This window comes from Pristis pectinata, chromosome 17 (assembly GCF_009764475.1).
Source record: "Pristis pectinata isolate sPriPec2 chromosome 17, sPriPec2.1.pri, whole genome shotgun sequence".
Classification (NCBI taxonomy): domain Eukaryota; kingdom Metazoa; phylum Chordata; class Chondrichthyes; order Rhinopristiformes; family Pristidae; genus Pristis; species Pristis pectinata.
In genome coordinates, this window is record NC_067421.1 from 23010190 (window position 1) to 23068307 (window position 58118).

A 58118-nucleotide genomic window follows, 5' to 3' on the forward strand; every position below is an offset into this window, starting at 1 on the left:
AGAAACTTTTTTCCACATTAGCTGAATCTGGGAGTATTTTACCCAGGGTAAGGTCTCTGGCTAATAAACTGCGATAGAAATCTGTCTCTGCTGGGTTAAGTGTACAAACTGACTCTCGTTTTATGTGACCGCTCTCTCGCTCCTAAGTTTCTGAAGTTAAAGAAACCAAGTTGAAGATGGTTTGTGTCTTTTAAGAGATCGTTCGCCTTTTCCTCTCGACCTGATCTGTGCTGCACCCGGGGTTTATTTATCCTCGGTCAATAGAATAAAGGATCTGTTGCTATGAAATGAGCAGACGCCCACACCGGTTGGAGGGCAATATTTGGGTATGCACGTCACTAAATTAAGAGAAAAAGTGGCGGAAATTCACAACATCACATGAATGGCGGGACCCAAATGCTTGTTTGTACAATCCGCTGATGATCCCTCCCACCCTCTCTCTCCCCCTCTCTCTCGCTGCTCTTTTTTTAATGCCCGGGGTTTTCGCAGTCGCCCCGCCCCCTTTTAGCTCACTTTGCAGTTGCTACCGAGAGAGCCGCCCCTTTTCTCTCTCTCTCTCTCTCTCTCTATTTACTTCCTCGTACCTGGGTCCCGCAACTGCACACAGCAACGCTCCGATACAAGCCCTTGGACTTACAGTGAGAGTGCAGAGAGGCGATCGGCTGCCGTTTATTCCGGTTCTCTTCGTCCTGGGGGCTCAGCCTGTGGATTTCTAGCCGCGCTGCTGCTCCCTCGCAGTGCCCTCCCCAACTTCGGCTCCACCTCCCGCCCAGAACCACACGTCCAGGCAGCGGCGGGGACGGCGCAACCACTGCCAACCGGACCAAGTTTGGTGTAAAGTTCATCCCAAGGCACCATCGGACCAGAGGCTAACTTGCTCCCGGGAAAGGGCTGTGTTGTGGGGGAGGGGGGGTGGGGGGTGGGAGGGAGGGGTTGACATGAGGTCGCCGGGGACGGTGAGCTGCCTATGTGCCTTGGCTGCCTGGCTCACCCTCTGCGCCTCCGCCATCAGTTCCATGGATCCGGAGCGCTCGGAGCGGGAGGGCAGATGTCAGCCCATCGATATCCCCATGTGCCGGGACATTGGCTACAACATGACCCGCATGCCCAACCTGATGGGCCACGAAGACCAGAGGGAAGCGGCCATCAAGCTGCACGAGTTCGCGCCGCTGGTAGAGTACGGCTGCCACAGCCACCTCAAGTTCTTCCTGTGCTCCCTCTATGCGCCCATGTGCACCGAGCAAGTGTCCACCCCGATCCCCGCCTGCAGGGTGATGTGCGAGCAGGCGCGCCTCAAGTGCTCGCCCATCATGGAGCAGTTCAGCTTCCACTGGCCCGAATCGCTGGACTGTAGCAAACTGCCCAACAAGAACGACCCCAACTTCCTCTGCATGGAAGCCCCCAGCAACGGTTCGGACGAGCCGGGCCGAGGTGCCAGCGCCCTGCCGCCCATCTACCGGCCGCACCCGAGGGGCGGGGGCTCGCAGGACCCCTTCCCCTTCCCCAAGGACAGTCCCGGCAAGGCGGTCTGCGAGAACTCGCACAAGTTCCACCGGGTGGAGAAGAGCGCGTCCTGCGCGCCTCTCTGCTCGCCCAGCGTGGACGTGTACTGGGCCAACCACGACAAGGGTTTCGCTTTCATCTGGATGGCTGTCTGGTCCATCTTCTGCTTCTTCTCCAGCGCCTTCACCGTCCTCACCTTCCTCATCGACCCCCAGCGCTTCAAGTACCCCGAGAGACCCATCATCTTCCTCTCCATGTGCTACTGCGTCTACTCGGCGGGCTACATCATCCGCCTCTTCGCCGGAGGGGAGAGCATCGCCTGCGACAGGGACAGCGGCCACCTCTATGTCATCCAAGAGGGGCTGGAGAGCACGGGTTGCACCATTGTGTTCCTGGTGCTCTACTACTTCGGCATGGCCAGCTCGCTGTGGTGGGTCATCCTGACACTCACATGGTTCCTGGCGGCTGGCAAGAAATGGGGCCACGAAGCCATTGAGGCCAACAGCAGCTACTTCCACCTGGCCGCTTGGGCGATCCCAGCCATCAAGACCATCATCATCCTGGTGATGAGGAGGGTGGCCGGAGATGAGCTGACCGGCATCTGTTACGTGGGGAGTATGGACGTTAACGCGCTGACCGGCTTTGTGCTCATCCCCTTGGCTTGCTACCTGATCATTGGCACCTCCTTCATCCTCTCCGGCTTCGTGGCGCTTTTCCACATCCGACGCGTCATGAAGACCGGCGGGGAGAACACGGATAAACTGGAAAAGCTGATGGTGAGGATAGGAGTCTTCTCGGTGCTGTACACGGTGCCCGCGACGTGTGTCATAGCCTGTTACTTCTACGAGCGCCTCAACATGGACTATTGGAAGCTCCTGGCCACTCGCGAGAAGTGCAAGGCGGGCAACCACTCCGACAACCTAGACTGCACCATGAGCAGCTCCATTCCAGCTGTGGAGATCTTTATGGTAAAGATATTCATGCTGTTGGTGGTGGGGATCACCAGCGGCATGTGGATCTGGAGTTCCAAGACTCTGCAGTCTTGGCAAAACATCTGCAGCAAAAGGTTCAGGAGAAGGGTCAGGAGGAAGCCCGCCAGCGTTATTACGAGTAGTGGAGGGGGGTCGTACGGTAAAGCTCGCCCTCCCTTGAAAGTGCACGGGAAATATGAGCCCGCGCTCCCACCAACTTGTGTTTGACAGAAGGAGTTTGTCTAATCTGCTCCTTCTTACGTATGTACTGGCTGGTCTGGGAGGCATGTTGGCCCTACAGAGGGGCAGCCCGCAAACAATGAGCAACTCACCTTAAGTGAAAATGCAAGAAGAAATAGTTTCCATTATTGGCAACACAGCTGGCTTGGGCTGGATGGCGAGGTTCAAGGAAAGGTTAAACTATAGGAGGAACCTGTGGCGTCTCAAATATTTGGAACCAGAAATCAGAGACGTCTGTTTCCACAATGTATGTTCTGCTGTAATTTTGGAAATGACTAACACTTCAATCGTCATCGGACCCCCGGCTCAGCAGCTAACATCTTTTAACATGAAGTTTTCAGGGATAAGTAGGGACTCTTCAAAAGGTTCAGTATTTTGTCGATGAGCAATATTCTGCCGAAGATGGGCTCCTTTAACAATGTGCAATAGTTTTTTCACTCTCTCCCTCTCTCGCTCTCTTTCCAACAATCAGCTGCAGATAAAAGACTTACAAAGAATCTCCATCTGACAAAAGAACCTAGAGGTATGGGCGACAGAAGTTCTTTAATGACACATTTTGCTTTCTGATGGAAATCAAGCCAGTGTCAGACAAGTTGAACTGATTTGTAAACGGGCGATTCAAAGAGACCCACGAAGCTTATCGACTCGTCTCATTGTAAAGCTAATTCTAGCCATGAATAGATCAACAAGCACTAGATAAAACAAAGAGCTGTATGGCAGGGAGCCTCTGCGGTTGTGTAGCTCTTCGCGTGCTTTATGAAGCACATTTGTACATATTTGTAAAATATAATTGTCGTCAAGTTCGTCTATTTTATAAAATAAAATGTTTCTTTAGTTTGGCAGAGAGCGACTGAATATGTGACTATTCTTAAAAGGCAATCAGGTTAATGGCAGACTGTCTCAAAAAGGCAATGCCGGGGGTTAAACTGCAAAGCTACTGCCTGCTAGACTTGATTTATTGCTGCTGCGTAAAAGCGAAATATTAAAGAAAAGGACAGGTCAGACCTGTTGTGAACGGAATTTGCGTGACTTTAGTTAATTAGAGTTGTAAGTTGATGGCGCTGCGGCAATGTTCAATTCATATTAACTATAACATAATGACATAGTTTAAAATGTTTCTAACAAGTATAGTGTTTTACTAAATACCTGGTCAGACCGGCTATGAAGTGAATCAATCGACACTGATTTATCTAACTACTCCCAACGCTCACAGCAAGATTCACTCCCAACTGTAGATTCTGCCATTTAAAAAAACATGTATCAGTGTGAGGAACCGGCTCAACAAAAAGTCTGCTAATTCGTTCTGTTGCAAAACTTGAAGCGTAAACCTACTTTTAAATGTTTTCCCTGAGAATGACAATTGCTGAAAGTGTAAAATTGTTTAAAAAGACGCAGTTTACGCGTGCACATACTCCCACCTAGCATTTTAACTGCAGAAGTTTAGTTGATTCGGCTGCCACACAATATCACCAATGAAATGGTGAATGGTCGGCAAGAAGCATCTTGATTTAATCTTGGGAAAAGTCGAACGCCTGTGAAGTCCTTGTAATTAAATAGTTGGCTTATCTTAATGATTGTTGAGACTGTTAGTGTTAAATCTATCGCTTGGTGTGGGAGTAGATGAAGAGGGGGCCCGAGATGAGATGTAAGGCATGTTGACCCAGAAGCACTGGAATTGTGGGTTGCATATACAGTCAACTGAAGGTGAAGACGAACAGCGGCCCTAACTCTCAGGAGAGCCCTCCCCAACTTCCTGAGAGCACTGTCTTTATATCCGCAGTCTATGTAAATATATACTTTGAACTTGACAAGCTTGAATGAAAGAGACTGTTGTCTGAGTTTGTTTTGGGTCCCTTTTTGCCTTCTAGTTTGTTTGGATCAATCAACTTATCTTTCTCTGACCTATGCCCTTTCAAAGAAGAAGCCACAGTTTGCACAAAGTACTGAGGGGAACAAAGTACTGAGGGGAAAGGGGTTTCGCAGACGAGCATTCAGTACCGATGAGGTAGCGAAAGTCCCGTCGGAAAGTGGTAGGGTGGGGACAAAGTTTCCAAAACACCCAGCAATGTAGTTTTTCAGCGATAGTGTCGGGACCTGTTTTTTTGTGTGAAGGGAGGGTGTTTCCGCACTCTCCCAGCCTCACTCGAATCATTTGCATTCAATGATAACAAAATATCTACAGAGTTTTAAATGAGGTGAAATCTGTTCCACGTTGCGTGCTGTAAACAGTCTGCTTTTTTTTGAGCCCACGATTTTGATTAGACAGTATTTCTGGTTCCTTTGATCACACGTGACAGGCTGGGAGATCTCCCCAGCCCTATGGCCCGAAGCTTGCAGGAACACCTGTTTGGAAATCTAGATTGTGCCAGGTCCCAGCTGCCTCCCTCGCAGCACTGTCAGAGCCTGCCTGGGGAATAAAAAAAAACTTAGGTGCAACTTCAGGCAACGTTCAATGCACCCAAAGAAATGTTTGCTCCTTGCCAGACTATCTACCGTCCCATTCAGACCTTGCATCGAGATCTGAATTGCAGACAACCTGATCTATAGCTCAAGTTGTAGTCGTTCACAATAGAAAAGGCATTCATTCTTAGAACCAAATATACCCATTAGAAAGTTGCTGCTTTTGGAGCATATTCCTTAAGTATACTGGACCTGTAAATGACGCCCGTTCTTTTGCTTACACTCGGTATCATGAGGTGACATGGGCCAAAACAGATCATTCGTCACTTGCAGGCGGCCCCAGTGTGACAGACGTGCTGCCTGGTCTCTCTCCTTTCCCCAAGAGGCCTGCTAACATTTTTTTCTTTTTCAAAGACCATACCTCTTTAAGAACAACAAACAACTAAGTGAGGTTTCTTTGGTCTGATCTTGTTAAAGTGGGATTAGTTTGGCGATAATTATTGATAATTCGCTCAATTAAAACAAAACCGGAGGGTCATAAAGGACTTTGATTTTTATGCATCTCTAATGGAAAATAAATGAAATTGCAATTCAAAGGCCTGGGTCAATAGGTGGCCGAACATCCAAGCCGAACTTCCTTCTTGTTTCAACTTTATTGGTATCTTCAAAGATTTAAAAATGTTACAGCTGTCGACATGAAAGTAAGTTTTAAAAATAGAATATCAGCGTGGACCAACGGCAAAGTGCATACTTTAACCAATTATACTGTTAAGTGTTTTTAAAACTCAGGATATTTGATACTGCTGCATCTCACTAATAGGGAGGAGGTTGAAATTATTTTAGTAGAAATTTAATAGCCATTAAGAAGGACATAAAGCTCCATATTTCAGTTTACTGTCTGATTCAAATCATAGGCTTTGGAGGTCCTTTAGGGCAAATTCAGTTCACGTTTTCATTTGATCTCAGGTGCTGACAGTGCCTGTGGAGAATGCTGGAAATACTCAGCTGGCCAGGCAGTAGGGATGGAGGGAGAAATTCCGGGACTCTTGTGTCATCACGATTGCCCCAAGGTTATTGGCTGGAAATGTAGACACAGATGCAACGTGACCTGCTGAGTGTTTCCAGCCATCGTTTCATTTCAAATTTTCAGCGTCTGCAGTGGTTAGCCTTTGTGTTGCTAATCTTGAGATAGAAACATAGAAAACCTACAGCACAATACAGGACCTTCGGCCCACAAAGTTGTGCCGAACATATCCCTACCTTAGAAATTACTAGGCTTACCCATAGCCCTCTATTTTTCTAAGATCCATGTACCTATCCAAAAGTCTCTTAAACGGCCCTATCATATCCGCCTCCACCACCGTTGCTGGCAGCCCATTCCACGCACTCACCACTCTCTGAGTAAAAAACTTACCCCTGACATCTCCTCTGTACCTACTCCCCAGCACCTTAAACCTGTGTCCTCTTGTGGCAACCATTTCAGCCCTGGGAAAAAGTTTCTGACTATCCACAAGATCAATACCTCTCATCACCTTATACACCTCTATCAGGCCACCCCTCATCCTCCATCACTCCAAGGAGAAAAGGCCGAGTTCATGAGCACTTTAAAGGGAACTAAGGTTCATTCACTCAACATGGGACTGGAATTCAGGTAACAGGTTCCCTTCCCCGGAGGAGGTCAGTGAACCAGATGGACTTTTATCATCTGGTTCTTCTGCTGTCGGCCCACTAATAAGAAGATTCAGTAAATTCAGTTCATCAGTTTGCTTCGGACTTGCAATCTTGGGGCTGTTAGACCAGTCTTATAACTATTATGCTGCATAACCAGAAGAGATTGTATAGGGAATAGAAGGACATTTCCCAATTGTGTATTCTTTAATACAACTTCCACTTTCTTCTAGTTTACTGCCCATCTCTGAGTAAAGGTGTTTAATGCAATGAAGCAATTCTTTGAGTAGCAATATTCCATTACTGTGTCCGCATGGACATTGCTTACGTATAGGTCAAATTAATGAATGACAGGCAATTTACTGAGCTTGCACAGCAGAGCTCGAGTCAAATCCTCTATGTCCCACACACAGCTTCCTACAAAAGCATGAAGACAAAAGAGACAGCAGATGCTGGAGTCTGGAACAAAAAGGCAGAACACCGGAAGAACTTAGCAGGTCCAGCAGCATCTGTGGAGGCAAAAGGTGAATGTTGACATTTCCCTCTCAGTCCTAATGCAGGGTCTAAACCTGAAACATCGACATACATCTTTTGCTTCCACAGATGCTGCTCAACCCACTGAGTTCTTCAAGAATTCTGTTTTTTGTTCCTCCAGGAGCAGTCTCAAGTGCAAAACAGGGTTCCCACACTGTCTTGTTCCAGGGATATAAAGCAACTGGAGCACTCTTACTTCACTGATGAAGTAATACCACACTAGGTAGTGAGTACACCATCTCCATCCAATCATACTGAAGGAATGAACAGGGACATCAACTATTTGTTCTCTGGGTGCTCAGTCAATTACTCTGATTTGAAGTGATGTTTACAAGTATTGCACAACTTCAATGATTTACAGAAATTTCAACCTTTATTACGTAACACTGAATTATTTTCCAAAATTGAACCACTGGTAATAATATTCTTAAAATACAAGAAGTAAGGTTAACGTAAAGCTTTTTATGTTACTTTAATATAATGCTCAGTACTTTTTCACATCAGGTTATACTTAGCAACACCGGTGTTCAGTATTTAAATATGTTTTTAATTATAGTTTATATTCTGTGAATGATAGGTTAACCAATGTATTCATTGTAAAAGTGTCAGACTCATGTTATCCTGCCAGGAACAAAAGATAACAATTTAAAGATAATTTTGCTCTAATCAAAAATGAAATGCATTTCCTTGTGTAGTATTTGGAGTAAATAGACAAAAGGAGAAAAGAATGATTTGCATTTAAATAGCACCTTTCTTGGTCTCACAACGTCCCAAAGTGCTTTACAGTTTTCAATGAAAAACTTTAGTAGGTTAATCAGTGGTGTGATGTAGGAAAGAGCGGACAGTCCACAGTCTACTGTCACATTTTAAAGACAAACACTCTGACCATGAAAAATATCACCTAGTACCACACCGGATTTAGTCTACATCAGTCTAGATTTAACATTCCAAACTCCAGAGTGAAACACTGACAGAAGTATTGAAATATATGTTCAGTTTTGTGATGTCATTCTGAAATCATATTACATAGTGTATTGGCAATGTTTACCAATGAGGTATTCCATCTTTGACCTTTATAATATGCTAACTGTGCTTTGTATTTTGTGATATGATCAGAATTATTTAGTTAACACTAATTAATACATTGCCACTTATAGATTGTCCTAAATATGTTTCATAAGTAACAATAGGATAATGTCACAAAATATTTTATTATCATTCCCTCTTCCCAATCTTATTTATTTCACAAGTGAGACTTTAGAAAACAATATTCCTTATTAAGAGTCCACAACACTGAATCACTTTTTAAACTGATCATAGAAATATTAAATATTTTTGATATTTACCAGAGGCTGTTTGAATACATTGTAACAACAGTGAAGTTTTGGACAACAGCCACCCTTTTGTCTTTATTTACAGATGGTCCTATTGCTCAGGTATGGATCTAATTCATGAATGTGTTTTCACAACTGATAGAAAAAGACTGCTAGAGACAAATTTTTACTTTGTATTGGTAGTTAAATATTGAATTTCATTTTATCTAAATATAACAGTTTACAATGGAATGCAGATGTTCCTGATGCTTTTCCTTAAATCAGGACCTGTTTTACAGCTCAGGCATTACTTCAAAATGTAGACTCAGCCTTGGTTTCAGGAAAAAAACACCCACTTAGCTTATCTGTTTTACAGAGTTAGTTCAGAGCTGTTCTTAATTAACAGTTTATCTCTTTGTTTGAAGCAGTGTTCACTCAATGAGGAAACATTTTCAATAGCTGTAACTTGCTAAGAGTGATCTAATGTATGGTGCTTTAATTATTTCAACTTAATCCTTATTAGGTAATGTTTTACAAAGATGTCTAAACAATGCTGAGAAAGGAAGCCTTATTTGCATGACCATAAGTGTTAAAGGACCTTCTGTGGGTATAGAAGCTAGCAGATACTTCAGTTAAACACACGCACAGATGCACTGCTGAATTGCAGTCAGTCAGGATTGGGGATTTAGGATGAATTTCCATCCAACTGTAGTGCCCATAACTGTCAGTTAACTCAGTATAAGTGAGAGGCTGAGCCTCCCCGGTTGGTATGGCTCAGCCACTTACTGAGTAAAAGTAGAAAATACTGGAAATACTCAGCAGATCAGGCAGCTACCACGAAGAGAGAAACAGTGAATTTCCATTATTTTCAGTTTTTATTTCAAATCTCCAGGATAGGCAGTTAGCTGCTTTTCTTTACTTAACAGATAAGTTTGATGGGCACTGGGTTAATACCAGCTGTGGAACTTTGCCACCAATGTTATATGCAGGCAATGTGAAGTGCAAGATCTCATACAGCTACAACTGCTATGCCTTTGCTCCCAGCAGTCATAGAAATCTGGTTTAATCACTTGTGCCATTCTTCTGTGGCTAATGGTTCTTAAACGGGAAGGGTGGACACAGACACCACAGAAATCAACTGTGTAGTGCCTGTTATCTGGAACCCCAGGTGATGATTTTCTTCCAATTTGGTATCTGATATGAGTGCGCACATATTTATAGCATGAATCACATTTGGCCAGTAAACTGGAAAGGTTGCTAGTATGGGTAATGCTGTTACTTGTCTGAGTAAGTGTGTGGAGATGCCATGCCAATGCCATCAAATTGAGCCAACATCATGTGTTCTGCACACATGTAAAATCAAGTTTTCTGCAGTGCCACAGACACCTCACCAATGTTAGTTATTAACTACTCGCGGTTTAGTTAGTGGTTGATTTCTATAGAATGCAGATTTGAATACATTATCATTTGATGCTTTGTTTTACACAACTGAGAGCGATGTCCTGGGAGCACAAGGAGTTTGTGTTGAGTATAATGGTTCTGCAATGCTCAATTGCTCCAAAACAATGGGCACATTAGTTACCATCCCTCTCAGGGTGCGGCATACAGGGAGGTACTGAAAGAGGCTCCTAGAGGAGGGATGAGGAGGGGGAGTAGGGACCATATCCACCACAGCCCCTCTGGGAGCAGTTCTTCAAGGTCCACTTCAGAGGTTAATGACCTGTGAGATACAATTCTGTGAAGCCCTCACTGAAATATGCCACACATTCCAATGCCAGGTGTATGCAAGACCCTATGGAAGGTCCTGTAACACGTGTGCATCAGTCTCCTTTGGTCTGCAGCTGGAGATCTCTCAATAGGTCCTGCTTTTCCTTGCACTTTTGGATAGGGAAGGTTGTAGAGAGCTGGAAACACATCCTTCACCCTTGGAAAAGAGCAGCAGGAAGAGCAAGGCTATGGCACTGCCATCACAAATGGTGCAGGGCACCACTGACTATATAGCTATCACACTGCAGGAACTATGTGTGAAGCCAGGAGTGTACAGAAAATGGAAGGAAAGTATTTCACTCCCTCAGTGTCCAGTAGACGTGAGCATGCACAGTGAATCATGTAGTTCTTTTTCTGGCAGTGAAGTTCTTGATGAACTCATCAGATAGTGCAACCTATTTCCCAGGTGGTCCTGGAACATTGCATTTAACATAAGAGCGGTGGCTCAGAATCAGGTTTATTATCACTGACTTGTATGACGTGAAATGTATTGTTTTGCAGGAGCTGTACCGTGCAAAGACATAAAAATTACTATAAATTACAAAATAAGTAAATAGTGCAAAAAAAAGAATAATGAGGTAGTGTTCATGGGTTCATGGACCATTCAGAAATCTGATGGCGGAGGTACAATTAGCTGCCTCACAGCTCCACTGATTGGGTTTCAATCCTGCTTTCTGATGCTGTCGGTGCATGGAGTTTGCATGTTCTCCCTGAGACTGCAAGGGTTTCCCCTGGGTGCTCCAGTTTCCTCTCACATCAATAAAGAAATGCGGGTTGGTAGGTTAACTGGCCACTGTAAATTGCTGCTGGTGTGCAGGTGAAAATGTGGGGGAGTTGTTGAGAGGAGTATAAAATGAGATTAGCGTAGAATTAATGTAGATAGGTGTTTGATGGTTGGCACAGACTCAAAGGACCTGTTTCTGTGCTGTAATACGTAAACCATTACAAATATTTACACTTAGAACATTTGGTAATTGTAATAAAACTATAAAATGCTGGAAATACTAAGCAGGACAGGCAACACTTATGAAGTCAGAAATGAAGTTAATGTTTCAGATCAATTACATTTCATCAGATCTGGAAAAGGTAAACTGCTTTTAAGATGCAGAGAAAAGAGGAAGGGGAGGAGAGATTGAAAGAGATGGTGTGCTGGAAAGCAGGAGAGGTGAAATGGAGAAAGGCATGATAATGCAAGGTTAAAGAGGGACACATATGGGATAAGGAAAGATGCAAAAGATCATTCTAGACGTGAACACGAGGAAGCAGATTTATTCATATTATCAAAGCAGAATTGTTATCTGAAATTACTGGACAAGAATACATCAAATTCTGAAAATCTGAAACAGAAACACAAACTGCTGATCAGGCAGCCTCTGTGTCCAGAATCTGAGTGAATGTTCATCTCTGGCCATTCAGATGAATACAGCAACTGAAAATTGTGAACCAGCCTTTCTTTTTTGCGTAAAAACTGGCATTTCTGATTTTATTTTCGAAAACAAGAGGTGAATTATTACACCATCTGCAGCTTGTGAATCAGAGGAGAGCGTAGGTTGTGGAAGAAGTGGGATGAGAGATGGAGCATGTAGATGCTGTCATCTTGAAGGATTTCTGCTGGTCACAGACTCTGTCTTAGCTGGCTCTAATTATGGTGAGTGAGCTCTCCTCCAGGGAGAAGTAATGCAGCTGAGTCTCTCTCCCACCCGTTTGCTGCTATTGGTGCTTATTATGCAGCACCTTGTCCTGTGAGAGAGGGGGAATTGTGTGTGTGTATCCGTGTGTGTGTGTGTGTCCGTGTATGTCCATGTGTGTGTATGTCCATGTGTGTCCGTGTGTGTGTGTGTGTGTGTGTGTGTGTGTGTGTGTGTGTGTGTGGTGTATGTCCATGTCTATGTGTGTGTTTGTCCTCGTCCATGTTGCCCGATGAGATTGGGTGATATGACTCTCATCGTAGATTTGATGGCAGACTGTATCTTGGGAAATGTAGGTGTAGGGCTTGTTGTAGTGCTAAGAGTGTGATGCAGTAAGAATGTTGGGTATGAGTTTTGATCATTAGTGATTTTTGGAAGGTGAGGATTATGGATGTGGTGAATTGTTAGTTTGGTTGCTACGATATGGTATTTGAGATTCAACATCTCTGAGGTTGTTGAACTGTTCACAGCAGGTCCTGGGTGTGTGATTCTAGGTTTCAGCTCCAGATCTGTCTTCCCCACCTGATCTGGCAGCTTGTGGCTGCAGGACTTCATCCAGCAACAGAAACAGGCTCTGAAGCAACATCTCTTTCTCTATTCAACCACTCCGTAACAGCACTTGAAAACTGGAGCCTTTTTAGTTTTTGTCAGAAATGGCCAGTTCTGATGTTAAGGTCATCCACATATAACCTTAACTCAGTTTTTCTTTCTCCACAGATATTGCCTGATCTGCTGAGTATTTTCAGTATCCTCTTTTAATTCACATTTCGAGTAGCTGCTGTGTTCAGTATCTAGATAAGATAAGATATCTTTATTAGTCACATGTACATAGAAACAAACAGTGAAATGCATCTTTTGCGTAGAGTGTTCTGGGGGCAGCCTGCAAGTGTCACCACGCTTCCAGTGCCAACATAGCATGCCCATAACTTTGACTAGTGTCAAAGCAAGTCATCCTCAATCCCTGGGGACTAAGAAGGGCAAGAGTTCACCTCCAAACAGAAGTTTACCACCTGATTCAGCCACAATGCACCTTCCCTTTTGAGAAGTGCAGGCTTCTTTAAACTGTTCATGCCATCTTGAATCAAAAAACACTGTTGTATTGAGGCAGGCAATGACACAATAAGTTTTGAATGGACACTAATATTATACTACTGGCATGGAGGTATGGATTTGGTGTGCTGCCATACCAGGTCGAACAGGAGTGATTGAATTGTGCATCACAGATTTCATTCCTTTTTCTTAAGCGATCCATTTTAGTTCCCACAGGATGTAGAATCATGGAAATCACAGACCAGAGGGATGGCATTCAGCCTGTGCTGCTTGTATCCTTATTAATGCTATCCACATATATTTGTCACCATTCTTTTAGTACACTGCCTTTAACTACAGACTTCCTCAGCAGTATGCTAAGTAGGGGTGCAATACTTTATGGGTAAATAACTATAGAATATGCAAAGTACTGTACTGTAATAATTACAGTTGAAAATCTTTTGGAACATTCATTATGACATTTTTTCCAACTACCTTTACCATACTTGCCATAATGAGTATTTTTCAAAGCACGAAGCTAACCTTTAGTAACCAATGAGAGTTTCCAATTTTGTTTTGAGTTGAAATGAAATGGCCAACAGCAATAGCATCCTTTGTTGTTAAGGACTCTAATAATCATTACAATTTGCTTGTCATCCATATGCAATAAAAACAATTTCATCCAGTAAAATGCTTACAGTTGCAATTAATGAATGCAATGATAAGAATGGGATTTTAATAAGAATAGAGGAAATTGTCAATCTGTTAAAGTGTTCAAAAGGGACCTGTTTCAGCACTTGATAGTCAGAGTCCTTATTAGCATTTCAAACACTACCAGAGGAATGATTTTCTGTAATTTCAAAGCTGATTTTAATTACATAACAAGCACATAGATCACTCTGCAGATTGGTGCACTTGTTTACAATGGACACCTTTAAAATGCTAAACAGTTTTTTCTGGATCTTGTGCTTGGGTGAAACTGATGGGGTCCCACTGACTAGTGGAGGTCATCCATTTACCTCCTCGAAGACTCATGGACTGAAGAGGTAGATTTTTGTTTGCATGTGGTACCAATCTGTAAAAGCTGAATCTCAAATTTCAGGCAGGAAACCCCTGCAATATTTTCTATAAATAGGGCATCTGGAAGAAAGTAGTGAATTTAAATCTTTCAGTGCAGTATTTTTGGCCTATGGCAGAATTGTTACTGCAGTTCTCAAAGGGCTAAATAATAATTTATCCAACATTGTTGGTAGGCCATATACTTAAACTGTTTACAGTATTTGCATTTTCCCATTTATCTTCATTGCCTCCTTTAAAGCTAATATTTTAGTTGTTATGCATACTGCAGAGAAAGCCAGTGTACAATATCTTAAAGCAGACTGTACCCTCTCTATTAATATGTCTCTTTGCTGTACAGATGTAGCTTCAGATACTGTATATTTTACCTTATTGTTATAACCATTCTCTTTTCCAAGTCACAGCATAAAACTTGATCTCAGTATTTCCATTGAAAACGTGTAGAACCCAGAGATGGACATTGTATGTCTGATGAATCATTGAATCTTTGACATGAAACTTTATCACAGAATGAGGGTAGTGCTGGTGAGAAGATGGTGTTGAGCTATCTTCCTAAACCATTGCAATCTGTCCGTTGATGGTACCCCCACAGGGTTATTCGCTGGGGAGTTCTGGAATTTAGATCTAGTAGTAATGAGGCAATGGCTAAATATTTCCAAGTCACGCTGGTAAATGACTTGAAGGGGATCTTGTAAATGGTGGTGTTCCTGTGCACTTGCTGCCTTTGTCTTTTTTAATGGTAGAGGGTGCAGGTTTGGGAGAATGCTCTCAGAGTAGTCTAGGTAAGTAACTGTAGTAGGTGGTGCACACTGCAGCCATAGAGAGTGAATGATTAGAATGGTGGATCTATTTCCAATCAAGTGGGCTGCTTTGTCCTGGGTGACGTTGAGCTTCTTGTGTTGTTGGAGCTGCATGCATCTGGGCAAATGCAAAGTAGTTCACCACACCTCTGACTTACTTAGAACATTACAGCACAGTACAGGTCCTTCAGCCCACGATGTTGTGCCAACATTTTATCCTGCTCTAAGATCTATCTAACCCTTCCCTCCCACATAGCCCTCCATTTCTCTATCATTCATGTGGCTATCTAAGAGTCTTTTAAATGTTCCTAAGGTATCTGCCCCCACCACCTCTGCCAGCAGTGCATTCCAAGCACCCACCACTCTCTGTGTAAAAAAACTTACCCCTGATATCCCCCTTATATCTTCCTCCAATCATCTAAAAATTGTGCCCCCTCGTGTTAGCCATCTTCACCCTGGGAAAAAGTCTCTGACTGTCCACTCGATCTATGCCTCTTATCATCTTGTACACCTCTATCAAGTCACCTCTCATCCTCCTTCTCTCCAAAGAGAAAAGCCCTAGCTCGCTCAACCTATCCTCATAAGACATGCTCTCCAATCCAGGCAGCATCCTGGTAAATCTCCTCTGCACCCTCTCTAAAGTTTCCACATCTTTCCTATAATGAGAAGACCAGGACTGAACACAATACTCCAAGTGTGGTCTAACCAGAGTTCTATAGAGCTGCAACATTACCTTGCAGCTCTCGAACTCAATACCCCAACTAATGAAGACCAACACACCATACACCTTCTTAACAACCCTACGTCTTATACTTGGTGGGAAGGTGAAGAGATCAGTCACTCAGGGTAGGATACCTACCCTGACACCTACTTATGTCACCATAGTATTTAAGATAAGCTTCTGGTCAATGGTGACCCACAGGATCTTGATCATCATGGACTCCATGATACTTAGTGATACATTGAATGTGGAAAGTAGGAGAGAGTCTAACCAACCAAAAACTCACCACTAATTCTTGATCGTCTGAGACACACAAAACATTGGATATGAACTATCTGTTGATGGAGAAAAGACTTCATGTTGCACTCAAGGAAAATACAAGGCACCTAACAAAATGATGGGCACTTCCCTGATCTCTGCAGTTCTCCTATTCAGTTCTTGTATCTCTAATTAACAATCTTAGGTTAACACCCAAAAAATAGATGAAGATGTATTTCTCTGCTCTAAACAGGTTGCTTTCTCACACAAATGTAATTTGTTTTGTACTACATTAAAGCAGGATCTATAACACTGAAGAGGTGTTGGTTAGGCCTTCAAATATGCACTACTGACTGTATTCTAATCATTGTTACACTGTGACAAAACAAGCAGATCACATGACTCTCCAACAGGAACACCGTTTGCCAACATACACAGACACTATAATTTCAACTGTTCTTTTCTTGATGGATTGCTGTTGTTCAATGCAGACAAGCTGTGGTGGGTATGGGAAAACCTGCAGCACAATATGCCAGAACACGAGAGTGATACCAGACACAGGAAGTAGAAAGTGGTTTCCCTTACTGTCTAGTACTGCAATTGCCCGGAAGTTTTCCAATAAGTGGCTTTCCATGAACTGGTAAGTGACAAAGAAACGGCTTTCCTTTGTGGAATATCCCTGGCAGGCTGCCAGTCATGCTGTATTTTTTTCTTTGATTAAAGTATATATTTAAAGCAGGTTAAAACTGAAGCTCAATAAAATTTAAATGGTCATCGGACCCTTGCCCTCCAGGCGACTGAGGAAAGGTTACTTACATATTTTCTGATCAGCTCCTTATAATTGTTTAGGGAAAGAAATTTGGCTTTAGTCATGCCAAGTGCAGAAAACACAGCCGTTCAGCCTTGCTTTACATCCTAGATCATGTGCAATATAAACAGGATTCAGCCCGATTCTAGAGTAAATATGTGACCTGCTCTGATTGCATGTATCCGAGCAGCAGCAGACACTTATGTGTTGACTTGATGTTGCTGCACTGGGATCATTCCTCCATGACTGTGTAATTGGCTTTATACAATTGGTGGGCACCAATGTAAACACTGTCAAACTCAGGCCCATCCAGAATCAGTGAAAACATGTCTCCATCTACAATGGATGAATTATGATCTGATTCAAGTACATGTGCATAATGTTAAATAAAACAAACCGTTATCATTTCTCCCCCAGTTCGTCCAGAGTATAAACTTCCTTTTGCTGATGCTGCGCTCAGCTTGCTTGGCTGCGGAAGGAGAGCAGGCCACTTCACACAGATGCTTCTCAGTGGGACCACAGCTGCTTTTCTAATGAATGTACAGGGTGGGGTGAACGTCAGATGGTGTGTGTGTGAACACATTAGGCCGCTCTGTCTGCAGTCCCCAGACCTTTCCCTCCTCCTTTGTTAAATTCAGTAGACAGGACAGATGGCTGATGGGGTGAACGAAGGAGGCAGAAGAAAACTAAACAGGGAAGGCAGCTCATTCTGACCTCTGCTCATGGGGGTAAATGTGGTATTAAATGTCACATGAATGGAGGAACCAATTTAAATCCTTCTCGGCTCTGGTTATGTTCAGCATCATGTTGCTGGGAGGGAGATTCCAGCATTAAGCTGCTCAGTGAAAACAATTAATGTAACCCACCAGTCAGAACCCATTCTACAGCACATAGACTACTTGTTATAGCCCATATGTTGAGATCAGATTTTAATCCTCAAGCTATTTTTCAGCCAATTAAAATATAAAGTGGGTCAACCTTGGTCTCCCACTGTGACATTATCAAGGGGTGGGCAGAACCAGGGGAAGGGCTGCCAAGAGTGTCGGTGGAAAGGAAACGATTTCCCAGGCTGTTCATTATTAATATGCAGAGGGTGACCTGCTAATGTCAGATACTTTCCCCTGAGGTAACTCACTGGTAGGAAGATGTGGGGAGGCAGGTTCTTCAGGTAGGCAGCAGCTTGAAGGCAAAGTATTATTGTGAGTTAATAAACAAACTGCTGGAGGGTTTCGTCCCAAAACGTTGACAGTTCCTTTCCTGCCACAGATGCTGCTCAATCCGCTGAGTTTCTCCGGCAGATTGTTTGTTGCTCCAGATTCCAGCATCTGCAGTCTCTTGTGTCTCTCTTATTGTGGGTGAAAGGGGCAAGGTGCATTGTGGGTCTGGAGGAAGTTGTTGGAGGCAGGAAGGGCTTGGAACTTCATGAGCGTTGCTATGGAGATGGCCGGGGACACAAGTCCAGAAGAGAAGCAGGTTCCTCAGCATCGGATGGTCATTAGGCAGGCAGGGTATAATGAAAGTGACAAAGGTAGGCACCTTCATTATACAAAACCCAGCTGCAAAGAGATGTCGTGATGGAGCTCAATAAACAATCTTCTGGAGGGTTTTGACCCGAAACGTTGACAGTTCCTTTCTGACACTTCTTCACCTTCACATTCCCATTCCTCCTGCACGCCCCTGCAGGATCCCAACGACACCTCTCCACACTCAGCCTTTTCCTTTCCCAGCCTTCCAAGTCACAAGGGTAGACTCCATTGAACCACCTTCAGATTCCACTTATATCCTCAAAAGCTACTGCTGCTCACACAATGGTTTCATGCCAACCTTAGCTGAGGGGTTCCATTTTCATCTTCAGGTTAGGTCGCCAGTGGGTTCGAGCCCCAGAGACTCGTAACTCTCGGGCCTGATTTTTCAGTGTGCTGGGTGTACTGCTGGGGAAATACACTTACCTTTAAAAGTTGTTTTTCTCCATCAACAGCTGCTCGATCACTGTGCATATACTGTAATTTCCAATGCCATAAGCGTTTTAACCTTTACCTGAGAGACTAAATGAAAGAATCCTGTCTGATCTGTCAGTTGGATAATAAACAATATTCATGAAAAATTTTGAGGAAAAACAGCCCTCCCAACTGGCATTTATCCCTAACCCTACAAAAAAATCACTTTATTAATTTCAGACCTGAATAATAACAACTAGTCACACTTAATCACCATTTTCCATATAATAAATGAAATTCCTCAATATCTTAAATCATTTGTCACATATCAAAGTGCATGAGTTCCAGCGTATGAGGTAACTCTGGTGTTATATTCAGTGTTGTACTGATCATGCCATCCCTACATAATCAATTCTGAAGGCCTTCAAGTGCCATTGAAGGTTATGCAGTATTGACGCATCTTGAAGATACAATGGTCTTGATGGGACCTTTTAGAAAAATCCAGCAGGCTGAATCCTTGTCTGCTCTATCAGTTGAATGTAAATATTTACATGGAAAATTTGTCTGGTCATCTGTGGGTTGCAATGGTCTGCTCATTATAGGCTGTAATCAAACCATGATGGTGATGGAGACCTGTGCTTACCCTAGGTTGCTTGTCAACATACTAAGTCAGATGTGAAGTAGGTAGCCTTGTTTCTAGGCAACCAATCTTTAAGATGCCTTAAAGGGGCAGTGGTTGACTGACATAATATGAAGTTTCATGGCAGTGCCAGGACAGTGGACATCTTCCTGAAGTTGCAGTGATGACATAGCAAGTGTAGGTTAATGGATGGATGCTCTTTGCAATTCACAAAGGTAATTTGCAGTGTGCAGGAGTTCTTAGGAGTGATGGGGGAGCAGAGAATGACCCCTGGTTTTCAGGGAATCTGACAGACTGTGTAAACTCCAAAGCCTAATTCACCTGCCCCAAAAGGGCTGAATATGCTTGCTCTAACAAGAAATACCATAGTCACCTGTTTAATGCAAGCATGGACGGTTGACTGAATAACATTGCTGATTGCAGATAATGGTCTGGACTGTTCTATATTTTTGGAATTAGCTTTATGCACTGTAGATAATCCTTAGGATCAGTATAAATTTAAGATTGATGTAAATATTTGATTGAAAAAGACTTCAGTTAAAAGAACTGTCAATATGAACTGAATTTTGTAGGCAATGAATTAAAGAGGTATTTTCACATTGAACTGTTGTGTAGATAAACAGAGCTTAACACTGGAGTTATCTTATCCATCAAGTAATATATATTTAAATGTGTTAAGAATGATGTCAGATACAGATGATTTTCCCTTAATTCCAAATCAATCCAGCACATCACTGTCCCTTTCATACTTTCATTCATCATTTCCATATTATATGGTTTGAAGCCGTTGATCTCAGAAAGAAGTAAATTTTGAAAGGATGAAGGTTTCATTCCTCATTCCAGTCAAGTATGCTGGTGATAATGACAATAAACAGGTCATGCCGGTGCCATTTGAAGTTGCTTTGATATCTGAGCCCGGCCATGAGTGAGCCATTTAAAACTCTTAACATATTTGTGTTGTGTGGACCTTCCTCTATCCTTTGGACAAACCCATAAACATCATGCATAAGGCACTGGGCTTCAGTATCTGACAATGCCTGAATATAATGTGTGAGCTCTTGTCTTGTTGCCAGATCCATGAATAGTTTAAACATGATAGTAACATTCAGAAATATGAAGATATCTTTCAACATTCTTCATGGATCAGTAGTTATACGAACAGCATCAATCTGATATACTGCCAGGTTCAATCTCAAGTCAGAGCTGGAAAAGCTCACTTATGTTAATTAGCTGCAACAATCCCCGAAGTTAACAAGGGAATCAATATCTCCAAACCTCTACTCCAGATTGCACCTTTCCCACAGCTCCACAGCTACTACCAATACACATGTAGGAACATTGCATTAGGAGAGGTGTCCTGCTTTTCTGTGATGGACTCCACAGTCAGATAGCTTGGTAACACTGATTCTAAATTTATGCAAGAGAAGTGATCATTTAGGCTTCAAAGCGCAAAGAATTGTTCCACAGCTGACCCAGTGTCTTCTGAGAAGAAAATGGGAAGGATTTGGAAGCAGCTTTCTATCAGCTCAGCATACAGTGATCTCGCAATAACATACCTCAGAACTGAGATATTTGTCAGCTACCTGATCTCTTCATATTAATAGTCACCTTAAATACTTGAGGATTCATGAAGACTTTGACCAATTTTCAGGGACTGCTGAAGGTCCATTGTGAACAACCATGACAGAAAGTCACTTATTGTGGCTGATTGTAAATGTTTTTGCAGTAACTTTGGTTTCAGTGTAAAGTAGGAGGACCCATCCTGTTTGAGCAACAATCACCAGGATGAATGTTTGTCTGTAATTTTATATGAATATTTGAAAAACTTAATCAGCTGCTATTTTCAACCTAAATCTTTGAGGGCTTTTAAACTTTCTTTTAGTTATAAAATGATACAGCACAGGAAGAGGGGATTAGGCCCTTGTGTCTGCACTGATTCAAGGAGAAAATCAGTTAGTCACACTCCAGGGCTCTTTCCCCAGTTCCCTAGAGCCTTTATCCAATTCACCTCTGAAGCTCCCATTGGATCTCCATCCAACAGTCCGTTAGGTTGCTCATTCCAAATTCTAAGCATTTGATGCATAGAATTTTTAGTTTTTCCCCTCTAGCTCCTATGCTAACTACCCCAATCTGTTCCCTCTGTCCATGGACTGCCCCAGTCACTGAAGCAGACTCTCCCTATCCATTCCAAATTTCTCCATCAAATCTCCACCAGATAATTCCACCTCCATCCAATTCTATGGGGAAAAGCATTTCAGTTCATTCACACAACCAAAGTCACCATCCCAAACACTAATCCACCAAAACACTATCTATCAAATTTGAGTGTCCTGAAATGGATCCAGTGCTGCAGCCAGAGAAGATCAAGGTTTTTGTTTTTCAAGATTCAGTCTTGTTGTGAATTGATTAAACAAATGAATGGGTACATAAGATGTTAGGATAGCACAGTGGTGCAGCAAGTAGAGCCACTGCCTCACAGCTCCAGAGACCTGAATTCAATCCTGATCTCCGGTGCTGTCTGTGTGGAGTTTGCATGGGTTTCCTCCAGGTGCTCCAGTTTCCTCACTCATCCCAAAGATGTGTAACTGGCCACTGTAAATGGCCCCTTGAGTGTAGGTGAGCGATAGAATCTAGGGGGAGTTGATGGCAATGTGGGGAGAATAGCATGGGATTAGCTTAGTGTAAATGAATGCTTGGTATTTGTCATGGACTCGGTGGACTGAAGGGCCTGTCTCCATGTACATGACTATGATTATGAGGAGTGAAAATCTTTGGGAACAGAACAGAAATAGGAATTTGAGTGGCAAATCTTTTTACACAAAGGGTGCTATGTATGTGGAATGAGCTGCCAGAGGAAGTGGTTAAGACAGGTACAATAACAACTTTTAAATGATAGTTGGACAGGTACATGAATAGGAAAGATTTAGAAGGTTATAGGCGAAAGGCTGGCAAATGGGACTAGCTTGGAGGGGGCATCTTGGTTGGCATGGACTAGTTGGGCTGAAAGGCCTGTTTCCATGCTGTATAACTCTGTGACTCTATGAACAGTGTCCAAGTTGCGCCAAGTGTCCCAGCAAATCCCTCACCTTGTTCACGTGCCACGACATGACTAAATTCCCTGATGGTGCTTGGAAATACTGGCAGAAGGAAATTCCAGGTTTCCATTTTATTTCCCTCTGAGCTGCCATAGTTCTCTCTGTTCCCTGGAATGATCAGGTAAACAGTGGCAGGAAACCCAACATAGCATTACACAGATGAGAAATGAAATAGAGGGTTTATTAATAGCATCATCTCCCTCTAATCACTCATCATCTGAAAGTTTCAGTCTCAGCACGGGCTGTGAGTCAATTGCTGATCAGGTCCGAAGGACCACATGACATACTTAATGTGTGACTCCTGCTTCATTTGGTGCTGCACCAGCTGTGTTACTGTTGCAGCTTAATTTATCCAGACACCCTCTGCTCACCACCAAGTATATAATATCTAACGACCCTCAAAGGACACCAGGCTGGGATGGTGCCATAAATGGAAATCCTTCACTGATGCTTTTGAGTCAAATACTTAAATAAAAAGTTAACACAAACAAACTTGCAAAAATGTTAAAAGTCAAGATTTTATAAAGGCAGCAAAAAAATGACCCATATGGTTATTTACCCGATTCTGGCAGTTAAGGTTAATGGAGTTTATAAATAACTGGAGTATCCCATTGCATTTAATTTAAAAAGTGATACAGGCAGTGAAGTGATCATTTGCTCCAGTACAATAAAAGGGATTAGTCCTTTGTGCACAGGGCCTTCTTAGTTGTTAGTGATAAGGAAGTGATTAAAACCAGCAAGGGCAAACTGAAATAAACAAATTCTTTTGTAAAAATATAGGGACTAAATTCGATAGCCCCCAGAAATGGCATGGGGTTTGCAATACACGATAACTCCATGCCTGTTGATTGTAATGCAGGCACTGTGCCAATTTTATACTGCCTGCTCAGTTCAATGATTTCAATGTCCTACCAGCACTAATCTCACTGTGATTGTCTGGTTGTATCAGCAGAGTGGGTGCTCTGAGTGTTTACCTTCAGTTAAAGCTAACTTATTTAGGGTTGGCAATAGTTTATAAAAAGGTTGTGCATGCATTGTGGTTGGAGCAGGGGATGTCAGTTGTGCGGGAAGTGAAACTGACCTGGGAAACATTGGCACAGGAGGAAGAGGGCTTCGAATCTTTTGCCTTGGTGCAGGGGAGAAGGTGCAAAATAGGAGGAAGTCCAGAAGACACCAAGAGACTCTGTTCACAAACTCAGAAGACAATGGGTTCAGATAGCCATGGAGTTAATCACCAGAAGTCAGGTACCTAGGACCTTCATGCGAAGTTGCCAGAAGTTCAGTAACCTCACATGACTAGTCAAAGTCAATGCATGCATCCTCAAATGCTGTTTTGTCCCAATTGCACTGCTAACCACAATTACTAGTCAACTCACCTTACCAAGGTAACCAACTTGCCATTGGGTGCTGGTTAATGTGAGGCTTTGCCAACTCTGATGCAAATCCAAAAAACTGCAGATGCTGGGAACGTGAAATAAAAACAAAGCATTCAGCCCGTCTGATAGTATCTGTAGAAAGAAAAACAGAGTTAATGCTTCAGCTCAGAATCCCGCCATCTGTACTCTCCCTGCAGATGTTACCTGACCTGCTGAGTGCTTCTAGAATTTTCTGTTTTAGTTCTAATGCTCATGCATAAATCCCCTTACCTAAATAGCATCTGACACAATCTGTCTCACAAATGTGGCAGCACACAGAGGATGTCACTCTCTAGTTTAAGGAAGCTCCAACCAAAACACGGGATCTGATGATCGTTATTTTTGTCAGTTAGGTCCAGTTCATTCTCATTAGTTTTAATTCACTAAGGGTTGGCTCGATGTGTGTGATCCTCAATATCAACAAAATTTTCACTGATGTTTTTTGTTGTGAAACATTTTCAGAATACAATTAAATACTTCTCACTCAGTTTTATTCCTTTAAAATCATAAGATCAATCATACCACAGCAATAGAGAGGTGCATTTTCCTCAGCTCTTGAAAAGATGGATGAGAAGTCAACATTTTCAGTTAAGGAAATAGCAGAAAAGTACAAGATGAATGTGTGTGATTTCTGAAAATGCCGTTTCATTAGTAGCAATGAGTAATAGAAATAGTGATGATGAGAAATAGAAGATTTACAATAATGACTCTATTGCTTTTCAAGTAGTCAGTGACAGACTTGACCAGACTAAATGTCAAAGTATTCAAGATTCCAGCTTTGAAGGGCATAATTGTTGTGAAAAATGGGTGAATGATTCTTGACAACAATCCCTATCTACTGATGATGCATGGGGCTTTTGTCAAAGGATGAGATCACTCACTTTGCTGCACAGTTCAGGAATTGCCAGAAGTAGCTGATGCTTTACAAATCTGTCTACTTTGTGGTTTGAGCCTTTCCAGGGATGAAAGTAACTTAACTTTCTTACCAGCACCGTTGTATCGGAAACATCACTTCAGCCTCTTTCTTACTGGTAAGCTGTATCAGCTAATACTGGCTTACTTTCACCTCTGAGCCATTCTTCTGAGACACAAAGTTAGAAACTGGTCTTTCATCACTAGTGTTAAACAGTCAATAGAACTGAACATTGTGAGAGTTATAAGGCAGGTGACCATCACTGTAGCACTCATTTTGTACTAATGGCAGAACTGGAAAGTGTTAGAAATCAAACCAATTCTAGGCAAGCAAGCGGGCAGAGAAAGTGGCAGAGCATAGGAAGGAACAAGAGAGAGCATAAGAAATAGGAACAGGAGTATGCCAGGTTCTGCCATTCAATAGGATCAGTTTGTTAGCATCAACTCCATGTTCCTGTATGATCACTGTCGCCTTATTGTACAAAAACCTGCCTGTCTCAGCCTTGAATGTGAATGATTTAGCATCCACAGTTCTCTCTCATAAAGAATTCCAAAAATTCACAACTCTTTGAGCTAAGGAATTGCTGCTCATCTCCATCTTAAGTAAGCATCTCTTTATCTTGAGACCATCGACCCTGGTTGGAGATTCCCCACAAGGGGAAATATCCCTCAGCATCCACCTTGCCAACTCCCCTCAAAATCTTGCATGTTTCATTAAGGTCACCTCTCATTCTTCTATGTTCCAGAGACTATTCATCCAATCCACCCACTCTCTCCTCATAATGCAACCCTTTCACTGAGAAGTAATCCAGTGAAGCTCCACTACACTGCCCATGCGGCAAGAATATCCTTCCCTAAATAAGGAGATCAAAAAATTGAAATATTACTTCAAGTGTGGTCTCACCAAAGACTTCCACCTCTCTCGTACATGAAGGCAGAGTGGGTGAAGCTTGTGAAGTGTGATGGATGTGGAGAATAGCCATTGGAGCTTTGGCATAATGAAAGCTGAATGTTTCAAAGGCACAGAAAAAAGGGCATCAACAGCAGAAGACTGAGAAAGGTAAAAATGGCATAGAATATAGAGAAGACTTGACCTGTCTTGACAATCCAGTTGATGGCTCTGCTAATCAAAAATAAAATGCCGCAGATAGTACAAATCTGAAATAAGAACAGAAAATGCTAGAAACACTTAGCAGTTCAGGCAGCATCTGCAGAGAGGGAAATAGAGATAACATTTCAGGTTGATGAATTTATGTTTGGACAATATTCTGTCACATCACATTTGTTCAAATTCTTTCTTGAATCTTTTCAGTTACTAAATCTGATCTCTACATATAACAAAACAGAATGCCTGCTAACAAGGTGTCAGCCTATAAATTGAAGGCCAGGCAGTGATTGGGTTCACAGCAAGACTGTTAATTGTACAACAAACAATGTCAATTTGCTCAAAAAAACTATCTGTATAAAGGCAATTTTTGAAAAAAGCTGCAGCAACTTCCCCCAAGCTAATTTATTCAAAAATATACAGTGAGTGGAGGATAGCTATGAATAAATTATGAGCATAAATTGAATCTCTATTACTTACAGCACTGCAGTCACCAGGTTTAATTGAGAATGGCATTACTCAATCATGTCTCTGTCTGAGAATAGCATTGTCGCTATATGCAGTCTTCAAAAAGATTAGGTTATTCAGCTCCCTCTGTAACACCACTTGTATCGCCACTACAACCATGTATTATCATGAGATTGCAGTCATGGTATTACTCAGATAATGCTGAAGGCTGTAGCAGGGTATTTGAAGTAAGTTATACTGTTGTAAAAGGTGCCGGTGTGCATCAGTTAATAAAGAGTAGAGAAACTGCAGATAAAAAAAGAGCAGATCAGATGCAATGATGAGGAACAAATGGGATGAACTCACTCCTCAGCACCACAAGGGGTTCTGTGAGCTAGCCTTTATTCTTTCACTGAAAAACAATATTATCCCCGAGGCTGGAGAACTGAGTTTTTCTGACATTAAATTCTTTACTTTTTGTCTGTGCACATCCCTTACTTGGCAAACCATTTTATCTTTTAAGCCTTCTGTTCATATTGATCATGATGAAGAATGCTTCCATGGCAATTAATCATTTATTAATGTATTCACATGCTTTTTGAATCAACCCACACACGTGCAAATATCTGCACAAACCCTTAAAGGAGGATGGGGGGCAGGGCTGCAGATTTGTTTAGTTCAGTCTCTGGATAATAAAGGAAGCCTTAACATCAAGGTCTTTACTCCAAGGCTGTAAATTCCTTACACTGTCCTTGGTAAGATAAGGTTGTTTGGATATGAAATACTGCATGTAGATTAAGAAATTAAGGATACTGCTAAGCTTTAAACAGTCGAAGGCTGGCTTCATAAAACCTCCCCTGTACTCTATTCAGCCTCCCTTCAATGTTCTAACAAGTTCAATCATTTAATGGACATCACCACAAAGCTTAATGTTCCTTTGAAGCTCAATGTGCAAGTGAATATTGAGTACTGTACATCTCTGAAAGTTTGAGCTGCATCTGGTTTTAAGTTCATCTGTTATCAAATATTTCTGCAGTGAAGATTGTTTTCTAACAAACTGGTTCGTACAGTTTATCAAAGATGAAAAGCTAACTTATGGAAAGTATCAGATGCAAAGACTTTTATGTCAATGCTTTCATATTTTGGCGTAGTTTCATTCTTAAAGATGGCAGCAAACTAATAAAAACTACAAAATCTCACACTGCCCAAAGCACAATTCCCATCCAAGAGCAGAATGGATAAATCAAATTACCCAATGATGCTGCTGGAATCTTTTAAACTACCGATCAGTATTGCTAACATGGTAAACTCAGACTTTCTTAGCTGTTAACACGTCAGTGGTGCACACTTCCACATCACAATCAGACTCCTTGATAATCCATGGGTACAGTTGTTGTCCATGATTATCTAATCAATGTGCAATAAATGAAGAATTGAGCTGCACAGACTCTGTGACTCAGGCGCTCCTCAGATTGCTAAGACCGCTTATGTTGGGCAGGTTGTATTTGCCCATTTCAGTCTGGAAGTGTGCCTATTGCTTTATTAGATAAAAACAAGAAAAAATGCATCCTTTACCCAAATTGGAAACTGATGTTTGGCCATTTACATGTACTGAGAAAGGGGAAAGGGCCTGTGTGAAACCCCCCTCTGCCTTGAGGTAGATAAGAAACCCATGCTAAGGGCTGCCTGTCGTGTCAAGTCAAGATGTTAACATTCAGTAACTGTGAAGCCTATATTCAATGAACTGGGCTTTGAACTCCACCTTTACAGTTAACATTGTTATTGGTCCCTTCACCAGCTTCCCCTGCTCCTGGCCACAACCACTCTGAGCAATCTCTCCTACTCAGCACCCTGAACTCCAGACCCATGATTCCCAGCTCTAGACAAGAATCCTAACCCTCTCACAGGAGGATCCTTGTAACACAAGTTACTTTCCTTTTCATCCACTGCGATCTTCACAGTTCACTGGTTCCTTTACAGTATAACCCAAGGCCTAATATTAGGCAAAATACATCATTCAGACACAGATGCCTCAACCAGTGCCTCAAAATTTCAAGGCCTGAAACCCAATATAAACAGACCACCTAATTAACAGGAATCAAAGTTAAAATGACCAATTTGACTGAAAAAAGTCTTATCTCTTCACTCCAAAACTGGTTACCTGAAGCACATTGTTTCTGGCACCAAACTCCGAGACCTAGGACTCAACACCTCCCTCTGTAACTGGATCCTTGACTTTCTAACAAACAGGCCGCAATCAGTGAGGATAGGCAGCAATACCTCCGCCATGATTATTCTCAACACTGGTGCCCCACAAGGCTGCGTCCTCAGCCCTCTACTCTACTCCCTATACACTCATGACTGTGTGGCCAGATTCTGCTCTAACTCCATCTACAAGTTTGCAGATGATATTACCGTTGTAGGTCGTATCTCAAACAGCGATGAATCGAAGTATGGAAGGAGATAGAGAGCTTAGTGGAATGGTGTCATGACAACAACCTTTCCCTCAATGTCAACAAAACAAAAGAGCTGGACATTGACTTCAAAAAAGGGGGCGGTGTACATGCACCTGTCTACATCAATGGTGCTGAGGTCGAGAGGGTTGAGAGCCTCAAGTTCCTGGGAGTGAACATCACCAACAGCCTGTCCTAGTCAAATCACGTAGAAGCCATGGCCAAGAAAGCTCATCAGCACCTCTACTTCCTCAGGAGGCTAAAGAAATTTGGTTTGTCCCCTTTGACTCTCACCAACTTTTACCAATGCACCATAGAAAGCATCCTACCTGGATGTATCACGCCTTGGTACGGAAACTGCTCTGCCCAGGACTGCAAGAAACTGCAGAGAGTTGTGGACATAGCCCAGCGCATCACAGACACCAGCCTCCCCTCCTTGAACTCTGTCTTTACCTCTAGTTGTCTTGGTGAAGCAGCCAGCATAATCAAAGACGCCACCCACCCGGGACATTCTCTCTTCTCTCCTCTTCCATCGGGTAGAAGATACAGGAGCCTGAAGGCACGTACCACCAGACTTAAGGACAGCTTCTACCCCACTGTGATAAGACCATTGAACTGTTCCCTTATACAATGAAATAGACTATGACCTCACGATCTACCTTGTTGTGACCTTGCACCTTATTGCACTGCACTTTCTTTGTAGCTGTGACACTTTACTCTGTACTGTTATTGTTTTTACCTGTACTACATAAATGCACTCTGTACTAACTCAATGTAACTGCACTGTGTAATGAATTGACCTGTACGATCGGTTTGTAAGACAAGCTTTTCACTATACCTTGGTACAAGTGACAATAATAAACCAATACCAATACCAATGTGAGACACTATACAATTGTAAAGATTCCTGTTTTCTCTTGTATTTACGGCAAGACCCAGATCTTCCACCTTAACAAGCCACAGACTTCTCTGCAAAAGCCTCTAGTGCGGCAATGAGGCAACACAAGCCTGGACATCCAAGCAAAATTTCTTGTTGCAATTTTGCAGAGAGAGCCAGCCTACATTTCTTCAGCCAGACCATTTGGATAACAGTCAGGAAAGAGTTCTACTTGGACCCAAACATTTGATTTCCTTTTCTTTTGAAATTGATATGAATTGATCAGTGCGATGTGGCATGGAGATTTTGTTTACTGCAGTTAACCTAAGTACAACAAAAGTACTTCCCTTGCCATCATACTGAAGCAAATAACTTCAGACATCGGGTAATGAAAACATTGTGGCTTTTATCACAAGTAAACCCTTTGTCTCTCCTCCTGCACCATAGATGTTTTGGCTTCTTGTCTCACTGAAATCCACTCCATTGCTCGTTACCTACTACCCCAAGATATACTCCAACTTCTCCTCACTCAACACCTTTACTGAGTGGTTCCTCATCCTGATGCAGGGTTTTGACCTGAAACATTGACAAATCTTTTCCTCCCACAGCTGCTGCTCGACCCGCTAAGTTCCTCCAGCAGATCATTTATTGCTCCAGATTCCAGCTTCTGTGGTCTATTGTGTCTCGACTCCTCATTTCATGGTGTATACTTTATCTCAGCATGTCTTATTGTCACTCTCACTTCCCTGACCTTCCTCTCTTGAGCTCTTTTCTCCAGAGCGGGGGCGGCTGAGGGGTGATTTGTTGGAAGTGTATAAAATTCTGAGGGGCACAGATAGGGTGGACAAGCAATATCTTTTTCCCATTATTGAGCGATCCAATACCAGAGGGCATGTATTTAAGGTGAGAGGGGGTAGGTTCAGAGGAGACATGACGGGTATGTTTTTTACTCAGAGTGGTGGATGCCTGGAATGCGTTGCCTGATAGGGTGGTGGAGGCAAATTCATTGGGGGCTTTTAAGAAGGGCTTGGATGGGCACATGACTGAGAGGAAAATGGAGGGATGTGGGCATTGTGTAGGTAGGAAGGATTAGCTATGTCGACACTACATTGTGGGTCGAAGGGCCTGTTCTGTGCTGTACTGTTCTGTTTTATGTTCTTCATGCCTTATCTATGTTTGCAGGCAATTGCAGACTTATATTGCCAAATCAAGTAAGTGGAGAGTTCTGACTTGTGGCTTGTGAATAGTGCTTCAACCCTCTCTCTCTGTGACCAACTGTGCCCCCTCAACCACTCACCCCTGCACCCCATACCAGCCTCCTTCAACCACAACTCTACAATGGAATTCCATTCTCCATCAGTTTGCTTTTTTTGCTCCAGATTACAGCATCAGTGTCCTGCGTCTCCAAATACTCCCCATTTTTACCGGCAATCCTCTGCCTTTCAAAATCCCCCATCACTGTCACCCTCTTTAGTACAGCTGCATCTCTGCTTCCTTGAAACTAAGGATTGCAAACCTTTGGCTCTCCTCCTAATACCTCCTTTGGATCAATAGCTTTTTTCTTGCAAATGCTTTTGTGACCCACATGGGATGTTTTACTATGTTGATGGCTCCATATTAATGCAACTTGTTTGTAGTTGACATGAATGATGGGGTTGAAATATTACACAACTTTCTAATACAGAAAAATACAAGCTTATCAATTGCTTGCCTCCCATTCTACAAAGCTTGCTTCAGATGAACCCTTTCTTTCCACCCCTCAAACTTCCTTTTACCAGTTATATGCCATTTGCTTGAAATTTGATAAAATGCTACAAAAAGGCCAGGTGACAAATTTGAGCTCATGGAATAGGAAGGTTGTTGACAACTTGGATAAAAACAAATGACTTAAGGACAGACATCAGCAAATCACGGTAAATGGTTGCTCTCATTCTGCAGAATGTAGACAGTGGTGCTCCCCAACGGACAGTGTCAGGACTACTGTTTTTATTGTTGAATATGTAAATGGCTTTAATCTCAGAATACAGAGCAATATTTCAAAAGTTGATGAAGACACTACACTTGGAGGTATGGCAATTTACCACAACAGATTATGAGCCAACAGCATGAGCAGAGAAATGGTAGATAGAATTTAACACAGCAAAGTGTGCAGTGATACAATTTGGCAGAAGGGAGGGGAACATGTATTAATATTTAATGGCAGAGTACTAAAGCATGTGCAGGAAGATAGGGACCTAAAGGTTCATGTGCATAAATAATTGAAGGTAGTAGACCATTTTGAGAAAATATTACCAAAGTATAATGGGGTCTGTAAATAGAGCTATTGAATATAAAATCAAGGAAATTATGCTGAAACTTAAGACAACTCTGGTTAGGCCACATAAGGAGTATTTCATTTTAGGAAAAATATGGAGATGCTGAAGAGCGTACAGACAAGAATTACCAGAATGGTTCCAGGAATGAGGGATTTTAGCTGGAAGGTTAGGCCAGGGAAGCTGGGATTGTTCTCATTGGAGTGAAGAACTTTTTGGGGAGATTTGGCAGAGGAGCCAAGATTATGAAAGAAGTAGAAAAGTTAGACAAAAAAATGTTTTCATTATCTAATCGTACGAGGACTAGGAGACACAGTTTTAAGACACTGGTCAAGAAATACAGGGGGATGTGAGGAAGGACATTTTTACACAGTGAAGGGACCTGGAACTTGCTGTCTATGAGTTCGGTTGAAATGAATGCTATCAATGATTTGAAAGGGAAATTGGATAAGCATAACCTGCTTCCCCTTCTCAAAGGACTTCAGATACTGGAATCTGGATGAAAAACACTATGATGCTGGAGGAACTCAGCAGGCCAGGCAGCATCCGTGGAGAAATGGGAGCGGGAAAATGGGACCACTGGATTGTTCTGTGGAACACTGTAATGGATTTGATGGGAAAATGGCATCCTTCTGTGGTGCATTGATTCTGTGAATCCACCATGGTTTTTTTTATTTTATCCATCGTCTCAAAAGAATATTCTTCCTTTTCTTGGTTATTTCTCCTTTTACTCCCTGTGGCCAAGTTGCTCTTGCTGAACTTGCCAATACTCTAGAATCATTAAGAGTACTTTTTCTGGACTGTTGAGCCTCCACTGACCAGCACCCATGGCAGTTCACTGTTGTTGGGATGACTGACTCAAAATACCGAATAATCATTTGACCTGAGGCCACCACAAAGACTATTCACTTTCAACTATGCAAAAAAATACACCCTGGATAACACTCCCATCTCAAACTTTTTAATAAATAGTATACAGTACATTAAAATACTCAAATATGATACTTTGTGACTCACTATTTTTGTTTGTACATTTTCTGTTCCTGTTACAACATTCTGCTGATATTATATTCCTACAAAGAATTTCTAATCCATAGTCGTCACAATGGACAGCTTTCTCATGCACACAATTTCTTTACAGGAGCTGGAATGCCCTTTGCCTTTTCCTGATAATTAAAAACAAAATCTGAAATTATATTAAAAAGAGCACAGAATTATATTAAACAGAATACAGTTTGTCATTTAAAAATGAAAGTCTGTTTTACCAATGTCCTTCATGGAAGGAATTCTGTTGCCCTTATGTGGTCTCCAGACCAACCAGTGTGGACTTCTGAAGTGGCCAATAAAGCTATTCATTTCAGGGTGCAACAGGGATGGACAATACATGCTGGTCTTGTTGATGATGTCCACATTCCACGAACAAATAAATTAAAAGAGGCTGTGATACAGTATCAGCCTCGTCCAGTAGTAGTATAATCTCTTTGGGGAATAAGAGAATGGAATAGAATAAATATGCTCAGATTGCAGACAAGAGATGCAGAAAAGGTTTGTAAACATTCTTGTCTGGCATGGTGCCCATTTTCTGCTTTTGTGTCCAGTTAGTTTTAAAATGAAAACCTTATTGAGGCAGCCTTGTAATGGAGAGTATTTGTGCTCAGACACACTGTATTACTGATACATAAACCATGAGTTCCCTCCAGCATTTCCCCAAACACATAATCTACTACAGGAGGTGTTTGAAGGTAGAATCAAAGGGCAATTTGGTTTGCAAAGGTCTCATACTCTTTAGTTCAATAGTGCCAGGCATAACAGTGGCAGAAATCCATGAATTGCTTGCCTTTCATTCCAATGTTGGAGAATATAATGTAACATGGCAAGATTTAAGATGGATGAAAACAATCTGGAAAATATATACAACATAAGCAAGTAGACAATCAGGTATATGCATAGCTCAACTGTTGGGCTCAAATTTTTATTGGACCTGATTTCCAAGTGTAGGGGAGGAGTTGGATCAGGCTTCCCTGTATAGAATGGAGCTTTAACTCCACAGCATGCATGCTCCAATTTCTACAGGAGCCCAGCTCAAAACTAGCTGATTTGGAGGTTTAATGGGTGGGGGTGACCACAAGGGAAAGGCCATAAATTGGAATGAGTACTGCAGCTGTTGTATACAATTGGTGGCGACTGGGGATCAAAACAGCATCTGACTCAGATGCTTCTGCAAATTGATCTAGATGCATCCTGGAAGTATGCAGATGATCCAACATGGCAATCATTGGGCAACACTGACTTGACACCAGTGTTGCCTTTTGAAGATCATTTCTTCAGCTAAAGCCCTCTCTTAATCTTGCTTGGCTGAACATGGGTTATTTAAAGAGATAATTCAGGTCAAGCTTCTTTTGGTGTTTGGTACAATTCAACTGTGGTTCCATGGTTTCTATAGTAAAGTTACAAAAGTCTGCAAAGAGTGGGCTAGCATGTGGAGAAGGACATCTTGTTGCCAGAGCTGGATGCATTGATGGGTATCCCTTGGGAATACAGATTAGCTATGACCACAGAGCAAAACAAGCAGCAGGAAGAAGATGGAAGGTAGAGGTTCTTGAGAGGAGAACACTCCAGTAAAAGGTGTTAGTATTTGTATTGGTATTGGTTTATTATTGTCACTTTCACTGAGGTACAGTGAAAAACTTGTCTTGCACACCATTCGTACAGATCAATTCATTACACAGTGCATTGAGGTAGAACAGTGTAAAAGCAACAGCAGAATACAGAGTAAAGTGTGACAGCTACAGGGAAGTGCAGTGCAGATAGACAATAAGGTGCAAGGTCATAACAAGGTAGATTGTGAGGTCAAGAGTCAAGAGGTCAAGAGGTGATATTCTGGGGAGAGTCTAATCAAAGGGTAATGTCTGATTTTGAGAAGGGGATGAAAAACACGATGATGCTGGAGGAACTCAGCAGGCCAGGCAGCATCCGTGGAGGAAAGCAGGCGGTCAATTTTTCAGGTCAGGACCCTTCTTCAGGACTAAAGATAGGAAAAGGGGAAGCCCAATGGCCCTTTCCACTCTTCCATTTCCCATACCTCTGCTCTCACCCCCACCCCTCCCAGACCCAACAGGGATAGAGTCCCCCTTGTCCTCACATTTCATCCCACCAGCCTACGTATCCAACACATCATTCTCCACCATTTCCGTCATCTCCAACAGGACCCCACCACCAAGCATATCTTCCCCTCCCCACCCCTTTCTGCCTTTCACAGGGACTGCTCTCTCTGCAACTCCCTGGTTCACTCCTCCCTCCCCACCCCTCCCACTCCCACCCTGGGAACTTTCCACTGCCCCCGCCATAGGTGTAATGACTGCCCTTACACCACCTCCATGCAGGGACCCAAACAGTCCTTTCAGGTGAGACAGAGATTTACCTGCCTTATCATCTACTGCATTCAGTGCCCTAAATGTGGCCTCCTCTGCAATGGCGAGACCAAACGCAGGCTAGGTGACTGTTTTGCAGAACACCTGTGCTCTGTCTGTAACTGCAATCTGCATCTTCGCGTTGCCAGTCACTTCAACTCCCCCTCTCTCACTATCACTGATGTGACAGTCCTCGGCCGCCTCCACTGCCAGAACTCCAAGCGCAAACTGGAGGAACAGCACCTCATTTTTCATCTTGGAACCTTGCAGCCTAACGGCATGAACATTGAATTCTTCCACTTTAAGTAATCCCCTCAACCCCACCCCCCCACCATACACACACACACACACACACACACACACACACACACAACCATGTCTCTTCTTTTCTTCCCTTTCCTAGCCTTTCTCTCTTTTCTCTACCCTTTTTTCCTCCTTACCTTTGACCTATCCCCCAGTAGATCTGCTCTCCCCTCCTCCCCCGCACCTGCCTATCACTATCTCTTACCTACATCTACCTATCACTACCATGTGCCCACCCGCCTCCCATCTTTTGTCCACCTATCACTGCTCTGCTTTTTCCTCCTTTATATTGGCCTTCTGCTTTTCCTACCTTGAGTCCTGAAGTAGGGTCCTGACCTGAAACAGTGACGGTCTGCTTTTCTCCACTGATGCTGCCTGGTCTGCTGAGTTTCTCCAGCATCATAGTGTTTTTCATCTAGATGTTCCAACATCTGTAGTCTTTTGAGAAGGGGAAGCAGTTTAGCTTGATGGGATGAGAGGAAGTGCTCATGGTCCTCCTGATGTGTGGTCAATGTCCTAAAGGTACACAGCATTCAATGTCATTCATCAACTCTCAGGTCTCCCATCGCTTGGGAAACAGCATTAAATTAAAAGTCTTAGATATATCACCTCATTAAAATATTAAAATAATAACCCAAACCCCTGATTTCCATTTAAACCAGAATTGATGGGATCAAGGTAGGTTAAGTTTCGTTTGAAATTTTACCTTTTTGTTTGCATCCCACGTGATTTAAATTCAACTATTTTAGGCATTAAGTTGTCCCTCTTGCTCTCTGTAAAGTAAGCTGGGTATTCCTTATATATTTTTTCTAAATATATGAATCAAAAAATTGCAATAGTATACAATTTATTATTTAGATACTTCTCACTGAACTTTGCAACCAATCTAGTAATGTACGTGCATTGAATTCTGTTGAAGTCAATGGAACTGGATTTCTGAAGCAGAATTCAATGCACGGATAATATTACTGTACACATGCAGTGCATACACAAGGGATAAGTTTCCACCCCACCGTCCTTTGTTCCACTTCCCATTTTGAACCCTCTATTCCTCTCATTCCAGTCTCTAATGTTCAAGCTCACTAATCTAATCATACTTTCAGTACCACATAGACACATGAGATTCTGCAGATGCTGGAATCTGGAGCAACACACACAAAATGCTGGAGGAACTCAGCAGGTCAGGCAGCATCTTTGGAGGGAAATAAACAGTCGACGTTTTGGGTTGAGTCCCTTCATCAGGACTGTAAGAGGGCAGAAGCCAGAATAAGAAGGTGCGAGGAGGGGGAGGATCACACGCAGGCAGGTGATAGGTGAGTCCAGGTGAGAAGGGGAAGGTAGGTGGGTGGGGGAGGAGGGATGAAAGGGAACGATGTGAGAAGCTGAGAGGTGATGGGTGGAAGAGGCAAAGGGCTGAAGAAGAAGGAATCTGGCAGGAGAGACGGTAGACCGTAGAATAAAGGGAAGAATTTTTCCCCTTCCCCCCCACCATTCGTTTTCCCTCATTCCCGTGGCCCCCTCACCCCTTCTCTTTCCCCTCCCCCACCCTCATGACCTGCCCATTATCTCCCTCTGGTTCCCCACCTCCTCTTTATTCCATGGTGAGACCTATCACCTCCCAGCTTCTCACATCGTTCCCTTTCATTCCCCCCTCCCCCGCCCACCTACCTTCCCCCCTCACCTGGACTCACCTATCACCTGCCTGCTTGTGCTCCTCCCCCTCCCCGCACCTTTTTATTCTGGCTTCTGCCCTCTTCCTTTCCAGTCCTGATGAAGGGTCTCGACCCGAAACATCGACTGTTTATTTCCCTCCATAGATGCTGCCTGACCTGTTGGGTTCCTCCAGCAATTTGTGTGTGATACTTTCAGTCTCACCTGATCCCTCTGTCCCCCCATGATTGAGATGATTTGCTATATTACAGGTGTTTTAGAAGTAATGAAATCTGTTAACATCTTCATGGGGTACACTTTATATTTTTCCATTCCAAAAGGGGAGCAGACCAAAGGATGAGTTTGTGTGATTACAATTTCACATTACCTTTCAACAGCTTAGTTCCCCATAAAGCCTCTGATTTATTTCCTGAGCAAAATTCTACTGTCTGCAAGTAAATCCTCTTTCCCAAATACTAATCTAAAAATACTTTGGCTGATAAGTTACAGAGGTAAGACAAAATAAATTCTGCAGCTTTCTCTTGTTCCAAGACTGTCAGAAGTGTAAATCAAGAATGGAAGTTCATACATTTATGAAGTTCTCAAGGCACAATCATAAAACCTTGCATACAGTGTTTAACATCTGGAGCAGAATCAGCACTGATCTCATTGTGGTGTTATATTTCAGTGTGTTGCACACATCTGCACTGCCTGCAAGGATTTCTGCTGATTTCTGAAGGGAACAGCGCTGAAACCCTGAGCTGTGATAATTTCTGTTTTCACTGTACAGCTCAGTCACTGTTACTAATCTACAGGTTCTTGAAAGGTGTCCAGTGATTCGAATAAAGTTTACTTATGTATATATAATGCAATAGTGCAGTAGTGAAATGATGGTCCTAACCCAGGTTGTGTTCATTAGAAAACACTTACAGTTTTCCACTGCCTCAGAGTATTTAATTGAATGAGGTGGTACATCATCACAGCTGGTAGAGTTGCTACCTCACAGCTCCAGTGACCTGGGTTCGATCCTGACCTCCGGTACAGTCTGTGGAGTTTGTACCTTCTTCCTGTGATCGTGTGGATTTCCTCTGGGTGCTCCGGTTTCCTCTCACTTCTGTCACAAACCAGCAACAAAAGAAACACACTGAGCATGATTCAGTGTTAAAAACTATTTTATTAATCACTACTTATGATAATACGTAAAATAAAAGTAAAAATGTTAGTATGTTAGAATTCAAGAATGTTAAACCTCGAACGTTAACCCCAAAACTAAACTCGTCGTGTGTGTGTGTGTGACAAAGTCCAAAACTCCCAGTTCCAGAATGGTTCTTAAAGTTCAGTTCCGCAAGCCATAAGGTGAAACATGAGCAAGGGCTTCTTCAACAACCACCGTTGTCTGAAGATAAGATGTAGATGTAGAAAAACATAGAGAGAGTACATACGAAATCCAAATGTTCCTCGATGGAACCCAAACGACACTTCAGTGTTTACTCGGTAGTGACTTCCTCACCCCGAAAAGCATCCGAACCGTGGTCGTCCACACACAAATACCTGTTTCCTTCTACAGGTCAGCAACAAAGTGAACTCCACCGGATTACTTCCAACTTCCATACATGGATTTCTATGGCAAACACAGTTATTGTTTCTCATCCATTGATAGAGAAAACAAGCAGGCTGGTGTCTCTCTCCCTTCTCTCTCTCTCTCCTTCTTCTTCTTCTAACTTCTTCAACCACGTCATTACGTCCTTTATCTTCTATTGACGTAAGCACGCCCCACACACACATACACACACACTCTCTATCTTAAAGGGACTTTCACTGAGTCCGTAACACTTCCAAAAAACAGGTAGTTTGGTAGGTTAATTGGATTCTGTAAATTGATGCTTGTGTGTAGGTGAGTGGCAGATTCTGGTGGGGGTAGGGGTAGTATTGATGAGAACGTGGGGAGAATAAAATAGGATTGGTGTAAATGGATGCTTGATGGTTGGTGTAAACTCAGTGAGCTGAGGGGTTGTTTCGATGCTGTATGACTTACTTAGACCGATTCCCCAGTCCCATGCATGTCAGCTTGGCTGTATTAGTTGTGGGCATTCCATCAATGATCTCCGACCCCAGGATATGGAAGGCAGTGTCAGACTTTTGGTTCCTGTCTAGTGATCACCGCTGGACATGTATCTTTGTGAGTATCAAGTGAGGACAGAATTGAGTTCAAGTACGATACTGTCATGGTTGCATAGTCTGTCAACATTCTCAAACATCACACATGAAGATAAAAATAGATGCAGAAGGGTAACTTGTGCCTGTGGAACTGTACCCCACCAACATGTTACTGGCTTCAGAAAAGAAGGGGAGGTAGAAACTGATGGTAACATTCTTCTATTTGACATAGGCTGACATGCTGACAAACCCAGGATCTGATTGGTCCTAAGGTTAGTCCTACAATTAATCTTGGGTAAGGAAGGTGTGTGTGTGTGTGTGTGTGTGTGTGTGTGTGTGTGTGTGTGTGTGTGTGTGTGTGTGTGTGTGTGTGTGTGTGTGTGTGTGTGTGTGTGTGTGTGTGTGAGAAAGAAACAGAGAGAGATTTGGAGATTTGGGTTGGACAAATAAAGCAAATCAAGCAAGATAAATTTCTGAGGATTAGCTTTTGTGACTTTCCCAACTGAGTTTATAGACAGATTTCAATATTGTTCATTACGTATTATCTGTCCAATCACTGCAACTTTCCGTTTCTGATCATTTAGAACCTTATAATGTCTTCTTGATGAACTCCAGGGTCTGTCCTTCACTTCTTTTTGCATTCTTTTGCAACGATATTTGAAAGATAACCTTAAGTTTAGTTGACTTCAACCTGCATTCACCTCTCTTTCTTGATTGTTATATTTCTCATGAAAATCCACTAGTGTGTGGTTGAAAGTCTGACAGCCCAGGAGAGCCATACAAGATAACTACACTACTAGAAGTCTGGCCAGTGATAGATCTTTCAGGAGTTTTGTTTGTGACTAAACAACTGAAATTAAAATAATTTATAGGGCAGTGATCCTCTCTAAAATGCAGCAAATATTTTCTTTGAATAATCTATTGATTTAAATTCTGGCAGAAGGTCATTGATCTGAACTGTTGATTGTTTCTCTCTCCACAATCTGATCTGTAGAATATTCTAGCATCTTCTGTTTTTGTTTTGGATTTCCAACTTCTGCAGTATTTTGCATTTATTAAAAAAATCAGGTAGAATTAATGAAGGAGACGAGTTTTTGTTTGTGTTGGCAGGGTCTGGACTATCACTTTTACTCACATTGTTTCTATCTCTACCAGTGACACTGTCCCAGCTTCCCTCTTGGGCCTTTCCAGCTGCTCTGCACCCTTGGCAGTCCAGTCAAGTCTCTGCATACCTTGTCCACAATCATACTGATGGCAGCTCTAGAGTCCAGCATAGCACACTTTTGCTTCCTTGCTGACCTGTATTGTGTCCCTGTTAAGCAATGAGTCAGTACCAGATCCTTCAATGTCTTCCTCTCTTGTTATCGCTGTAATCTTGGCCAACCCTACACTCCTCTAGGATATCTATGCTCTGTCAATTCTGAAATCTAATGTATTCCTGGATTTACTTGCTCTACCATTGGTGGCAACACTTTTAGCTGTCAAAAGCCTAATTCTGGAATTTCTTCCCAAAACCTCTCTGCCTCATTAACTCACTTTCCTTCTTTTTCTCAAAATTTATCTCTTTGACCCAGCTTTAGGTCATCTTTCTCAGTATTTCTCTGTCCAACCTTTGTTTGATTGCACTTCTGTGAACCACTTGAAGATGTCTCACTAAGTTAAAATTGCTGTTGTTGTGATGTGATTCCTCTATCTTTTTCTCAAAACTCAGTTTCCTGTTGGAGCATTTCTGCTCACGAACCTTCCCAGTTCCACCTGAGTGTCAATCCAACACTCTGCATCCTGTTTTCTGTCCTACACAGCTCTGAACCACCCCATGCTTAAGAACATAAGAAATAGAAACAGGAGTAGACCATTCAGCCCATCATGCCTGCTTCACACTACCATTCAGTAAGTTCAGAACTGTTCTTTTACCTCAGTGCCACTTCCCTGCACTAACCCCATATCCCTTGATTCCCTTGGTCCAAAAACCAGAAGTCTGAGTTCTGCTTAAACTAAATCAATAATAAGCCCAAATCAAAGAGATATCCAGGTTTGGATGAATTGCAATGTGCTGAGTTTCGACCTTGTTCTCAAATACCCATATGGCAGAAAACTAAGAACCTTCTGTCTACGAAGTTCAATGTGTAGAAAGCCAAGTGAAGAAATTGTCAAGACATAGATGTAAAGAGATCAATACAATATAAAAAAGTGACCAAAAAGGCAATTTTTAAACCAATATCTTCAGTAAAACATCCTTAGCAAGTAAAGACAACATGAAAGTGATTGTTGATAAGTGCAGACTTCCCAAGGCAAGTTTGTGTAACAATCTACAGGTTGGATTTATTGGGATAATGACATCATGTTTCAAGACTAGTGTGAACGATCCATGAAAGGATTACAATTTTTTTCTCCACTGATGCACCAGGATGACTAGGCTACAAATTTCTGATTCTCTTTACAACACTTGAAATTCGTTTTACAAAAATGTATATTTCAAATATTTCTTAAGAGCCCTTCTTTAATACAATGATATCATTCCCCTCTTCCCTCCCCTCTCACCTACGATTGCTTCCTGTTCCTGTTTGGTGACTCCACTTCTCCTTCTCCTGAAGTACATGAAGATAATCCCAGAGGTCTGGAGAGTGGCATAAAGCCAACTGGAGATTCTGCTGTTGAATGGCAATTACATCCCTGGATTAGTCCTTAATGCACGCTTTATTTTAAAGGTTTTTCCAAATCATATTTATTGGGAAAATCCTCTATTTGTTTTTGTCAGACAGGTTGGAAGCTACATTTTGAAGTTTAGTAACAGATATCAGAGATGTGTCTGGATTGTGCCAACTATTTTTTTCTTCTGTCTATTTAGATATTTCCTCGGAATCACAGATCTCTTGTTTCCTCTCCATTTGTGTGATCTGAGGTGCCTCATGAGGCCAATGCGGGAACTGCAGTCTTCCACAAGTGGTGTAAGGGGTGGCTGATGAGGCTGGGTAGGTGGGCAGTTTGTGAGGTGGTGCAATCCTTCTGCTGCTTATGCAAGGCTTCTAACCCTAACCCTAACCCTAATCTTAACCCTAATGCCTGGCCTTCAGTTACCCAAATACTCCTTCCCCACTTTAAGTAGCCTTGGGCCAGAGGTTCCCAGGAGTCAGTGGGAATGTTGCACTTCTTCAATGAAGTACATCCTTGATTCTTTCTCTTTGTCCAACTGGTAATCTTCTCCCACAACAGAGCTCAGAATAGAGCTTGTGTTTATGGAGTCTGGGGTCAGGCGTGTGTAACTGTCTACAAGTAACAAGGGCTTCATTCCTGGGTATGTTGGCCTGGGAGTGAACACTCTCAAAATCCTTCACATTTACTGGATTTACAAGCAAACCAGCTGTTGTTGGTTCACTTATAATTCCAGTAAATGTGAAAGCTTTTCTGGAAGCAACTTTGGAGACCCCTCATTTTATTAGTATTGGTATAACCAGCCTGCATTTAAACCAATGAAAAGGCTGTTCTTTCAACACAAATATTATGCTGAAAGGTGGGAGATACAGATTAAACCATACTTCTCTCAGCAACTGCATGTATTGATTGGGAAAAGATGTCAGATGGTCAGGTGAGTTAGATACTGTAGACTCTCCCTTCTCCTAAAGTGGACCACTTCATTTTCCCATGGCGTTGAATAAAACTGGAAAAACTCATTAAGTAGGAATATAGAAGTAAGGTGTGAGGGAGCTCCCCTGAAATCTTCTGTTTGGGTATTAAAGATTAAACCAACAAAGTACTTATGAATATCATTTTTGTGAATCTTATACGATAGAATGTGTATGTAGCATTTTAAAATTTCATAGAGCTCAAGAGGGATGATAATAAATTGAATTGTTATGTCCTTTCATTCTAAAACTAATTAGCCTTCACATACATGTAAACTATGTATAAACTGAAAGGGAAGGTGGGGTGTAATACACTGGGAGACACTGTTAGTGAGTGAGTTGCCCAGAACTAGATTTGAGAACTGTGGATGCGCTTGAACAGTGACTTAAATATTGTGTGAAGATTTATCGAACAGGGCTCTCTGAGTCAAGCACAAAGCAACTGCTTTTATCTGTCATATAAAATACCTCTGAACTAATGGATATTTTGCTTCCTTGAAAAGCTGCATTAGATTGTGTTATGAATTGTCCCATTTGCAGTCTGGAAGTGGAAATCTACTCTTTCACGGGAAAGAAGTAACAATTGGGATCATTGAAATGGGTATAAATGGCTGGTAGTTTTTCATATGTATATTTTATAAATTAATGATGAGAAAAGAGACACTTCTTTCAGTCATTACTACTTTCTTATCTAATTTCCTCAGTAATGCACATAGATAAATAATTAAAGCCCAGGGATCAATGCACTGAAAAGCAGCTCTAGATCTAATAGCTGAATAAAACCTCAATAAAATCCTGATGGTAATTGGCTCTTTCTGTTCTTCTAAATTGCCTTATTTCCTTTTTGGGATATTGTGTGATCCACTGAAAGGTCTGTTGTTGTATCCTTTTGGTTTTAAAATGCCTGGTTGTCTGATGCTTGATCTCTACTGCAGTGCAGTTAGACTGGACTTCTGTTACAGTGCATTTTAGAGCCATTACAGTTCTTTCTTTTAGCTTAAAGCTTCAATCTATCCCACGATGTGGTGAGGCAGGTCTGCCATCACAAGAACAACTAATGGCTAATCAGGCTAATCAAAGCTCAAAGCCTCCTGAAATCAGAAATTGACCCATTAATGATTATCAATGTTTCTTTAACAAGCTATTGAAGTATGGAGAGTATTAAATAGTGACAAACTCTTCACCAGAGGGGAACAGGGTTACTTGCAGAGCATTTCCCATCAAAATGGAGGAGCGGACACCAGACTCAGACCAATCACTAGAAATATTGGTGGTGGAGTGATGGTGCGGTGTTACTGGAGAGTGGTAGGGAAATGTTTTAACACCTGACCAGACCCACAGAAGTACAAGTAATGTCATGTAATGTGACATCCTTGGAAGGAATGCAACAATAAACTTTCAACACTGAATTCAAACTCTTTCAGGGCACATTGTTCCCCAATGTAGAGCAACTGGACCAAGGGAGATGCTGTGCTTTTATTCACCTCAATAACTGTACAGCCATCAGTTTAGCAAAGACACCTCAGCCAATACTAGCTAAAAACTCTCATGTTTAAGCCAGAATGGACCTTCAGTACTTAAGGGATTAGCACAGTGCGGAATTGATCTCCCTGTAAACTTGTCACTTAGTTTAGAGACTTTAGTTGATTGGAGCAGTTGCTGCCAGTCTGATACTGCCGACCTCTGGGAATGTCATTAACTACAGCAAGGGATTTCTTGAGAGCACCTGAATATTGCAGGCTCTTAGTTTTACCAAGAGCCTCGCTGTTCATCACTTATTTGCAGATTTTATTGCCACCAGAAAAATTAGGAGCCCACAGGAATCAAAACTCTCTGTGGATAACTGCAACTGGGGACATGCATGAGCCTCTCACCACCTATTTAATGAGTGCAAAATATCCCAGAGAGAAGGCAGATCTATCTTAAGTATCCAAAAGCAAGAGTGTCTTCATCAGAAATGTGTAGCATCTGAAGGTTCTGCAAGTCTATTGTCATTTTTCACGCAATGTTTGTCTCTATTCTGTAACTTGACTTTTCACTACTTATTCAAAGAGATGAATCTAAGATTAAATAGACTATTTCAAACATTCCATTCTGTATCTATCCACAACTCTATGACGCTATTACTGAGCACAATTAGAATGTAGTTAAGGATTACCCTGAACCTTCTAACATCAAATAAAAGAAATTAGACGTAACAAATCTTTAACTGTAATGAGACTCGAGGACTGAGTATATATCAAGGGCTAAGAATGAATGTCAATAAGATTTCTCAGTTATTTGTATGTGGTATCAAAGATTGCATGGCCTTACTGGTAAGTTGTCTTCTGAAAGCTTTGTGAACATGTATTTTTTTAAAGACTTGAACAATGAAATTCCATTTGATTTAGCAATAAATTCACAGAACGTGAATGTGCGCAGGTTCAAGTGCTTCTTGTGCAAGCATTCTTAAATATCTCAGCAGGTTTTAGTTCAACTTTCTAAAAGTAAAATGCCAGCAGTAGAAATCCATATCATGATAGAGATCAAGACCATGGTATGAGTTTATTTATTCAATCGATATCTGAACGTCAGGCCCGCATAATGCTCCATGCCATTGATTCCTGTGAAAACCAACTGGAGGAATTCACCGTCTGTCGAGATGGGGGGTGGGCACTGAATGGAATAGAGTCACTTTATATTCAGTGGTTTGACCTCAAGACAACAGCCCAGGCATAAAGGTTAAAGCAGATGCATGTCATGTCTTTGTGCACAAGTGATAGAAGGCATCCCTGGGCCAATTTTGCCTGACTCTTGTCACTTATTATCTTTTGTCCCTGTTGTGGGGTGTGGACTGTTACCACAACAGCAGCTGACATTCATGGATTGAAATGCATGGCTCTCTGCCAACTTGTCCAGAGGCTGAATTCTCAAGAATTTTCCTTGTGACAGTATCTTTTCTTGTAGTAATTGCTTGCTCATATTTCTATCTCACAGGATTGTGATCCTCATAGCCGCCATGGTGAGTTGGAACCTAGTACATTTTGGAGGACTTTCTGCTCAGAGTGATACATAGTCAGATGTAAACCATTGTTCTAATCAATAGATCTGCAGAAAGCTTCAAGGTTTGTTTGCTGTCTTATTATCACATTACTTAAAATAATTTGGTAGATACTCTTTTCTACACTGCTTATATTAACACTTATTGATACATATTAGACATGCATTTTCCAACACTGTTTGACTATCTTTAGATTCTTAAATGAGCCCTAGATTTTCTCTGAATGGTTGTAAAATATGTTATTACAATGGATTAACCAGTGCCCTGCTTTAATATCTCATTGCACACACATACATTTAACTTTAAGGCAATTAATGAATAAAACATGAATTTATGCTGGTAAATGTAGTGAAGCAATGAAATGAGCTTACTTGAGGTCAGACATTGGTAACAGGTGTGGAGCTATAAATTGGTGCGACAGAACAGAAAAGCAAAACACCATTATTTCTGGAGAAGTTTTCTGTTTAGAAATTCATGCCTATTCAGTAGTGTCAAACATGCCATTTAGTCACGTCATTGCAATGAACTTTGCATGTAGACTGCTGTTTTAAGTTTATTCATTCACAGGATATCCGTGTTGTTGGCACTTCTCATTCATCCATAATTACCCCTAAACTAAGGAGGCAGTTGACAGTCAATCACGTTGGTGGGTCCGGAGTCACATATACTCCAGGCTGAGCAAGCAATGCGAATTTCCATTCTTGAAGAACGTTGATGAGCAAGTAGGTTTTCAACCAACATTCTAAAGATTTCATGGATTTCATGATTGAGACTAGATTTTTTTTCCAATTCCATTGTATTCAGTTACTTGAATTTTACTTTCCCAGCTTCCAGAAACCATGTTTCTGGATCAATGGTGCAGATTTCTGACTACTAGTCCAGTAAATTAACCACTATGCTATATACAAAGAGACTATATACTATGATCAACTGGAGATGAATTTCTGCCTAGAAATTCATCTCTCCCACAATTTCCTCCCACACAATTATTTTGTCCAGTTTTTGACCAGGAAGTAATTTCTACGAGTATGCAAAAGGAAACCGACTCATATTAAAAATCCAATTCCAAGTCAGAATCCTGCAACCTGTTACAGGTACCTGTACAAAACATGATGAAACGTTGTCATCAAAGGTGTACCCCTGTGTGAAAAAGATTGCTAATTACCATGAATAAATTATTATAATACTATACTTTAGGAATCTTGAACAAAACTCATTTCTCTTGGTTTAGGTCATTCTAATGTTACCATCAGTGTGGCAGGAATTCTTCGAAAGATAGGGACAGGCAGTAAAAATTCCTCAGCCAATTCCTCAACAATTTCGTTCTGATATCAATCCAATATATCCCTTATGGATCTATTGGTCTGCATTCTGCTGCCTGTCACCAACATCACTGAGGGAATTTTGCTTCTGTGCTCTGGACGAGCTGAATCCCTGCACATCTGAATGTCGATGCCCAGCTTGGAAATTAGGTGGATAAAAGGTAGATTAAACCTATTTACTATTAATGTTTTTCATTACTTCTTACTGTTTGAATGTGCCTTTTTCTGACTTATTTTGAAATAACAATTTTTAATCATTATAGGAATTTGATAGTGTTTAAAACTAATGCACAAAAAGCCTCCCAGCTTGAAGGGAGAATGTCTCTGCCCCCAGCCATGACTCCTGTCGAGGACTGTCAGGGCAGTCTAAGGGTGGGGCCACAAGGGTATGGTGCCTGAGGCCTATACATAGCTGAGGCCTGGCTTCACCCCACCACCTGACTCCGAGGGTGGAGAGACACCTCATCCAGCCCTCTGCATCTGGCCCAGGTATATGAGAGCAGGCGGGGATTGCTGGCATCGAGTCCAGGCAGTGGGCCAGACCCAACATGATTCAGCCCATTAGGTCTGTCAGTATGATTCACTACTATAGTGAAAAACTCCTGTGTGGCTTCAAGTTTAGCCTCAGTGTTTCAGGAAGTCCACTATGCAAATAACATTAATAATTCTCAATATTAATTGTGTTGGGATACAATCAAATTCCAGTGCTAAAACAGTCTTCTCATAGATGGTACGTATCCCATGTAGAATGGGGACATCCAGATCAGGGATACATTTTTTCTTCCTTCCTCAGCCTCAGAACTCCATCCCCCAAATTATGAAGTACCAATGCAGTGTCATAAACAGAGCCAAATGAACAAAAGCCAGGAGGCTGGAATTTACAGAACCACAGTGAATGAGTGGAAAACAAGAGGGTGTTCCCTCATTAACATTCTCTCAAAATAATTGACTAATCTATAAAAGTTCATGGCATTTACACAAAGGCCCCTTAATAGCAGTGGCAATGAAAGTGATTTGGGTTCAAGTGGGCTTCAACATACTCTTACCAACACCTTCCTCAGTCTATTGTATTTTAAACACATTGTTTGTTTGCACATGCCATAGTTATGAGCAGGCACGCACTGAAACTCACATTTGACTTCAGTGACCCATAAAAGATCATTAGTAATTTAAATGTAGCTTTTAACAAGAGCCAGGGCCTATTGCTTTAGAAATTATAAAGAAAAATAACAAAACCATCAATCTTTAACTTACTGGGATGAAAAGACTTTCTTTCAGTATCGTTCTTTGCTATCGCCACAAGCATGCACACCCCCATTCACTTCAAAGGCACAGCACAGAAAGTACTTACATTGTTGGCTGTGCACCAGCTTGTGGTTAGCCTGATTTCAATGAGTCATAGAAGAAAACTGGGAGACTGAACCATTTGAAGTTAGAGCTCAGGAACTAAGAAAGGGAATATTTTCTGAAGCATTATTTTTCTTTTATTGTTTTATCTTAATTTTAGAAATAAAGCCAAGTATGTTGTCATTATTTAGAAGAGCTGGTCTCTCGTCTGTCCTTGTTTGTTCAAGTTTATAAAGACTTGACTGTCTTTCACTTACTCCTTGTTTCCCTAGTAACAGTTACAACCTGCAGTTAACTTCCTGTTTTAAATCATTACTCTTGAATAAAGAGGAGACTGAACTGAGGTTAGTGTACTTGCTAACTAAACAATTATTGGAGAGGTGAAAGAGACTGAACTTTCCATGGTTTAGATGTTTATTAGTAGTTAACATTACATTGTCCCTTTTAACACGACAGATCCTGCATGTTCGAAATGTTTCCAGAGTAAATGTGAGGCTTGGCATTAGATGCTCTTTCTAATAATCTCAGCCTTCATTCCCAATTGTCACTTGGCTTTATGGGGCAAAAACAAAAAAAAACAGAATGAATTGACAGAAACTGATGTATATACTGGAGTTGCAATCAGAAGTTTGAACCCAAGCTACTATGAATTTAATGATATTGGGCATCAGTCCAAAGGAGTCATGTTATGGGACGCTTGGTATATTCCACACCAAATGGTCCATTTCATTGAAGTCAATGGAAGTGAACATTGGGTATGACATATAGCAGATTGCCAATGGGATACTGCCCAAGTTGAATTTCCAGTCTCTCATTTGACCAATCAGGTTTAGCCTGTTTCCTAAACAATGTAGATCACAGGGTTAGAATTTTTTCTCTGAGCTGCTACATTTTCTGGTGAGAGGAGACCAAACACTACAAACATCTTCTCCTGTGCAGTCCTTCAGATGGTATGGCTTCAGTGAAATTATGGAGAAGTTTCAAGTTTGTGGAAGACAAACAATTGAGGTTGCATCTTTGGACTGGTCACTTCGATCTTGTCATAATTTGTTGATTGCAACCATTGAGACTAGAAGCTTTGGGATGTGAGACTGAGGGTGTGCTGGTGGCAAGTTTAAGGTTGGATTTGGATTGGCCTCTGGGACTTTGAGTATCTGAAGCTCAATAAACTTGTACCCAATGATGCCAGAAAGATAAGTTCAGGCCTCCTTGGATGACCACAGTGCAATATTTAATAGTCACAAGTACTAATGTTCAGGAATACAATAACACATATTGAAAACTATACCTTTTCTATGTTTATGGTATGAGATGTCAGCATGTTGATCGCCGATTATGATAGTTTAGTGATTTCTGACAAATTGGGAAATCTCTTCTCATTAGTTTTCCATTAAATTTAACTTATTATCTGCTTCTGTCATTTCACTCTCAAAATTGATGGTAAAAAATGTGCAACTGCTGTAAAGGAACAAAAGACATCAGAAATAAGAGCAGAAGTGGGTGACTTGATCAAGAAGATCATAGTTAGTCTTCCAATCTAACACTTCACTGTTCGTTCACCATTTTCCTTTGAATGCCTAGAATTCCAAAAAAAATTCATCTCAGACTGAAATCAACTGGTGTTCAGAGGAGGGAATACCAAAGATTCATAATGCTCTGGGTGAAGAAGTTCCTTTGAACTTCATTCTTAAATGCCCATTTCTTTATCCTGAGACTATATCCCACAGTTCTAGACTCCCTGATCAAATGTAACAACTTCATAGCATTAACCCTGTCAAATTCTGTCAGAATCTCAAGTTTTATTGAGAACACTTCTTCTCATTCTCCTAACCTGAGAGAATATGGGTCCTTTCCTCATAGAATATCCCTCTCATCCCAGGAATCAATCTGGGAAACTGTCATTGCACTCCAAGATAGATTTATCCTTCCTGAGTTAAGGAGACCAATGGTAGGAATGTGCTCTCTACAAAATTACCTGAGTCTTGTAGTCCAACCCCCTTGCAATGAAGAGCCACATACCACCTGCTATCTTACCTACTTGCTGCATCTGCTGGTTAACTTTTTGTACAAATTTCTGCCCACACTAACATTTAATAGTTGCCATTTTCAATGTTCTTCCTAACTCTAATTTGCTCATAACCTCTGCATCCACTGCTTTCAGATCTCAAGAATACAGTCTATCAGTCCAAGGGATTTCTTTCTCTGATACTCTTTATTTGCTAGTATTAAGTTCTTCACTCTTATTAGTGTAAGAGCTAACTAAGTAAGCTGCAAAGTATTGGGTATGTTCAAGCAAATTCTGTTTTGATCAATCATAGTTTGAATATTAAAGGTAGATTTTTTCCTGTGGCCTTCAGTGGGATTTTACAGAATACAAGAGATTACAGAGAAGGAAAACGTGTGCTAAAATTGCACTGCATGGGAAATCCATGATAACTTTTTATGATGTTTGAGGAAACCTGCCCACATAGTGTGCAATGCCTTCAGTGTGTAAATCTCACAAATCCAACCTCATCAATGCAATTACACACAATTACTGTTTTTGTGTGATATTTCCAAAATCAAGTGAGAAGCACAGTTTAAAATGCAATCTCCCACCATCCCATGAGCTCCTAAAATGATGGTTCTCAGTGGGAACCATCACTTCAAGTGGTGGGTTATCTTACTATTGGGGGTGGCAAGAATTGGAGTGGATGGTTGCTCCCTTCCCCTATAACAAAAGAGTGCCTTACCCATGACATTGAAGCCATGAAAGTCATTCAATATCTTGCTTCACGGAAGAATTTGTGGCTCAAAGCGTACAAACATAGCAAGAGAGGAAATAGATGCAGAAGTAAGCTTCTCGAGCCTGCTCTGTCACTCATGTGGCCTCAGTAGCAACACTTATTTCTCAGCTGGAATCACAACAGTGCACCCAGCAGCCTCTGAACATAAACATGTTACACAGATGGCAGACTGTGGTAGAACTTACCACCGGCCACAGAAGAACAATACTTTTCGCAATAGATTTTCAACTTCAAAGTTATTGTATGGGGTTTAAAACTAAAGTGTCTAGCCCAGCTCATTTTCATCAGCAGAAAGAAGGCAGGGGCTGTGTTATATGGGGAAATGTCAGCCAAGCTTTTAAAATGTTAAAAGACATGAATTATGTAAAAATGAACATGCTGTTTGATTTAGATTCAGAGTCCAGGCCAGAAAAGACCAATTCAAAAAGAATAAGCATCCAAAAAAGGTTATATTTGTAGATGTATTTCCAGAGAGCAATACAAACTCCCACATAAAGGGATTAATCGTTACTCTTTTTTACTTATTCATTCTTTGGGATTTCGGCATCACAGGCAAGATCAACCTATCCCTGTGTTGAGAAAGTTGCACTGAAGCTTCCTATCAGGCTATTTATAGAAGGCAGTTAAGAGCCATCCACATTGTCCAGGGTTGGGAGTTACAACTAGATCAGACTGGGGAGATATGACAAATTTCCCCTCTGACAAACATTGGTGGACCAAATGGGGTTTTATAGCAATCCAGTGATTTCGTGGTCAACGTTACTGAAGGTAGCTACTTCTTTAATAAAATCCAGGTTATTTGCCATGGTGGGATTTGAACTCCTGTTTATGGATTGTTAGATAAGACCTCCGGAGTACTAATCCAGTACCCTATAGAGTGGGTAAGAAGTGCCTCATCTTCTTACCCACTCAATATTGATTATGTCCACAAAGAGTTATTGAGTAAGTCTCCTGCCTGACTGTGATATATCAAAAAGAAAAGACAGATTGTAATCGAGTCTTTGGATCACCATGATACATGAACTGGTTGGATCATGGAAATGCCAGTTTTGGAAGACAATGGAAAATGAACGTAAATGAGTAACAGTGGTAGAACTTTTGGGATTCTCTTGCTCTGTGGGTCAAGGAGACTATAAAAAAGACAGAATACAAGATGCGACGTATGGATATAGACATAAGCAGGACTTTAAGGATTTTAATTTTTCCTTATTCTTTGCTTGATTCTTTACTCAAATTTCTAACATTTCAGACAAGTTAATACAAAATGGAAACAAATATTCAGGGCAAAATGTGCAAGTTTCTCCAAGTTAACTGGATCCATGCATGATTTTTGCCTTCAAGGTACAAAGCTTGTACAATGCAAAATGTTTACTGAGTTGAAACAGGTCTAAGAAAGATCTTGAGTACTTGTTTGAACACTTATATTACTGTAACGCAAAGAAACGAGTTAGGAATATCCTAAATATTTTTCAGCCAGTACTGCAGTGCAGAATAATTTGCTTAAGTCTTTAATAACCAGAGTGGGAGTATACTTCGGTTACTCCCATTGCCATTCCAGTGTGTAGATAGAAAAGTATTGCAATCTTTTGTCTTTGTAAACACTAGTAGATAAACAGGTAAAGTGATTGTTCAATAGTTCTACCCCCAAGGTGTTGCTGGAAATCAGAACAGAATGGGGGGTTATTCTTATTGGATGTAATGAGCATTCCCAATTTGTTCACAATATTCGTTTCTACCTATTTTTTTAAACTGACTTTAACTACTTAAAGCAAATTATCCTAAAACTGCCATTATGAACCATTAATGATTGATATCAGGAGAAACAGTGTTCTATTCCACTCTCGATATTGGCATTATTACCTTGCTACGCACAGTTCTGTCTCTGAAGGAAAAAGAGCACCATAGTTTGTTAGCAGAGAAAAGATAGAGGCTTAACAAAGCACTTGTGCATGAATACATGCATAAACAGGGCACTGTACAAGAGAGCTGCACTAGTTTGGTTCAGAATCCTTAATATGTGACTTTCATGCCTGAATCTTGTACCCAAGCTCTCATGAAACAAGGGCTCCAACTGTGCACATTAAGCATGTGTAATTTCAGGACACATCTATTGAAACTAACCAGCGTTAAATATTATCATTCTTGCACCTCCTAAAGGGGAAGTGACCAGTGATCATAATCATTGTCCAGCTTGAGATGAACCGACAACATCTGGAAGCCATTGTCTAGCTTGAGGTGAACCAACAAAATCTATGGCTGCACAGGCTGATGCCACCCTTGAGATCCAAGTGGAAGAGGTGGACGCCCATAGCAGATCCTGCATGCTAAGGGGCACAGGAAGCCACTAAGGGCCAAAGCAAAGGACTAATGGTAGGGAGGTGGCTTGAGAGACTGATCCCAATGCAGCAAAATTTTGGAACTTCACACAAGCGGCCAGGGTTACTGGAACAGAAGTGAATCCCATCTGCCAACTTATCAACTATTACACTTACATAATTACTACTCCAAAACTCACTTACATATCCAAAATCTTACACACATTTCAAGCTGATTAACCATGACAGGCAAATCATACATACACATTGCAACATGCTTACTTGCAGGCAAAGATTGCTCATTATCAAAGAGTCTGAGACGATGCTGGCAATCATGGGCTCTGCTGTCAAAGACCCAGTAGGCAGCAGAGGATGAGGGATCACATGACAGTATATTCATATCTAATCCTTCTTTTTACCTTCTCCCACATCTCTCTCATCCCACAATAGCTTCCGCCTATTTCCCCACAACATAACAACACCATTTAGCCTTTCCCATTCCAGAGACCTGCAGCAAAGCACATTGCCCCATATCATGAACTCAGCTTTGAATGGAAGCTTGAGACCATTCTTTTCAACATGAAAGTGGAAGTCAGCTCCTTGTGGAAACAATCACAGTATGGCTTGCAATGGCAAATGCCCTACTTTGCATTGTAGAATAGGCAGAGCCACTATTCTTCTGTCTCTCAGAGAGCAGCCAATATGTGTCCAGACACTATTGTTGCCAGAGCCAATAAGGGCATCACTGCACCCCAGTGGGCTACTGGATGATTGACAGTGGCTCAACAGAGGCCTGAGAATGTCATTGTCCCTCAGGGTAACAGTGTTTGCCCTCTCAATGCTGCATCTACATCAGTGCCCTCATGGTTCTCCAGCTAACACAAGCTGCACAGAGCCATCACTGCTGACATGGGATGCTTGCATTCCACTCAATAGGCAAGGGTGTTTGGGCACCAAAATCCCAGTGACTGTTTCTAGGCTACAAATTTCTACCTTTCAGCTTCCCTCTGATTTGCAAGGAATGTCTGATCTCTGGAAAGATGGTGAATTAATGACATGCTGGCAAAGAGACCAAAGTATTAGCTTTGAGTCAAGACCAAGAATTTGCATATTGTTAAGTCATGCTAATTTTATCTGAATGCCATACCTAAAGTATGTAGGACTTTAACTTTGCTGGCTTTTGGAGGCAGGTTCATGTGGACCCTAAATGTTATTGATTGAAAGTGTTTGCATATGTCATAAACAGGTGATTGGAGGGACCCTGCCTTCCACCCACTCCCACCTCCCCACCCCATCTACACAAGGGAATGGAAATGCAAAGTAGACTGTTGACACAAAACAAACATTGAAAAGTTGTTGAACAGGAACCAACCAACAAGCCCATCCAGCATTTATCACTTGGTGCAATAGTTTATGTGCCACACCACAGTGATTCCCTACCGGCTAAGAGCCGTGGAAGGCAGGTTAACAATCCTGGTCAATTTAAGAGGAAAAAGTCCAGAAAATTCCTCTCTCTTCCCTTTAGGCAGTTGAAACCAGTCCGGGAGACCACATTGAAGCCAATTTAAAATATATGAATAAAACTATTGTAGGACTCACCGTCCGAGCAAGCCAACCGGCTCGGCGGTCAGGTCGCGCGTCGTCGGTGCGGCGAGGCCCAAGATGGCGTTGGGCCTTCGTCTTCCCCGAGCGACGGGGAGAACCCATGCGCAGGAAAAGTTTGATGACATAGCGCATACGCCATTTCCGTTTTTGGTGGGCGGGAACCGTTCCTCTTAAAAGGCCCCCACAAGACGGGAAAGTAAATCAGTTTTTGTTCTGCAGCCCACCGACTAGTGTCTTGTTCTCACATTGCGGTAGCAGCCACTACATTGGTGACCCCGACGGTCCAAACTGATTTTGGACCCGCACAATGGACAACAATGCAGCCGCCAACGCAATGGCACTCAAGCTGCCCACCTTTTGGACGCTTCGGCTCAGCGTCTGGTTTGACCAGGCTGAAGCACAGTTCCAACTTTGGCAGATCACCTCCAACTCCACAAAGTACTACCATGTGGTCAGCTCTCAGGACCAGGAGACAGCCGCCCAGATCGGAGACTTCATCCAGTCTCCTCCGGAGGAGGATAAGGACCGGCTTTCAAAGACCTTCTTATTCGGACCTTCAGCCTCTCCCGTCGCGAGCACGCCGCCTGCCTGCTTCATCTCGATGGCCTGGGGGACAGATCCCCATCGGCCCTAATGAACGAGGAGCTGGCCTTGGCTGAGGGACACAAGCCTTGCCTAATGTTCGAACAGGCCTTCCTCGAACAACTACCCGATGACATTCACCCGCTGTTGGCCGACGCCGATTTCAGCAACCCACGTGAGGTAGCTGCCCCGGGCAGATGTCCTGTGGAAGGCCAAACGTGAGAGCGGGGTCGTCCGTTGGCCAAATCGCCAGGCCGCAAGCCCAATGCCTACCTAAACCAGTCCCAGCAACCAAGTGACCACACCCCAGGAACACAGACGACGACACTGGCGACCAGCTGTGTTTCTACCATCAGAGGTGGGGCGCGGAGGCCCATCGATGCCGCCCACCCTACAAGTTTCAGGGAAACGCCGGGGCCAGCCGCCGCTGATGGCTACGGCAGCTGGCTGCCAACACAGCCTCCTATTCGTTTCGGGACAAGCAGTCCGGGCGTTGTTTCCTTGTCGATACTGGAGCAGAGGTCAGTATTTTACCCCCCGACTGGCCGCGACACTCATAACAGGCAACAAGGTCCTGTACTCAATGCCGCAAACGGCTCAACGATACGTACTTTCGGTACCCATACACTTCAATTACAATTTGGCGACAGCCGTTTTACCTGGAACTTTACCCTTGCCACCGTCACCTGGCCACTCCTGGGAGCCGATTTCCTTCGGGCCCACAGCCTGTTAGTTGACCTGCAAGGGAAGCGGCTAGTGCACTCCAGAACTTTCCAAACCTACCCCCGGGAGAAGCCAGACCACCAGCCCCGCGCCTGGACTCTATTTCCCTGTCTGGCAACGAGTTCACCAAGCTCTTAGCTGAGTTCCCATCGGTTTTGGCACCTCAGTTTACAAATTCGATGCCCAAACACAGGGTGCAGCACCACATCATTACCACAGGGCCACCCCTTCATGCCCGACCACGATGACTACCTCCAGACAAGCTCCGCCTGGCAAAGGAAGAGTTCAGCCACATGGAGGAGCTGGGGATCATTTGCAGGTCAGACAGCCCCTGGGCCTCCCCCTGCACATGGTCCCCAAAGCCACCGGCGGGTGGAGGCCCTGCGGCGACTACCGCAGGCTGAATGACGCCACCACCCCAGACTGCTACCCCGTCCCTCACATCCAGGACTTCGCGGCGAACCCACACAGGGCCCACATCTTCTCCAAGGTGGACCTCATACGGGGATACCACCAAATCCCGGTCCACCCTGACGACATCCCCAAAACTGTGCTTATCACTCCATTCGGCCTCTTCGAATTCCTTCAAATGCCGTTCAGCCTTAAGAACGCCGCGCAGACCTTCCAGCGGCTGATGGACGCGGTAGGCCAAGACCTGGACTTCATGTTCATTTACTTAGATGACATACTAATCACCAGCCATGACCGCCAAGAACACCTTTCCCACCTCCGCCAACTGTACTCCCGTCTCCGTGATTTTGGCCTCACTATCAACCTGGCCAAGTGCCAATTTGGACTTGACTCTATCAGTTTCCTCGGCCACAAAATCACCAGCGAAGGAGCAACACCCCTACCCGCCAAGGTAGACGCTATCCACCATTTAGCCCGTCCCAACACGGTCAAAGGCCTGCAGGAATTCCTGGGGATGGTCAACTTTTACCATCAGTTCATCCCTGCAGCAGCCCGTATCATGCGCCCTTTGTTCTCGCTGATGTCTGGTAAAGGCAAGGACATCACCTCGAACGACGAGGCTGCGGCTGCCTTCGTTAAGGCCAAGGAGGCCCTGGCAGACACCACGACGCTGGTACACCCTAGGACAGACGTCCCAACCACCCTCACGGTGGACGCATCCAACACCGCGGTTGGTGGAGTACTGGAACAACTAATCGAAGGCCGTTGGCAACCCTTGGCATTTTTCAGCAGGCGCCTTAGACCACCCGAACTGAAATACAGCGCTTTTGAATGGGAACTTCTAGTGCTGTACCTGGCGGTCTGGCATTTCCAG

At 42.4% G+C, this 58118-nt stretch overlaps 1 protein-coding gene and 1 long non-coding RNA gene across 2 annotated transcripts; one reads left to right on the top strand and one right to left on the bottom strand.

Annotated features, from left to right (window-relative positions):
- The first annotated feature begins 939 nt into the window (after window positions 1-939).
- On the top strand, window positions 940-3560 carry LOC127579571 (frizzled-10-like). The gene has a single exon (XM_052032448.1). The coding sequence runs from the start codon at window positions 1017-1019 to the stop codon at window positions 2700-2702; it is 1686 nt and encodes a 561-aa protein (XP_051888408.1). The 5' UTR covers window positions 940-1016; the 3' UTR covers window positions 2703-3560.
- Window positions 3561-12544: 8984 nt separating this feature from the next.
- LOC127579554 (uncharacterized) lies at window positions 12545-48885 on the bottom strand. Its single transcript, XR_007957698.1, has 5 exons — window positions 48827-48885; window positions 42032-42141; window positions 38264-38447; window positions 23826-23957; window positions 12545-12875 (listed from the first exon to the last, which is right to left on the bottom strand). It is a non-coding gene; the product is annotated as an uncharacterized LOC127579554 (long non-coding RNA).
- Between the last annotated feature and the right edge of the window lie 9233 nt (window positions 48886-58118).

Coding starts and splice junctions, on each gene's coding strand:
- LOC127579571 (XM_052032448.1), top strand. CDS start 1,017: ATGGATCCGGAGCGCTCGGAGCGGGAGGGCAGATGTCAGCCCATCGAT.